Source organism: Siniperca chuatsi, linkage group LG12 (genome assembly GCF_020085105.1).
Source record: "Siniperca chuatsi isolate FFG_IHB_CAS linkage group LG12, ASM2008510v1, whole genome shotgun sequence".
Lineage (NCBI taxonomy): Eukaryota > Metazoa > Chordata > Actinopteri > Centrarchiformes > Sinipercidae > Siniperca > Siniperca chuatsi.
The window spans coordinates 19677136-19730487 of record NC_058053.1 but is presented as its reverse complement, the minus strand read 5'-3'; the positions used below and the strand labels follow the sequence as shown (position 1 = coordinate 19730487).

The 53352-nt window shown below is 39.7% G+C and overlaps 2 protein-coding genes across 3 annotated transcripts; both read left to right on the top strand.

Annotated features, from left to right (window-relative positions):
- The first annotated feature begins 301 nt into the window (after nucleotides 1-301).
- senp7 (SUMO specific peptidase 7) lies at nucleotides 302-19005 on the top strand. 2 transcript variants are annotated; one of them, XM_044216779.1, is made up of 23 exons: nucleotides 302-672; nucleotides 1426-1514; nucleotides 2535-2600; nucleotides 2709-2824; nucleotides 5658-5912; nucleotides 7225-7349; nucleotides 7785-7903; nucleotides 8807-9140; nucleotides 9904-10055; nucleotides 10865-10996; nucleotides 11109-11142; nucleotides 12472-12699; nucleotides 13156-13613; nucleotides 13910-14037; nucleotides 14571-14687; nucleotides 14799-14915; nucleotides 15849-15944; nucleotides 16032-16243; nucleotides 16348-16394; nucleotides 16511-16554; nucleotides 16835-16903; nucleotides 16989-17139; nucleotides 17327-19005. In XM_044216779.1, the coding sequence occupies exons 2-23, from the start codon at nucleotides 1458-1460 to the stop codon at nucleotides 17462-17464; spliced, it is 3195 nt and encodes a 1064-aa protein (XP_044072714.1). In that variant the 5' UTR covers nucleotides 302-672; nucleotides 1426-1457; the 3' UTR covers nucleotides 17465-19005. The 2 variants fall into 2 exon arrangements, with proteins under 2 accessions (XP_044072714.1, XP_044072715.1); XM_044216780.1 differs by lacking the exon at nucleotides 2535-2600.
- A 2384-nt stretch (nucleotides 19006-21389) lies between these two features.
- impg2a (interphotoreceptor matrix proteoglycan 2a) lies at nucleotides 21390-45594 on the top strand. The gene is made up of 22 exons (XM_044217836.1): nucleotides 21390-21818; nucleotides 21918-22148; nucleotides 24251-24417; nucleotides 24534-24559; nucleotides 24655-24687; nucleotides 26084-26130; nucleotides 26462-26532; nucleotides 26631-26786; nucleotides 27734-27792; nucleotides 27912-27932; nucleotides 30648-30856; nucleotides 32478-32521; nucleotides 34312-34507; nucleotides 34877-35856; nucleotides 36392-36679; nucleotides 36786-37005; nucleotides 38418-38628; nucleotides 39905-40093; nucleotides 41561-41762; nucleotides 42431-42510; nucleotides 43020-43083; nucleotides 43522-45594. Exons 1-21 carry the CDS (start codon nucleotides 21740-21742, stop codon nucleotides 43060-43062), a joined length of 3552 nt encoding a protein of 1183 aa, XP_044073771.1. The 5' UTR covers nucleotides 21390-21739; the 3' UTR covers nucleotides 43063-43083; nucleotides 43522-45594.
- The last annotated feature ends 7758 nt before the right edge of the window (nucleotides 45595-53352 follow it).

Below are 53352 nucleotides of genomic sequence, written 5' to 3'. Positions count from 1 at the left end.
AGGACAGCTGATTAAAAAGGCGGCCTTTCGCCACATTGCACTGCTGGGATTTGTTGGGTCTCTGTAAATAATATTATAAAGAGTAAAGTCTAGACCTGCTCTATAGGAAAAGTGCAATGAGATAACTTCTGTTATGAATTGGCGCTATATAAATAAAATTTAATTGAAATGAATTGAATTAAAGGAAACAGTGCTTATAAGCACCATGACTCAAGGCCAAGCTTATCTTGACTGCACACATGGCTTATCTGCACCAGGCGACTTGCCTACCCTTCCCTCTCGATCAGCTGGTATACATTAAGTCTGACCTGTAATAGTAGATCAGCTATAAGTTAGAATACCTTGAGGGGGTCACACTATTGCAGAGAAGACGCTACTCTAGGGAGGTTGTGAATAATTGCAATAATTGCTTCCCATCTTCCCACTCCACCCCCATTTCTGCCCGGGAACAAACTGTAACGTGCTCCTGGCTTTTTTTTTTCCTAATGCACTTCCGGTGCACACCGGATGTTGCTAAAAATATTAAAGCGCCCGTTAAGAAGAAGAGGAGAGAACCCAGTGAAATGTGTGCCTTTTGTGAACGAAAGGTGCTGATGGAAATGTTCATGGGAAAATAGTTGTCTACATTCTCCTTTTATTCTCCCTTAATATAAAGTGAAGCCTCGGCCTAGGGTAAGCTTGAACTCTCTTACCTTTACCCTTTAGCTAGCATAATGGACAAGGTAGCATTTCCATGGCTAGCTCTGGCGGCTAATGCTAGCGCTAGCTGATAAGGTTTTTCACTTTATGTTGTACCAAGGCACTTTGAGAAAATCTACTTTAAAATCAAACACGGGGTTTTTGCAGGGATGTGCGGGAAAATTACTTTAATACGGATGGCTTGTTTTGAATAGGTAGCGTTAAACGTACTATATGTGCAACATAAACGTTAGCTTCCTAAAAAGTGTAATTCACTAATGTATTTATCCATCGAAAATCTTCTTGTTTTTAGGAATTAGATAGACAGCCTTCAGGTTACCACCCTGTTTTTTTACCCTCGGGTTTCCATTTCTTCAAGACTGCAGATTCTTTGTGTTATTAGGGATTTGTCACTGTTGGTATATCACTACCAGTTTGTTTGTTGTGATTGTTTAGCATTTTATTAACATTTTGCTAATGGTCTTCCTAAGGAGCCCAATAGTAATCTTTCAACATGTGAATCTATGTTGGTTGAAATTGCTTGATTGAGCCACTTTTATAGGACATTTTTACTTAAATAAAGTTATACCTTGGTTATTGCTTGGAGAATGGATCTTGTTTTATATTGTTTGTATATGGTTTTTATGTTTTATTTACATGTTATACTTCTGGATGTTCACGACCACCTTGTCATACATGGTTTGACTTGTTTTATATAGTTATACTTTTTGTATGTGTTTCTTGCAGTGTTCTTGCTGTGCCATACCAAATCGTGGACCATGATGGATCGAAGAAGAGCCTTAACTATTCCATTTACTGTTGACAAGGATAACTTCGTATGTGTGACCCATGTTTTTGAAATATCCAGATTTAATGACATACATGTTAACTTTTAAAGTTTTTAGTGTGTATCTTGAATTGCTTCTCATCCTGGCAAGATACTGCAGTGATGCTTGCTTTATGGCTGCCATCATGAATTGTGCTAATCACGGGCTGATCACAAGCTCATTGTGATCTGGTATTGTTTAATGGCTCTACTCTGTGGTGGCATATGCACAGGCCTGGTCTTGTGATCGCTATATTGCTAAATTCTGACGATCAGTAAGCACACTTCCCTGTTGTTAAAATAACTGGATCACAGTCAGGGCAGGACACTTGACAGCTTAAGCATGAGTAGTTACTTACAATCAGCATATTTTTGCACAATTCAAGCTACTACCATGTTGCTACTATGCTACAGTTGCCATAATAAACTGCTACTAGGCCTGCAACTAACAATGATTTTCATTTTTGATTTTTCTGGCGACTATTTTCCTGGTTACTCAGTAAATTGTGTGGTCTATAAAATGACAAAGTATTAAAAATGTCTGTTAAAATTTTGTAAAACACAAATTGATGTCTTCAAATTGCTTGTTCTGTCTGACCAACAGTACAAAGCAGCAAATCCTTACAAATGAGAACCTGGAAATAGGGAATGTTGGTATTTTTGCCTGAAATATTACTTAGAAAGATGAATCAATCATCAAAATAGTTGCCGATTATAACCTGTTGATCGACTGATCAATTACCTGACTATTGTTTCAGCTCTAGCTGCTACCCGTGTCCACATTAGAAATGTGGTGTCAGCTTTGGTACGCTGCTTTAATACCAGCTTGGCTAAACAGCTGCAACCGCATGTTTGCAACACGTAAAAAAAAAAAAAAATCTCAACATAATGGATTGCAGATCGAAAACAATAGCTTCGCTCATTTGCACTTGCTGTATTTGCATATCTGAGGAAGAATTCACAATCTTTTGGCTGTTTCATGTCATTCATTTTATACAAGTATGGTAACTAACCACCCTGTGAATTTTAGATGGGAAACCCACTCACAATCCCCATACCATGTCTTTCATCACAGTGTGGGAAGTTAGACAGACAGGTACAGCGATATCTTTTCTCTCTGTCTGACCACATGAACAAATGTTATGGTGGTAACATGGCTATGATAGATTATTCTTGAGACTCCTGTTTCCTTACCTTTTAACAGGTTTCCTGGACTACATTTGCAGGTTGCAAATTCAGGCATCGTGATTCGAAGTATAAAAATGGATCCATGCTGTTTGATCACGACCGTGCAGCCATGGTCACATTGGAAATGGACAGGTAAGCAGGCGCTGACAAAAGAGTTTTGACAGATGGACTTTTTTGGGCTATTGATTGCAGACTGAAATACTTGTTCATTTTTCTGCCCATCAGTCGAAACTGACAAATATGTTGTTTACACTAAACTGGTCTGTGAGTTCAATCAGGTATTTGTCCAAGCTTGCTTCCTGCTCTGCTACAGTGCAGATGCTCTTCTCACTTGCTCTCTGTTTAGCTGTTATTTTTGCTACTTTTTCCTACTTGTCTCAAACTACAACACATTTAAGGAGGTTTCCTAACAACTAAATCATTGGGAGGATAATTTATGACAACTCTGGGTTGCAATTATCTACTTGGAACTGCCTTCTGTTAAACAATGCTAACGCCACCCAAACAGTTACTTGGACTGTGTGTGGACTACTGGCAGAATTGTACCCTGGACTGCACTATGCCTCTCTGCTCATCATAATCGATGAAGTGCACAGACTGTCATAAATTGTTACAGAAGATTGCTGTACTCGAGACAAGAATATTTGCACTGGAGAAGTCTTCTGAACTCCACAACACTTTGCCAATGTCTAATGCCGGAGAGTTAGTTAATCAGAATTCAACTTGACAAGATTTAAATGGACAGCTATCTCTAAATGACACCAAGACTCACTGAAACAAAACTATTGAAATCATGTGCTGTGAATGGGATTTCTACCTGGCTGGGATAATCTGGGTGCTAAACCTAAAGATAAGTTGAAGACTACTCCCACAGAAGGGCAACATTTATGGATTCATTTCAGCCAACTTCAACCCTGAATATCTGGCAGACAGCCAAATATGGGCATAAACACAGACCACAGTCAACCTTGACATTACAACTAGAAAACAGGTTTGAACCATTAATAAATCTCCATGAGATAGAAGTGGAGATGACTTCAGGGCAGATGGCCTCCACCCAAGCAGATCTGGAGTTACAGTACTAATGGACCATTTTTGGTTCAGTCTGCAACACCCATCAGCCAGGCCTAAGATGACACACACCTGCCTCGGTGCCACAAAGACAACATCACAACCTCAATGTCAGCGTGTTGACAACCAGCTCATGGATCATTCGACTAATTCCTCCTCCCTTCACTCTCCCCTCTCCGCTGCCTCAACCCTTTTGGGATTCCCTGATTAAAGTGGAAGCTCTGCTTAACGCTGCCATTAAATCCCCCCCCCCCCCCGCGGTCACTGCCACATCGTCTGCCTCCAACAAACTAAGACCTTAGATTAAGGAACTGGATGTAGTCTTAATGGATGCCACTAAGTTGCACTGCTGCATCTCAAATCACCGCCATTCAAATCAAATCTGCCTAGCATCAGCACAGACAGGAGAGAAGATGCCCAAGACCCCACTTCTTTTACTCCCAATATGCCTCTTTTTTTCTGCTATTGGGCATGGGCCTATTACCTCGTACAGTGGCCCCCATCAACGCCCAGAAGCACGCTCTTCTTTTTCATGTTCATGTAGTAGAATTAAACACATTGAATCAAACTCACAAAGAAATTTTAATTGTCAAAGAATGCTTTTAACACACTACATTTAGCTTTATTAAACATCAAATCTCTGTGCACACCAGTGAATTATTCATTCTGTCTTTCTCTTCCACACCCACTGTATGTAAAGCACTTTGAATTGCCTTGTTGTTAAAAGGTGCTATACAAATAAACCTGTGTAGTTCATTGCTGTTTCTTAAACTTTCACAAGATGGGGCACTCTCCCTGAATATTATAGAAGTATAGATTTACTGCACTGTTCATTTCTTCAGTGCCATAAGCAATTTTAAACATTTCTGAAGCAGTTGAACATCAAACATAAAATAAAATTTAACATAAAAGAGACCTTGTTGTGAGTGTTTCCTTTTTAATATGATGACTGTGTGCATGGTATGTACTATATGTTAAATGTACAGGTGCTCTTTTATTTTGTTTTGATTGGTATCATTTTAATCATTAAGCGGTAACTTTATTTGAAAAAGCATCATCTGTCCTATTTTATGAAATTGAGGTAAATGTACTGTAGCAAAGGGTTTTCATGAATTTTAAGATACAGCATATGTCAACCTGTCAACATTATGTGTTATTTAGCTCATTAATACTTGCACTATAAATTACACAGCAGTTTGCCCTCTGTAATACTGATGGTGGATAAGCTGGTTCTGCTTTTTACACACAACATTGCTGTATGTTTCAGATAAACACCATGCATGAAAGGAACAGGAAGTTCTAGGTGTTAAGTTACAAACATGCAAGTAGCATTTATACAGAAACCTGTGTCCCAGTCTGTTACACCACTCCTCATTCCTCCATGTTTCACATAAACTGGGTCAGTGATTAAGCAGTTATGGCCTTTTTGTATAATATGACATTTCTATTGTGATACCACCATTATCACACTACTGAGTATGTTTGTGTGTCAAAGTTCACCATCCTCCAAAGATTTGTCTTGATCTGACATGTGGTAGCTCAAGACATTCTTTATTCCAAACCACCATTGACGCAATTTTCAAAATTGTCAGGTATGTCTCTTGTTTATGTGTACACTATTAATTTTGCACAGTGCTCCAAGTTACACTGCTTAAGGGAAACAGTGCTTATAAGCACCATGACTCAAGGTCACGCTTATCTTGACTGCACACATGGCTTATCTATACTAGGCGACTTGCCTACCCCTCCATCTTGATCAGCTGGTATACATTAAGTCTGACCTGTAATAGTAGATCAGCTATAAGTTAGAATACCTTGAGGGGGTCACACTATTGCAGAGAAGAAGCTGCTCTAGGGAGGTTGTGAGTAATTGCATCTCTATTTCATCCTGTAGGAGGAAGCCCTGTCTGATCCTGAAAGATGTCCTAAAGACAGAACTGGGCAAGGCTTATATGGAAAGGATAAAACAGAGTCATACGTTGGGAAAACAAGGACAAGTGTCAAGTACACGGAGGAAGAGTGGTCAGTGCAGAGAGCAACCCCTGATCTGCAGAGACACGAAGTGGAGTCAGAGGGAAGCCAAGAATGATAAAAACAAGAGTGTAACCTCTAAATGCAACCAGAAGACCACCTCCTCACCCTCTCAAAGGTAGGAAGTCACTGTTAAAGGAATAGTTCGACACTTTAGGAAATATGCTTTTTTTCCTTTCTTACTGAGAGTTGGAGCAGAAGATTCATACCATTGTCATATCTTTCCAATAAATATAAAGCTACATCAAGCTGCCGGTTAGTTTAGCTTAGCATAACAAATAAAAAGAACAAGTTGCTGTTTTATGATAATGTGTCAGACTATTTCTTGGCTGGGAGAAATTACTTCCTGGAGTTTTGTCGTCGCCATAAGGTTGCTAGGCAACCAGTAGAAGTGACTGCACCCGGCCAAGAAATATTCCAAGACATAAGCCCACTTCTGTATTTTCCTCTCACACCAACAATACCCCATCAATGGATGTGCATTATTGAAACATTTTCTCCTACTTGGGTGTTAATAACACACACTCTTAGTGTCTTTCTGTGGCTGTGTGGCTACATATATGACACAAAAATCATATTTTCATAATGCTACTACTGTTATTTTTGTTTTAAATTGTCATAACTCATAGAGTAATTGTTGCATGTCAGTGCTCAGGAACAATCGTCTCTTTTATAATAGAATATGTGGCATCAAGTCTTTCTGGGTCGCGGGGTGTCAAGTGGCTGCCAGTTACACCTGTGGCTTCTGCACTGAACAGCTTTATTCCTGGGGACTTGCAGCGTCTCTGCAGTAATAATAATTATCCCATAGATAGACAGTTGCAGAAGAGAAAGGGAGACTCTCACCATTAAGTGCCTGACTGAATAATGAGTCAGAAAATGGGACCCACTTATTAAAAAAAAACATGTCGTGTGTTTTGTTCGAAAAAGTGCGTTTTCAGCATGGGCTTTCTCTCTGTCTTACATATGATGGTATTTGCTCAAGAAATTGACTAAACTTCAGAAGTCAGGATGGTGTGGTGGCTTTTCACATAGACCTGTGAATAATGAACAAAAATAGCCACAAAAATAGTAGGAGGTATTCTTTATTAGGGTAATTTCTTGTACTTGTTTTTGATTTAGTTTAAGGAGAAATGACCTTTAATGGAGTTTGGCTCGCCAGCTGCATCCTTGGCTCTCTGTATTTTCCAGGCAGAAAACATGGTGATTTTATTTGGAATAATACCACACAGAAGGATAGTAGTTCAAATATGTGTGTTTCTACATTTGTTTTTTATGTGTTTAGTCTTGTACATTTCGTGATTTCGTACAATTTTAGTATGTAAAGATCCTGGGACTAAGTTTTACACTACTGCATGTGGCTTTACTAAAAATGAGAATAATGTACACAGCATAATCAGAACATGGTGTTAATTCTTTCATGTCTTCAGGTCAAGACTCAGGAGAAGGTCACAAAATGTTGATGACGAAGTGGACAAAGAAGAAAACAAAGATATTGAGGAGGTGATAATAGGCACGGACAACGGAATGGACTACAAATTCTCTGAAGTCGTAGGTGTGTGAACATGAAGAAATTCAGACACACACAGTTGCTTCATTGTACTTGACTGGGTTATTCTGATGCTGGTTTTGGTTGAAGCTTTGACTTTATCACTTATATTATGCCTTGAAAAGAATCGCATTTACATTTTCTTGCTTTCCCCAGACATTCTATCCGCTGTCCTTTTTTATTTAAGGGTTCTTTCAATGGGAAAGTTTTATTGATACTCCTGGCTTTCCTTCCAGTGTAAATAAACCGATGCTACACATTATAGCTGTAAAATAAAACACAGCAGAATTTACTCAGCTCTTTACAAGCATATCTCAGTTCATAATTTGGCCATTTCCTTTTCTATTTTCTCATAGTAGTAGTAGTCGCGTTGTCCGGCTGTACTGTATGTGTTTATATTAGCATGATAGGTTGATCAGTGTTTCACTCTCTCTCATACAGATTGTGGGTTGTCAGTGAGCTGGGAGCCTGCCGAGGATACAGGAGGTTCTGATGAGTTCTCCCCGTCTAGCATCAAGGAGGGGTGGACTGATCCAGAAAAAGAAGTACAACACAGTTTGGTGAGTACGGTACAGGGTCACAGAGAAAGCTTCAAAGGAAGGAGTGAACTCACAAAGGAGTAAACATTTTACAAACATAACTCATTCCTACAAAAGGCATAAAACAAAAGCCCAGACATGCACCTCGTTATGTAAACGTGCCTCATGTTTTGAACAAGCCGCTGAATCACTTTTCCATAAAAGTAATGATGGTAATCTTACTAGGTAGTACTTGGTAACATTTCCATAACACTCCAAACACGGCACAAGTCTGAAATTACATCATGTTGATGTTAAACCCAGGCATTTTCAGTCTTTATCCATTCCAAATAAATGGATGAAATTACAGCACAAAGCTTTACATATAGCTTGTGAGCAAATAGTCCAAATTTAACATCAGAATCCTCTGTGTCTCTTTGTCGGTGATAAAATTGATGAGAAGTGGGGGCCGATATTCATTAATTACAACTTCAATGACCAAATAAGTTTTTAAATCACTGATGCAGCATGTGAGAGAAATGAGAACACTCTTCTTTCTTGATATCAGTACTTTCCAACTCACCGCTGGTCTCCAGCAGTGATACCGCTCCTTCTTGCAGCAAGTAGCAAATATCGTGTGAGCATTGTGGCTCTTTCCATAATGGTCTGTCATGTTTGAATAAAGTATCACAGAACTGTTAATTAATAAAGACTTATGTTTTAAAGCACAAAAGCTGTCACTTTTACAAATAGATGAAGCCAGCAGTTTTATGTATTCCATGTCAAAAGGGCTAATGTAAGGTCTCTAAAGATAATTCTCTGAAGTCTTCCTGTCTGTCTTGCACTTGAACATGGATCATGGCTCTATTCTGTGCTGTAGCAGCATGAGTGGTCTGGTGAACTCACACCAAAATTGAGGTGCTGTATTCTGTGCTGTCTCAACAGAAGAGGAAAAGAAAGGTTGCGGTTGGGTCCCAGTGCAATGGAACAGACAGTCCCAAACGCCACCGTGAGAGTGTGCTTCGCCTCACTGGAGAAGACGGAAGAGATGGAGGAACAGCCCCTACACGCATTTGTCTGGAAGAAAGTGGAGAAGACGAAGATTTGGAGAGCCTGGACCGTACCATTGTACAGTTCACGGTGGGAGCAGATGATCAAACAGACATTCTGGTCCCAATCATCAGTCCTAATGAGGAGGCCGGAGACTTTATTGGTATTCCCAGACGAAGTCCATCGTCTAGCCAGGACAACACAACCAATACCAGCCCCTCTGAACCCAGTGAGTACACCAACATAGGATGAGTGATGCCAGATAATCTTCTAAACCTGGAAGCTTTATTCTACTGCTGGAACTTTTGTTTAAATTTATCTATGAGGAAACTCAGGAAACAGTTGCTCAGGCAGCTTACCTGTAATACCATTTTGCAGGTTGCGTGTTTGAGCCTTACATCATTATACAAACAAAACCCCAGAAAGCATGTGATGTTAAAGCTAAGCACTTAGCTTCTGGCGACTGTTTCTGAAACTGGCTCTAGAGAACACTTTGGAAGAACAGACATAATACAATTGTCTACTGCATTCACATAGTCTTCCAGCTAATGCATCAGGGCTCACAAGCACACTATTCACACACCCAAACCCAAATTTTATGAGCTAGAAGGCAGTTGCGTACTCAGTTGGATTTACAGCTAGGTGTACTTCTGAGTGTATTTCCGTTTTCCACATGGCTCAAGCATCTTGTTTTTGACATTGACCAGCATCTTTTGTAAGTTGTTGTGTTAGTTTGCTTTGGACCTTTTTGCTTTTGTGCCCTAGATCTTAGCAGCTACTGTGTTTTCCTCTTTTCAGCCTATCCATGTGTCTTTTCCAGGATTACTACTGTCCTTGCTCTCCTTCAAAGCCCATTACACCTCCTTTATGCAGTGTTAGTTACGGGCATGTATGTGCTTGGGAGTGTGCTTGTCTTTGAAAGCAGTAGCATAGCATAATTCCAAAGTAAATTGCACACTGGGCCTGATGTATTCTTCATGCTTGTATTTCAGTTGTGCTGTCCAGTGATGATGAGGAGAGAGGTGACGTTCCTCAGCACTGCAGCCCAGCAGTCCATACACTGGTCACTGTGGAAGATGCAGTAATACAGGGACAATCCCCACAGGAAGCTGTGGCCAAACAGCAAGAAACTTCTGACATGCAGGTTGGCAGAATGTGTCCCTGTATTATATTTGATCCATGCCTCTTCAATACAACAGACACATATTTCATAAAAGACCATGAATGTTCCTGTGTGACAACTTAGTCTTGTATCTGACTCAATGTGAGCAGAGATGCATCAGTGGATATAGTAAAAGGAAAATTCAGATTATTCTCTACAAGTTAATAGTTTTTACCCCTATGGTTGGGTTAAAAAAATCACTTGACTGTAAAGATTTGTCACAAACTCTAAAGGATAAACCAACACAGATTAAATAGTTAATCTTTTAAAACTTAGCTGTATATGAAAAAGCATGTTGATGTAGGGACAGGGGCAGAGAGGCCTGCAACCACATAAGCTTGAACTAACAGTCACTTCATACAAGCTCAACATACGAGTTCAGTAGACAAAATAAACAACCTTACCTACCTAACAAAGTTACCTACTGTAACAAACTTTTTATTGTGTACTCCCCATTTCCTCTCATGCTAACAAGAGAAAATTTAGCAGCGTGCATTGCTGTCAACTACGATGCCATTCTTGGTACTACCACTAGATAGCGCCAAAGTAAGGACTTTTCAAAACCTACACACAGTGGCTTTAAAATATTGAATTTGTAAAAATAATGGTATTAGTGTTGTAATATTGGTTTCAACCATATTGCTTGACCTTACAGCTCAGTTTCATTGTAGCATGGGGGTAAGGGTAATTGTACTGTTATTGTGTATTACTGTAATGTGTACCTGCTTTGTGCTTACCTACCACCCCGTTTGCACCATTTTCTCCAAATTGTGTGTATGTTTGTGTTACAGGTGTTACGTGTAGTTGTAGATCTTCCTGGTTCAATTCCTCTCATCCCCAGTGTAGACTACTCCTGCATGGGTGTGGCCTTCTTCACCCTGCACTGTGGAGGTTATCAAGGGAAAGCGAATGGAGACATCATGGTAACCTTTATTAACCACAAATACATGCATTTTGCTGATGGTATCACATTCAGTATTCATATCACATTTCATGGACATGAAGTGTAACATGTTTTTTACTCTCCTTTCACAGATAGCAGACCAAAAAATCATCATCCCACTGAAAGGTAAAGCTGTGAATAGTATTTTAACTTTGTATAATCACAGTGTTTGTAGAGTGACTGTGGCCTGCCTGTAACCTTTGGTCTGGGTTGTATAAACTCAGACCCAAGTGGAACCCATCTCTCTTTTGCCATGCAGTCTGCACACCATCCACTCCCATCTTAGTGGTGTATTTCAGATGCTAAAGTGTGTGTGTGTACCTGAATTAGACCCTCAAGGCCCTAGTGCACTTTCGCCTCTGAGCCTGTGAAATCTCCCCTTCAGGGAACTAAAGTGGTTATTCCTTGAGATTTAATCTTGGCCGTGTGTGTGTGTGTAAGAAATATGTTTGTTAAATAGGTTGCATATTAGTTTTGTAAAACATTTTGGACAAACCAAGCAACATTCTTGTACTTGAATTAAAGAATGCCTAGTACTTCAGCCTTAAGCTTAGCTTTCAGAAAGTTTCCCAAGAATTTACAGGATGTAGTCAGTCATGCTCTGCAATCCAACTTTTTTTTGCACAGCCAAATTGATATTGATATTTTTAGCCATCCTAGCACAGATGGCTGTGTCTGTTGGTTGGTCTGTCCACCACTTTGGTCCAGACTGAAATATCTCAAAAACTGTTGGATGGATTGCCATGAAAACATTTGTGGTCCCCAGAGGATGAATCCTAATGACTTCATGTCAAAATGTTGGTTTATGACCAGATACATGCAAAACTAATGACATTCCCATCAGCCTCAGCTATACTTTGTGTTTCGTGCTAATTGGCAAATGTTAGCATGCTAACAGGCTAAACTGAAATGGTTATCATGGTAAATATTACCTGCTAAAGAGCAGCATGTTAAGCTTGGCACTGTGAGCATTTTAGCATGCTGATGTTAGCTTTTAGTTCAGCTTCACAGTGCCACTAGCATAAAAATAGAAATTGACCACTTGGTTAGGGAAGCTGTAGCTGAAGGTGTATTTAAGCATCGGCAGTATGACCACTGGAACATAAGACAGTGTAGTCCCTCATTCGTCCAGGAGTGTTCTATCGTAGAAAAGGTTTCAGTCGTAGTCATCTGGACACTGTTGACTACGACTGAAACCTTTTCTACGATACCACTGGAACATCTACAGAGAGAAGCATAAATCTGCAGGAGATGGGAGTGACTTCCTTTGGTTATGGAAGTTGATGGAATGCTTTTACTGCTATGTTAGGGAAAAACGCTAGGCTGTGTGTGTGTGTGTGTGTGTGTGTGTAAGGCATTGTTTTGAGTGTGGTAAAGGTAAAGAAGCAACAGTGTTCATCATTTGATAACAACACTGCAAGCTGCTAAGCTAACATGACCACCTCTGATCCCCAGACAATAGTGAACAGGTGGAGGTGATGTTGACTTTTGAGCGTAAAGAGCTGAGGAGGTACAGTGTTTGGGAACAGCAGGAACTGGAGGCCCAGGAGCTTTACTTTAAGGGGGACGAGGAGCCTTCCCCTGCTGCTGTCCTTCTGTTTTGTGTGTCAGAAACTGCTGCAGCTGCTGTACAGCGAGACCTTCTCAAGCTGTGTGTCAAACAAGATGGAACCATGAATACTGGTGAGACCGCTGGAAGTTCAGAGTACACTTGGAGTCAGTACCTCAACCTCACATTTCTAAATGTTTTTTGGAGACCCGTAGCATTTAGGTTGCATTTACTCTAAACTGTATTTAGTACTACTAAACTTACTCTAAACTGACTGTATTTTTGTGAAAAGCAGTATGTTTACAAAGGACAGACCTAAGATGGAAAACTTATATTCAGCTTATATTCTGATCACAAGTCAAATCAGACAGAAGTGTTAAATTTAAGTCTTTAAGGGACGCATACTAGATTTCCACTAAACTGTTGGCAGCTTTGTCAAATGTTTCAATTTTTGTGGTTTAAATTTACAAATGTTTGTAAATGTTTCATATTTCTGATATACTTTCCAGTATTGTTTGATATGTCACATTATTCTCTATGTAAATCTGCATGGTACATGATATTGGTGTTATGATTTTTTATTTTAATAGGCAAGGCGAGCCCCTTCATCCTGCTGACTCTGAGAGATCCTCTGGAGGGAATGGAGGGGGCTTTATTGCGCTCCTTCCTGGACATTGACTGTCTCAACAGTCTTGCAGATGAAAAATCCATTCTTCCCCATGCTGCAGACATAATTTGTGGTTTGGAAGACATCCACACTCCTGTTCTTTCTCTGGATGATAGCATAGAGCTGATTAGAAGAACTGGACTGGACTCTCACCTGCTGTCTCTGCTGGGTCTGGAGAGTGCTGACCCTAGACCTAACACAGACCAGGATGGTCCACATCTTGATACAGACAAAAACACCACACCACACATCCGACTGGAGATAGATTTACAGAAAGAGACTGTACTGGAGCTGGATACGGCGATAGAACAAGACACAGGGACACAACTCAAACCAGAGGAGGATCAGAAAGAACAGAAAGAGCTTGAACATCCCTCTGAGGTAAGTTGTCCCCAACATTTCTGGCTTGTTGCCCCTTAAAATGAAGGAGTATCTACCTCAGGGGATGCATATGTTTACTGGTTGTGACCAATTAAATCAGATTGATTTTCTTGGCTACATTGGAATCATTTACAGTCCCAAAAAAGTAAATTTGTGCTATTTCACAAGAACAAAAGCAAAAATGAGAGGAAATCTGAAAAAAATAATAACTGTTGGTAGCAGCAACATTTTTTCTTCTTTCTTTCTCCTTTTAATAAAGCAAATTTTGCTCCTATGGTATGAATTTTCTCCCACAGAAAAGAAAGGAAGAACCCACTCCTGCATACACACTGTGCCATCGTAGAACCAAAGGATCCTACTCCGTGTCCCTGTGTAAACCAGACTCAAGCTGGACTAAATATAAACATCAGGGCCTGGCTCACAGGCAAGTAACCTACATTATCCCATATGCAGCTTCTCATGCAGCCTGGCCCAGCACAGGTTGGCATGTGACATCCAAATGAAGATTCTTGCAGCCAGTGCAGTTCAAACTTAGGAATAAAAATCTAATAAAAATGCACCGAACTGATGCATGGAACTCATTGAGATCATTTTTATGTAAGACCAGGAAGAAAACTGGCACTAAACCTGAGTCACCAAACTGTAACTGAATGAATGCATGTGATAGATGAAACACTGAATTTTATACTGTATTGAGCTTAATGAAGCAACTGTAGGGGGTATGTGGGTGCCAATACTAGATCTGTTTAATAAGGTCAGTATTTGCCCTAATACCAACATATCAGATCAATGCATCCCTAATAAATATATTGTAACTATTACAGTCTACCTACCACTGCAGATGATCAGATTAAGATCTATGGTTGCTCTGTGCACAGACAGCTACAGCTACATCTGTAATGCTACTGATATGACCTATTGTCACGGCTCATTCTTCTTTCTTCCACCTCTGCTTAGGTTGATCCAGTTTCCTCCTCCGCCATTAAAGGGAGGAATAACTGTTACAATGGAGGACCTGCAGTGCCTTGACAGTGGGCAGTTCCTCAATGATGTTATCATTGATTTTTACCTCAAGTAAGTAACACATTTTCTAACAAAAGGCTTCAAATTTACTTCAGTTCCTCATAAGTTTGTGGAGAAGAGATCCACTTTTGAATTGATTATGTTGATGTGTTTTTGAACCAGATACCTCCTCCAGAATGCCTCTGCTGCTGTGGCCGAGCGCTGCCACATCTTCAGCAGCTTCTTCTACAAGCAGCTGACACGGAGGGACAACGCCAGTGAAGGCAGCACCAGTGACTCGTAAGTAGTGCTGGCAAAAAATGAGTGAAACAAATCTTTTCTATTGAGACTTTTCCGAGTTTGGTATGTACTGCTTCCAGGAAATAGCCACAGCCTTGCACTTTTGAGTCTGACTGTGACAAAAGCTCTCTTCCTCTTGTGTTTTATGTATTTCACAAACTAACAGTTTGTTTAAGGTTGTAATGCTTACAGTGTTACAAACTGCTGCTGATACCAGCACTTGTATACTTGCTGCGGCCGACACATCTTGCAAATGCTCAACTGCAACCCGTAGCCAAAAAATGCAGAAGAGGCCACTTGGGGGCTCCGGAACTTGCCAGATTTGTTCATGTGCCAGAGTCAGACGGTAGACTTAGTGCTTGTTACGTCTGGCGAGACTTACTGCTGCAGTTTATTCCCCCTTTTGTGCCAGGGAAACAAAGACAACTTCATTATAAAAAATAACTGAACTGTTATAAAAGTCATTCAGCCCTTCATTACACTATCTTTGAATGAGCATAAATTCAGCCGATGTTCAGCCGATATCGGTGCATCCCTTGCATATTAATATAGATATTTTTTTCCATTTCCTCTACTGTCATGATCCAACATACATGTGTTCACGATTTTTGTGCTGTAAAAAGAATATACAAGTAGAATCAACACTTATTAGAATAAAGGAAGTAAAATGCAGCTATCAGCTTAATGTAGCCTTCAACTTCATATTTTGGAAGTTTAATGAATGAATGCAGTCTTGGTGCGTAATACTTGAGAAGTCAAAAAACTAAAACGTTTGATATATTTAGAGGTCCAGAACCAGTATTTACCTGATCGACATAAGTGTTGAACTTCCAAGCATTACTCTCAAGTGTCTACAGGTATGTTTGTGTGTGTGAGAATATGTGAAACACTGTTAAAACTTGTGTCCCTGGTTTTATTTTTGTGTGCACCCAGTTGTCAGAGGCAGAGGCGGCACCAACGGGTGAAGACATGGACACGCCATGTGGACATCTTCAAAAAGGACTTCCTGTTTGTGCCTGTCAATCAGGAGTGAGTTAAATACATGGAAGATGTGTATTGTACAGAGGTTTTTTGGTATATCACATTACACATCACATTGCTCTGTTGTGTGTTTAGGGCTCATTGGTATTTAGTTGTTATTTGCTTTGCTGGACTGGATGAGCCAAAATCTGAGGCCTGGAATGATCCAAACTCAGAGACGGGAAAGAGCCATGGTGGGACAGCTGAGATACAGGATCAAGAGGTGGCTCAAGGATCTAAAAGCCCAAACGATAACACGGAGACACCACCTACATTAAACCACAGTGACAATGTGGACACAGAGACAGGTATGTTTTACTAAGGATCAAAGAACAGTATGCGGTGGCTTTTGATTGCAATTATCCGATATTTCAAACTCTTTAATTATTTACGTTGGTTTCATGTGTTTTAGAAAACACGCAAGAAGAATCCACCAAAGACTCACCACCTGGTCCAGTGGTAAGAAAGAATTCTGTGCTGTGTTAGGAATAACAATATTTTTCTCAGACAAATCTTTGACAGTTTTGTTTTTATTTGCTCTTCCAAATCTCCCAATTTTTTTTCTTTGTTTGTAGAACTGCACAGAACGGACCTGCCAGAAGAAAACTGTTTGCAAGAGGTGAGTGTGCGGATCACAGAGTTACGCTATTCAACTGCAACAGCGACTGCCTGAAATATAAGAATGAGAACTGGTGTAGTTTACACATGAAGCCTCTGAGATAATGTGTCCATAGTTATTGTGTGCATGATTTAAACATACAGACACGTTGATCATTCTACTTACTTCTTTGTTTTATCAGAATCAGAAATACTTTGATCCCTGAGGGGATACTCTTTTGTTACAGCAGCTCACTATCACACTTTAAACACTGAATGACAGATGTGCCTCTTCTCTCTAGGCCGTGTATTCTTATCATGGATTCCCTCAAACTTTCTCTTCATGAGCGAGTCTTCAAACTCTTACGGGAGTAAGTATTTCACTTTTAATCTCCCTTTCTGTAGCTGCATGTGTGTTTATAAATATATGTAAGATAATGTGTATTTGACCCTCAGCTACTTGCAGTCAGAATGGGAGGTCCGTCGTGGTTCATCAAGGGACTTTAGTCCTGATCAGATGCAAAGCTCACACTGCCAAGTTCCTCTTCAGGATAACAGCAGCGACTGTGGCCTCTACCTGCTGCAATACGTCGAGAGTTTTTTGAAGGTAAAAACTTGCCAGCATCTCTTTTTTTCTAGCTCACATTGTCTGATTTTTTTTTTTTAAATGGCCACTGTAATATTGGATCAGTAACAGCTTTAAATTTTCATGTTTAGATTAAAAGTTTTTATTTATTTTTTTTAAGGCATGTACGTACACAGTAATGAGAAATTGCTTCTGCTTGTGCTCTTAGGACCCTGTGGTACACTTTGACCTCCCTCTACAGCTAGAACGTTGGTTTCCACGGCAGCAGGTGCGGAGGAAACGAGACGAAATCAGAGATCTGGTACTAAACCTTTATCGACATCAAAACCTGGATAGTAACAGATAGACACGTGAAGCAGTGCTGCTGTTCAGTGCGTCACATTCCTGTAGCCATTTTAAATCACCGCTCATACTGAGCAACAGACATTTCAGAGTGAACTGAAAATATTTCCTTTAACTTAGATGCTGTTATTGTTTTATGCATTAACTTGAACAAAACATGTAAACCTTTGACTATCTGTGGGTCCTGTTAGTGAACATGAAGGCATCAGTTAATTTGTCCATTCAACCAGAAAATTTTAAAGTAGATTATATCTAGAGATGCAAATGTTTGTACACCCCATGACTTTTTACTGATTGTTTTTATACTGCTAGATATTTTATAAAGGCAGTTATTTGCATTTTATTTTCTATGTAAAAATCAAACAATAAATTCTGTAAAAGTGTAACAATGGGAAAACCGAGTTTGTAGAGCTAATTGTTAACTTGCTTTGCTGACATTTGTTAGACATTTCATGTCATGTGTGACTTAATATTTCAGTCTCAACCATGGGCTTTCTGATCAAAACTGTTCTGATTCTGCATTCTTTGCATCATTACATGTTTGGATGAACTAAATTCCTAAAATGCAGGCACAGGGCTGCATAGTATGAAGTACATCGCAGTTTCCTTTATTAATTTCATTATAAATGACATGCCGTTGAAGCCTCAGGAACTGGAATCCCAACGTGAAACAGCAACTCCATCTTTTGCCCCTTGTTGGAAGAAAACAATGAACTCTTTCAGTTATTCAGTGCCTCTCAGTTATCATGTTATCATGTTGGCTGCCAGATAGAAGATATGATTGTGGTCTACAGATGAAAATAATAACAAAGCTGAATTGTTGTATGCTACCATTTATCTGTGGCTCACTCTGTACTGCAATCCATCATGGACCCTAAAATCATATATGGACACAGTTGTGTTGCCTGATATCAACTTTGTCTCCGCAAATTAGCAGAATTGGACCAATTTGGGATGTTAAACTATCAATGTAGTCAGTTTGTATATAGCATATTCTAAATCACTGTTTTGATACTGACGTGGCATTAAAGTTCTTTTGCCTTTTTGGCATTACCATTTATTTGTCCAGATTTGACACACTGATGCTTTGAAAGGGAGTGGCTGCTATCATGTAAACTGATTTCAGTACATAGATTAAGAAGAAACATTTTGGTATAAAATGTGGGGGAAGTAGTTGCCGATCATGCAGTTAAAATCATAGAACATATAAGATAAGAAATGTGAATCCTTAATTATTTTAATAAGAATACAACTTGCAAGAAGTTCAGGGGTGCACATACATTAGCATGTGTAACGGTATGCTCTCAGATTAAGACCTAAGATACCTTGTAGTCCATCACTACTGGTGCCTAAGTTCTTCTCAACAGAAATCAGTCTTGTAGTTTTTTCCCTTTTTGTTTGTCTCTTTAACACTTTATAATGTCCTTGATGCCATGTTTTTTTTTAGACATTGTGTTTAATGAATGTACAGGAGCTGATTCCAAAATATCTTTGGTTTCAATGGTGCATTAAAACCTGTAGACTGAATTAAACTTGTTATTTTGTTGTTTGTTTTTACTGTTTTTTTTTTTTCCCCATCTGGAACCGCAAACCTATATAGTTGCATTAAACCAAGCCCAGTATGTTTTTCTATGAGGTATTATATGACAAATATTAGTTGTTGACTTGACTCTTGACCTCTTGTCCTACTTGGTTTTCATAACGAGTTGAAGATTAGAGGTTGGTAACTAAAACAGAGACTGAATGTCTGTGTTGTAAATCAGCTGATGTATTCCCTTTTGTGTGTTAGAAGTTTTGAGTCTCTGGCTCTGTTCTGCAAACCCCTTTTTTCTATTACTGTTAATGATGCTCTTTTTGACCAGAGGAGCCAACTTTGTTCATCTCAGGCTAAAAGGCTTCATTTAGAAATGCCTGTACAGTACATTATAATGCTTTCCAGTATAATCTGTTCAGATGGTTATATGGTCGGCTTAGGTGTATTTACTGTCTCGGTCTGTCAGATCCCCTCACAGTCTGACTCTGAGTAATCCCCCTCGCATTATGTGTGGAAGTGTGCTGCAGCCATTTGGCGTACACATCTACACTCAATTGCCAGTTTATTAGGTACACCTAGCTCAAACTAATGCAGTCCAATACAATAGTCCTGCAATAAATTCAACCTTCATGAAGGTTATAATGTTGACTGTTTTAGAGAGAGATTGATTCAAGTTAATTTTGGAGGCTGCAGTTTGTGGAGCTGTTGAAATGTATACTGACAGGTGTTTCCATTATTTTGTCCACCCCATTTATATCAATGAGGGTAGGCTAAATAACAGAAACACATTATAACCTTCATGAATGTTAGATTTATTGCAGGAATGTTGTATTAGACTGCATTAGTTTAAGCTAGGTGTACCTAATAAACTGGCAAATGAGTGTATTTTACCAAATGTTTATGGATAGCTAACCCTGTCTACTGTCTGCACACAGAATTGCATATACTCATAGTATTTGAAATTGTAGTATTACAAGCAGAGGAATGCTTCACATAGCATGAGTGAAATCTCTCATCCAGGAATGAACACATACAGTAAGTGAATAGTGAGAGTAAAACCACTGCCCTCTAGGCCTACTTAGATCCCCTGCTACCTGTCCATGATCTCAGGATACATAATCAAGCGCTCTTTGGAGCATACAGAGTTAAACATTGTACAGCCAACGGCAGTGGCCAGGTATTTGGACAGATGCCTGCACCATGAAGAGGGCCATTAGGCCAGTCAAATTTAACTCTTCTGCCTTTGAAGCATTTAAGAGACAGACACATTTTAGAACAAGTATTTTATTTATGGCTTCTTACCCGAAAGACTTATAAAACAATGTAACTGTACCTACAATTGCTGGTAATATTTTATATCTCTGGTTTTAAAAAATGTCAGCTGTGTAAGTATTAGTCTTTTTAGCCATGTTAGCGACTTGGCTCTAGGGATGACAGTGTCTGTTGCTCCACCACTTTGGTCCAGACTAAAATTTCTGTTTATGACAAATGCAGGATGTAAACCCTATTTTGAGTAACAATATGTCCTTACAAATGCATCACCTTTACACCGCATTGAGCATAATGAGGTGAGACGTTAAATGAATTTACTGCTTACTGCCTAAGTTTGTTAGCCCTTGTTACTTGCTCCTTTCCTCTCTTTTTCTTTTCACATATGTAATGCAGCTACTTAAAGATAAGAAGAGGAATGTTTCCCTTTTAAAAACAGGATAAACCCCACAGGAAGATTTTAGGTTAAAGGTCAACTCCAGACTAAGCCCATGACTCTCACTGCTGCAATACATACATACTGAGAGGATTTCAGTCGCCGCTCCTTAGCTCATCACATCAGCTGCTAGACCAGCCTGACACCTAATCACTGTATTTTTGTGTTGGAGTGGGTGGGTGGATGAGTGTTTTTTTTAAATAGAATAACATCAATTATTTGTAAGGAGCTCCTTTCTAGATTATAGAAAGTTTTCTGAGGTGATGGAATTCTTATTCTCTAGCAACTGTCAAATCAGCACTTTCTTCTATATGATCCTGTTGCCTTTGGACTGATGTTTTTATTTCCCCATTTAGAGCAGCAGATGCATGCCAGCCATTATGATCTCCAATGGCTGGATGTGTTTAATGCCATTTGCCTTATTGGGTGCTTTAACATTTAAACAGTCCTTTAACTGTAGGACCAGGATCAAGTCTTTTTTTTTTACTGGCAAACGTTTGCTTTGCTGAGTTCTTGCAGAAAACATTAAATCCCAACTAAATTCCCTACAAGAATCAATAAACTACCATAATATCTCTATGTATTGATGCATCTCTCTGCTTGGTGCTGATTCTGTGGCCATTGTTACCTCCCCTTTGTCCACGTTTCCTCCACACTAAGCGCCCTCCCTTCCCAGTGTTGCTCCAGTAACTTCTTGGTGAGCTCTTCTAAAAGGCTTAGAGTAAACAGGATTAGAGAGCCTTAAAAAATCCCCCTCTCTCCAAGGGCCATCTGCCTATCTACCTGAGCCAGGAGCTGTCCTCTCAGCACCATGGGACACACCTCTCTTCAGCTGCAGCGGAAAGCAGGAAACCAGTATGTCATAGTGTCGTCAAATGATTTCTGCGTGGGCTTCTGTTATTTTCCTGCGTCTGGAGACTTCTGAACTATGCAAACTTGTAAGAAGCTGTTTACCTTGCTGTTACATGACTTGAAAGGAAGTACATATCTACTTGATCCTTTTCCAAGTCCACGGATTTAAACACAATCACGGATTTAACATGAACATCGTATCTTGGAGATGTGTTTTCTACTCTGTTGTATTTAGTTTTGTGGTCATATTTTTGGACATAAGGACAGGTATGTGTTACAGTTAACTTATAAGCTTCTTGATCACTATTTCCCCAAAGTAAGTCAAACGTTGAATCCTAAATGTGTTGTGTTTTTGTGGTGCCCCAGATGCAACACTGGAAGGTTCCTCTATGGGTTACCTAACTCTGCCTTATAGTCAGGAGACTGTAGTGTTTCCAGGCGTTGTTCGTGTATCTGATGTCAAGGTATCTCATGAAGGCCATCCAGTTATCTCTCGACGGAAACGGAACATCCTTTTCCCGAGTGGAGTCAAACTCTGTGCACAAGAGACCGCTCAGCAAGTTGTTGCAAACCATCTGAGCTACTTTCATCTCAGAGGTAAGACTGAACATAAATGAGAGTAGATCACTATACACTGTAGATGTAGTCGGGTTAGATATGGGGTGAGGACACATAAACAGCAGGAAGAGATGTCGGCAACAGATTTTCTGAGATTGCCCCCACTGTCCCTTGCTTTCTGCGTCCCCAACGTGCAAGGAACTAATTGACAAATAGGCAAGTGTGTTAATCTTTGTCGCATTTACAGCAAGGGATCCTCTTGGGTCAAGCAGAAGAATGTCAGTTGACATCTGTGTGGACACCAGTTGCAATTAGGCCTTATGAGATTTGCATTCAAACAGACTGTAGTCCAGGTTTTAAAAAAGTATCAACATTGATGCAGCAGAACCAGAGATATCGTCTTTTTTATTCCCTGCATTTTTATTCCTTGTCAAAACCTGGTGCCTACATTACCTACAATGCAATTTCAGTCGGCGATTCTGGTGTTTTATGCTAGTAGCGGCTAATGTAGCCTCGAGGTGCTAGCCTCAAGCAGAGATGAGGAGCAGGCTACACAGGTTTGGTGAACTTGCTTCTTTCTAACTTCACACCCCCAGATGTTTTTCATTTTAAAGCTTTAAACTAGACTTCAGCCCCAACTGATGCAGACTTAAGTGACATCACTTGAGACAGTTCATCAGATTTCACACAGCTCCCTTTGGAGCCACAAAAGACTTTATACAACTATTTTCACATCTGCAGTAGTACTCCCCAACACCTGTAAACAGACTTTGATGTGTAAAATCGGTGGAGGTCCCCTTTAAACCTCTGGCACCACCCAAGTATATAGGGTGAATGTATTTAATTTGTGCTTCTCAAAGCATTAAACATTACATTTTTAAACATCAACACACCTTTTAGAGATTTCATAGGGACTATTTTTTGGTAGAAAGTAGTTGCAAAGTAAACAGACAACAATGTCTGTGGGTAATGAGAGTAAAAGTTTCTAATGAAAGACACACTGCATTTTTCAATACTTCAATACATCTCCTTCATTTTCATTGTACTGGTGTAGCAGCAGAAACCTCAAAGGTGGATATATCAAACTCTGGACACATGGAACCAAAACCATCTGCATGGCTAGATACCAGTGGTGGAATAATAATAATAAGTACATTTACTTATTACTTATACTGTGCTGAAGTACAATTTTGAGGTACTTTTATCTGAGTATTACCATTATATACTACTTAATACTTTCAATTCACTACATTTCAGAGAGAAATATTGTCGTATTTTTTTTCTACTACATATATTCCACAGCTTTAGTTACTAGTTACTTTGTGTATTATTCACATACAAAGATCGACTTTATCAACTTAAACATAAAATATGGTACATTGTTATAGAATAAACTACCAAACTGTATATAAAATAGTTCTTCTTAGTTCCAACTTGACCAAATACAACAGTGAAATTAACCAATAATAGAATATGTAATAATATAACACTAATTTTTCTGATTATGCGTGAAGTGACACCTCAAGAAACAGATGCAAAGAAGGCTGCAGTGCACCACAGGTGGGCAGGAGTTGTGAAACAAAACATTCAACAGAGAAAAAACATTTTGATCTCCTAATGCTTGAGAAACACTTCATAATGTATGTGAGTGGGCAGAGATCAAGGATTGATTCCTGTCAGTGAAGTCCTGGGCAGATAGACTTGGACAAAAACAGGCTTGTTGGTGCAAAGAGACTGACTGCCTGTGATGAGCACTGGTGTCTCAGGCCTCACATACAGCATTGAATAGGGAAGAAGATTGGAGCATATGCCTGTGTCTGAGACTTTGGATCATTGACCTGTAGGCTGACTCATGAAAGGGGGTTGTGTCATGAAGTTAACATGGCAATGGACATAAATTTGGGCCTCAGAACTTCCAGCTAATAATATCTATCATTGTTTGAATTCATTTATAGATGATTTTATTCCCCTGCTAATGAGCAAATAGAGTGGTCTTTGTTGCCTAAAAGAGATCTTCACAAGAATTGTATTTCTGCAGTCCGTCTAGAACTGTGGAACAAATGTCACCTCAACCAAAATAATTTCTAAGTTCTGCAAGCTTGTGTTTTAAAGTGGATGATGTCTTTCTCTGGTCTGACCAGTGTGCCAGGAGACCATATGGGAGGCTTTCAAGATCTTCTGGGACCGCCTCCCAGAGCAAGAAGAGTACCGAAGCTGGATGAGCCAATGCCAGGAGGGCACAGTCACGGCACAAGATATTGGCAGCTACTTTAGCCGATCAGAGGAGCATCAGGCTCTGGTTAAAAAGGTTAATGGATGACTAATGCTTTAATAAAAGCGTATCTGTGAGCAGCACAGAACATAAAATACTGGTGGTATACGGTGGCTGATACTGCAGCTTACACATTGTTTTTCTATTTCTAGAGAATGTCACTGCCAGGTTTGAAAAGGTAAAATAAACCTCCTTTCCCCAGTGCTAACCCACAATTTCAATCATAAATCTATGATCTCATCATTAAGTCTGTGTTTTGTAATGTATTTGTAGTGAGCCCACCAGGTCCTGGCAACATATGTGCAGGTACGGTTGTCAAGGCTTTTCAACCTTACCTGTTCACATTCCCACTCATCAGTTACCACACATGACTCTAGATGTGTCATGCTCATTTGTTTGTGTTTGTCTTTGTCTCCTGTTTTATTTATGTGTCTTGGATACTAATATCCAAGCTCTACTGTATATTTGATTTCCCTCTCTCTGAGTTTAGAAGATAACACTGGCATTATTTCATCTTTTTATTATTTTCAACAAATCCCATGGAAAAAACCCAAATCAACAATGATTTCATCCTGCTAACAAGTTTTGTCTGTGTAGCCACAGTCTGATCCTTACGCCTTCATGTTACTGTCATCCATAAACTATTAAAAACACACAAAAGAGCTATACCCCTAAATTGAGATTACATATTCCTTCATCGCATTGGTCAGCGTAGTCTATTCTTCATTGGAGTGTAAATACTGAACTTCGTTCCTGGGCATGCTCAGTGATGTCAGCCCAACATGAAGCTGCTCTCCAGAAATTGAAACTGGAGTTGTGGAGCTATTTCAGAATAATCTATACTGGCCACGATCACTGTAATGCCATAACATGTCACCCACTACAACAGTATGGTTCTTTTAAAGCAATAGTTTAAACGCTTCACTTTCTTGCCCCAGAGTTAGATGAGAAGATCCATAGCACTCTCATGTCTGTAAATATGAAGCCGAAGCCAGCAGCCGGTTAGGTTAGCTTAGCTTAGCTTAGCATAAAGACTAGAAGCAGGGGGAAACAGCTAGCCTGGCTTTGTCCAAAGGTAACAAAATCTGCCTACCAGCACATCTAACGTTGACTAATTAAACTACCTAAAATGAGATACAATGTGCTAATTAGTGAGCTTTAGCGGTGCTGGTAGGTAGATTTTTTTTTATTTTCGGACAGAGCCAGGCTAGATGTTTCACCCTGTTCCATGTCTTTATGCTAAGCTAAGCTAACCAGTTGCTGGCTGTAGCTTGATATTTAGCATACAATAATGAGAGTCGTATCGATCTTCTCATCTAACTCTCGGAAAGAAAATTAATTAGCACATTTCCCAAAAAATCTAACTATTTAAGTGATATAATAGTTTTAGGACAATAAATAATTTCTATGACATTGGGGCAGCTACATCAGGCTTTGGCTGAGACAATATAGTACTTGTTAACAGAGTAAATGAATGATCGGTTTTGTCATGTTTAGAGTTCATTCAGTCATGTGCAGAATTCATTGATTGATAAAAATGAAAAAATAAAATAACCCTAGCCTTATCCTTTAAATCCTGCTTTTATCTCTACCCACAGTGTGCATCACCTTTAAAAGCATGTGTGCTGATCATACTTTTTATTTTTGATTATGCAGTAATATGATATCAGGGTTGTTGAAACAATCTTCTACTGTTTCACAGCACTCCAATGCCAGGGACATCGGAAGTTGCTGAGGCTCCTGAGCTAGGTCAGTGTCACTCCAGACAACACTGTAACACATCATGTGACTTTGATCACATGGTATCTCTGCTGTCATATAAGCATCCTGCCATATCTGTACCTCTGCACAAGCATTGTTGTTTCAGTGTCAGACCATTATCATTTGTGTGTTTTCATCAACATATTCATACTACAATAATTCTGGTTTCTAGCTTTCTATGCAGTAATTTAATTAATCTTCAGCCAGAGATTTCAAAAGTACTATCAGGAATCACGGTACTTGCCAAAGGTTTAAGCTCATATCCACTTGAAATAAACCAACAGTCCCTTTTTTTCCCCACATGAACTCAACCCCCCAGACGACATAGCTAAAGGAGAGAAGGAAGAGGAGGAAGCAGTCGCCATCGTCCCAGAGGTGGAGGAGAGTCTAGTAAGTGCACGCACAGATTGTTTACAGATTGGGATTCATAATGTCTTACTAATGTGCGCACTTTACTACTATATTACTGTCTCTTTCTTATGGCACAGCTGGACAATGACATTGCTGTGCAGCCTCCCACCCCCGCTGTGCTGGAGCAGGTGGTGGAACTGAGCATCCTCCTGACCGGAGAGATGTACAGCGACAACCTGGACGATCCAGCCAGCCTCCAGTACCAAACACTCAGCAGACAGCTTGCTGAAAAGGTTAATCTCTTGCTCCAAATCCTTTTGTCTGTCTCTCTTTATGACTCCCCTTAGTGCTACTGTATCTTGGCTCCAGAGTGGACTTACTATATCTACTGGTTTATGGTCTGTGATGGATGCATTGTTATTTTTAATAACACGCACCTTAACAACAGCAGCAGTAGTTAAACCCAAAACTGTTAGGCAGGAGTTCAAAAAGAAAGATTTTATGGTATGCATTTGGTTTTGGTGAAATAACTCTGTCCTGAAAATGTAGCTTTATGACTTGCCTTGGGAATAGATAAACTTTTACACATGCACACATATGCACAGGTACTCACCTTTGGAAGGGACTTGGACCTGGTTTAACAGGTACTCGGAAAATTCAGTAAATTTGTTTAGGTACTTTTCCCTGGCAGCCAGCTCGACACATAAATATGGTAGGACACACAGAGACACAATCTGCATACCTTCACATATATACCCACACACACTGCGTACACACAAACTAACGTGCCTTGAAGAGATTATAAGTCTGTGTGGAGGAAGTGGAGCGGAGGACTGAAGACTTAGAGGTAGTAACTGAATGTAGAGAGGCAGGAATTGGAGGACAAGCCAGAAGACAAAAGGCCCTGGAGGCCTTTTTGTATCCTCTTTCTCTGATGGATTAAATAAACTGGGTCAGTGAGTCTGCAGAACAGTATATGTATTGTTTTTTTTGTAGTGTCTAGAAGCAAGGCCTTGTAGACTAATAAAAAAAGTTGACCACAGTGCAGCAGTCTGCCTCCCAGGGATAATGATGTGGGCCACAGCACAAAAGACTCAAGACCTTTCAACTGCTTTGAACAAAAAAAAGTCCTTTTGGGACAATAAATCTGATTTATTTTGCCAAGCAAGTTCATTGTAACCCCATCAAAATAAGCAAAAAACTCTAGTTTTGTGATGACTGATCATCTTTGTCCTTGCAGATAGAGGATGCTCTGGAGGGGCTTCCTGGATTTAAGAGTGTGTCTGTGCTAGACTTCAGGTCAGTTTCTCTGCTGTGGTTTAATCCTGGGTCTGGACAAAAGACCTGTCCTCATAATATGGCCAAAACTACCTCAGCTTGTAGCATTAACATAATTTCACTCTCTTTGTTTTATGTAGGCCCCAGAAGGACACCCAAGGGTGAGTCATCAGAACAGGCTGTGGTAGTTTGACCTTGAATAGTTCTTCCCATCCCGTCTGGTATTTAAACCCACAGATCCCTATCAACCCTTAGCTCGATCTGTGTGAGTGTGAGTGGCGTCACCTTAATCTCACACAGTGTTGACCTGTGAGCGTGGGCACGTGTTAAGATGTCTCACTAGTTGCCTGTGTTAATGGTCTTAGTGTGGTCACTCACCTGTTAAGTGGGATCAGGATGGGTCCAGCGGAGTGAGCAGGTGCTCTTCTATAGAGACGATTATCAAGGCTTTACGACCTCGCCGATCAGCCTCCGGGGGAGGGATGGATACGAGGAGGGTTGGAGGGAAAGATGTTGTCATGATGTCAGGGGAGTGACGGTGAAAAAGAGCAAGAGAGGAATTTGCAAATGGAAGGAAAGACATTTTTGGGTGATAATAGTGTGACTGTTTTTCTTGCTATCCTACTACCAGTGGTGGAAGAAGTATTCAAATACTTTACTTAGCAGCAATACCACAGTGTAAAAATACACCATTACAAGAAAAAGTCTTGCATTCAAATTTTTGCTTCAAGGAATAGTTTGACATTTTGGGAAATACACTTTCGCTTTCTGGCTGCAGCTAGTTAGCTTAGCTTAGCATAAAGACTGGAAAAAGGGGGAAACAGCTAGCTTGGCTCAGTCCAAAAGCAACAAAAACCACCTACCAGCTCCAGAAAGCATTTTAATGTTGTAGCTGCTTGAGATGGAGCCAATTTGACCAACTGTATTGAACTGTTTAATCTTAACAATGTATCGCATTTTAAAAGCTGATCATATGTTTTGTTTGAAAATTCTTAATCTGCATAGTAACTGGTGACTACAGCCATCATGAAAAAAGTAAAATGTACAACATTTGCTCCTGAAATATAGTGGAATAAAAGTAGCAGAAAATGGAAATACTAAAGTACAGTACTTGAGTAAATGTACTTAGTTACAAACATGTGCTGCTCTTTTCGTTGTTAACCGTACTTTGTATACTATATGGCCATAACTGTGCAAACATATATACATTAAGTACACTGAGAAATATTTTTATACCTTCCCAGAGTGATGCTGTGATTAATGTTGCATGCTGCTGCTAACTGCAGATCACAGGGCACAGAGTAGAGCTCTCTCTGCCTGCCTCTGTGTATGTGTAAAACTAAACTTCTAAATGTGGCCGACTTTGGGCCGGCACATGCTCAGCTGTCCGCCAGAAACCCAACAAACTAGGTCAGAGTGGAGGGTTCCCAGTTGTCAAATGAATGCTGATAGATGGCTTTTTCCAGGGCCTGGAATCTCTTGTGAGGTTTCCATGTTTATTATGATGATATTGATCATTCTGCTGACTCTGGCATTTTTTGGCGTATACAGTCGAGCTCCTGCATACCAAGCTGGAGTAAATCACTTGAGTCATCAGTCATCTGTGAGCGCTCTACAACTCTTTTAACAGGTTTGACGTTAAATCACGCTAATGCCTGAGCAATTTTCATCATCTTAGAGAACTGCTCTCTCATCCAGGAGACATTATTTCATACTTTCTTATAGTAAATGTGTGTATTAGATGAATGTAAAATGGTATTTAGGTGCAGTTTAGGTACTAGTGTATTGATTTGGGTAAGGTGCCCTTGAGCACTTTCTTTTGTTGTTCACGTGGAGCTGCAGCAAGCAGAAGACGCTGGTAGAAAAAGAGTAATCACGGCTGGTGTGATAAGGGCTTTTGAAGAGGGAAATTTTGGGACAGATTAGAGCTGGGGAATATGGCTGAAATCAGAATCACAATATAAATAAGAATTGAGATTGAAAGTTCACTCTTGACTTTGTAAACAAACGTTTCAGCAAACAAAAAAAAAAACAAAACAATCTCACCACAAGGTCCATTTAGCAGCTTGTTGAAAAGATTTGAAGAGGTGTACATATATTCCACAGTGTACTTCATGTATGTGTTTGCACAATTATGGCCCTACAGTAAATACAAATATTTTTCTGATATTGATCTTGATATATATGAACAAAATCTTTACATATATGCAAAATATATGCAAATTTTGATATTAAATCATTAAATTGATGTTCGGTGCAATGAACTGTTTCACTGATCCAGTGCTTTACAGCAAACAAAATGTTCACACATATAAACCTTAAATTGTTAATTTGGGCAACAGAATTTTATAAAATAAAAACACAACATAATTACAATAAGAGACCACTTTATTAGGTCCACCAGTAAAATCTAATGAAATCCAATACAACAGCTCAGCCATATATTCTACCTTTATAAAGATGATAATGTTCAGTTTTGATTGATTTTGTTGGAGGTGTTCATTTTTTTTATTTAATGTGGTTGTACTTCGCATTGGTGTTGTACTGGACTGCATTATATTGAAGTGTTTCTAAAATTCTTCCTCCCTCATTTTTGTAAATGGGGTGGGAAAAACATTAGAAACACCTCTCAATATAATGCAATCCAGTTCACCAACACTAACTACGACAGTGTTAGCAAAAAGTGAACATTATAATCTTCCTAAATGTAGAATTTGTGGCAGATTTGTTGTATTGCATTACATTAAACTGTATAGATGTGTAGTGTTTATCACATTACGATTCCACTGAAAGTATGATAATATTGAATTATTGCCCAGCCCTGAGACTGTTCAGTATGTAGATTGGATGTAACTACTACATGTTTGTGTCTTCAGGCTGGATGGTGTGGTGGTGGACTATGCTGTCACAGTGGTGGTGGATGGAGCAGGAGTGAGCACTGATCAGCTGGACTATCTGACCCTGCAGTCGAACCGGGTGGAAAACTCGTACCGTGAGGTCATGGAGCACTCTACGGTAGTCTACACCATCAGCGAAGTCAAAAACTTTGTCACTGAAGCCCTTCATAACGACCTGCTGGAGAGTGGTAAGACGATAGCCAGTGCAAAGATATTCCCTGCACTGTAACACAACACACACATGCCACCATTATAGCTATTTATTTAATTGGCATGGAGGTGAAGTCACTGGGAACACATTGACAGAGGCAGTGCAGGGCAAACTTCCAAATGTCATATCAAATAGACACAGTAGACTCAGCATTGATATTACAACATACGCTACACCACTTGAGAAAACATTCCAGGGTTTTAATAGTCTCATCTGTTTCTTATTTGTCTGCTCTTTCTGTCAAAGAGGACCAATACATATTCCTAAGAAGTTTCAGCTCAAAAGTGGGTCATTATTAATGAACAAACGACAGTCATCAGTTATAAGAACTGTGTATTTATTCTGTGCTACAGTTAAATCCTTGTCATTAAATGGTCTGCAAAAGAGAACTGAACAAAAAGGATCTTTGAAATATGAGCCCTCAGGTTTTTTTCTGCTTCACATAAATCCTTTATTTTGACTTATACCCAGTGGACCTAACAGTTAACTCTCTCCTAAACAGATTTAGCATTGCACTCCTATAACATTGTTGGACTCATGATGGACAGTTTAAAAAAAGGATAAAGATTGATGCAGCAAAACCTGATATATCATATTTTTTTATTCCATCCATTCTTATTTTTTGTCAAAGCCTGGCGCCTACATTACCCACAATGCAACTCATCCAGGTGTATGCTAGTAGAAGCTAATGTAGCCTTGAGCCGCTAGCCTCAAGCAGAGATGAGGAGCGGGTTACGGAGGTCTGGTAAACTCACTTCTTTCTAACTCCACAACCCCAGATTTTTTTTTATTTTTAGACTTCAGTCATTCTCTCTCACTTGAGGCAGTTCATTTGATTTCGCCCAGCTCCCTCGGGAGCCACAAAAGGCTTTATACAATTGTTTCACATATGTAGTAGTAGGCCTACTCCCCAACACCTGTAAACAGACTTTGAGGTGTAAAATTGGTGGAGTTCCCTTTTGTAGACACAAAAATATCACACATACACTCAAATGCTCACTCAAAAGGGAGAGCTAACCACTGCATCTGTTAGATTTAGCCAGTCATTAAGTAGGTTAGCTAACAGCTACCTCCTACTTCTGACCAGAGCCCTTCTCCAGAAATGTGAAGAAAATGAAGGATGTGATACTGTCTATAGCATCTCCTCCTGCTGTGAGATTTCTCCCTGCACATGTTTTTTGAGAGAATGTGTGTCATTAGTTTACTGTGTTAGCGAGCTCCCCTGGAGATGGATGCCATCTGACGCTCACATTAATTATAGACTTGGACATGTGAAATGATGGCCAAACACTCTCATATGGCCGACATGTGTGGTTGGGGAACTTAAAGGCACAGCTTGGCTTTGTTTTTCTGCTTTGGGGGTGATGCAGTAATAGACTTGGCCCACAGCGGCTGATATTCACTCCCAATTTTAGCTCAGATTTGTAGATATTTACCCCTGAAGGTAATGCTCTCAAAATGAAGGCTGCCAAGTGCTGAAATGGTTACAGTTAAAAGGATTCTGTAGACTCCTTTAGGCATGATTATTTTAGCTATTTGGCACATTTGCCTTTTGTTGTCAGTTTGTATTAATATTTGTTTCCCCACTGGTTCCACAGTGTCTGGGGTCCCTGAGTTTGTCAATGCTGCAGACGGAGACGCAGTGAGTAACAAGTTACCTCCACAACTATCATGACAACAATCTCTCTCCGGGCTGTCCAGCTGCTTTGAGTTCCACTAAGTTGATAAATCCCTTTTGTTTAAGGAAGCTGACAGTTGTAGTATGACTGATGTTACGATAACCTGTAACTGGCTTGTGATATTATCCAGACCACACCAGGGTAGCGGATGAGCTCACCAGCGAGGATGAAGTGAGGCTTTGAGGATTAGTTTGGCTCTTGCTGTAATAATCCACCTCTGTTCTTGGGCAAAGGCTACAGTGCACCACACTGCAGCCAGTAAAGAAGAGAGACAGCACATATGAGTTTATTCAGACAAGTAATATCATCTAAAGTCTGTCTTTATTTGTGCTGTCTTGTGGTCGTCTGTGCACTTTGATGGTAATCAGAGTTTGGGTTACACTAAATGTGTCACTTTATGGCTCAGCTCGCAAAGTGATTAATTTGACTCATTATATGAATTGGGAGAGTTTGGCAAACTTTGCATCAGTAATTAATTTACAGACAAGCGCACAGAGCTACTGTGCCACCAAAGCACTTTGCTGCCCTAGTTTGGATTTAGAACATTTTAGATTCAGCTGCTGTTTTTTTCAAGCTTTCTTTGAATTGATATTAGAAGTACGGAGCGTGCAGTATGCCACCAAAATAATTATAGACTTTTACAGTTCAGTCAATACATGAATACATTTAAAAAGCCATCATACATTTATTATTTAAATGTGCATTTATATAATTCATTAATAAACTCAAAGTAATTTTTTCTGCCCTCATTATGCGTGTAGGTGCACAGCTATGCAGCAAGCTAAACACACTTCCAGTAAAGATTGGAGACAGTGGATTGCCTTTAAAGTTTTTACTGGAAGCAACTGTGAAACTGCGAAGACAGTATTGGACAACAAATTCAACGTAGCTAGTAGCTAGTATAGAGGCTAGCTTGGTTAGCAGTAAGCTGATTGTAAAAAAACTGAATTCCACTAAAGCACAAATCAACAGTCACAAAACAGCTGAAATAAAGAGTACCTACAGGTAATGCTCCAATAATGGCATGTGGAGAGTAGATAAAAGATGTTTGCCAATATTTGTTTGGTCACAGAGATGACAAAATGGTGGATATAATGGTGGTCCGTTAGAACTGCTAGGGAATTGTACCAGTAGTAGTTGCTATAGCAACATAATGTTCAACTAACACCCAATTGCTGGTAGCAGAACAGTAAAAAAATGCAGATTAATAATTCAGTTTCCTTACTCTGTCTTTAAAGAGCAAAAGATTTAGCAACATCTAGTTTTTGTTTACCACTCACCTTGCTGCAGTGATGTAAAAGTGTACTCTAGTGTGTAGTCAGTACACCGTGACCTCACTGCTGGGTGTGGTTACAGGTACAACAAAGCACACTTCTGACAGGAGATGCCACAACTTCAAACTTTCAACCAGAGTGGGCAGGGAAACACTGCTTTTTAGCCTGTTATTAAGTTATTATTTAAATGATTAAACAATTACTGAAATTTTAAATACCAAAATTAAACTTTACATTTTGATATTCAGTTTCCTTATGTGTCTGCCTATCATATTCCATCTCACAGTTCATTTGTTTTTTTTCTTTAACATTTACAGTTTCAGCTTTGTGATAACTTTAATTTTAACACAGTATAAGCAGTGTACCTGCTAAAAATTATGTTCAACACACAACCACAGCCAATCAAAGCTCGTGTTGCACCACACTCCAGTGAAATAGTGACAAAAGGTGTAGATAATAAAGTCTGTTTGTGATTTTAGATGAATGCTGCAGAGGAGCCACGAAAGGTCACGATCCTAGAAGAGGACACCGAAGATGTCAACAAAGATGACATCCCGCCTGAGCCCTCTGAAACCAACACAGTGGTGACAGAAGAAAATTACGTCATTGTTCTTGAAGAGAGTACAGTTGTGTCTCCTGCTCCTGTCCTGACCACTAGTGCACCTGAAGTTGGCAGTGAGTGTTTATCCTAAACACAAGCATACATTCACACATGCTGTTCATCCCACTATGGTGCTTTTTCTTCTCCACATCGACCTTTTCTATTACTATTTCCCTTTTTTGTTACTCAGTTTACATGAGCATTTACAGAGATGGCACTATATATATATATATATGTAAAAACTACTGCTTTATGTTTGCACTGAAATTACTAATCAGGAAAGGGAAGGAAGGATCTCTCAATTCTCATTTTGTTGGTCTTAAATCAAATGTTTTGTCTGGTTTGCCAGATAGATCTATGGGCTCTGGAAAAAGGTAGCCAGTTTCTATAAAAGGAGAGCAGCAGATATTGAGTTGAGTTTCTACTCGTCTTTGTTTTTCCAGGCATTGAGGAGGAGGGTCTGTTGCTGGAGGACACTGTGCAGACTCCTGCTGTAGAAAACCCCCCACCAGAGGAGCTCCCAGCTGAGCTTCCCTCTCCTGAACTGCCAGAGGGCGTCACACTGCCTGAACCACCAGTGGAGGTCGAGGCCTCTGGTTCAGGCACAGATGACCTGGAGGACCTGCTCCAGCCACCTACACCCACAACAGAAGAAGAAGAAGAGGTGTATCTTGAGGAGACTGGTTCAGAAGATGGGCTGATAACAGAACATGTCACCATACATGCAGATGCCATCTCTGAAGCTGAAACAGAGGAAGTTGAGGTTGGGGCAGTGGGAGAAGAACCTACTACTGCAACTCTGGAAGAGGATGATGATGTTGTGAATGAGGCAGAGATCCCAGAGGAGCTTGAGATCTCCACAATCGCAACTGAGACCACAGAAGAAGAAGGCCTACATGCCCTAGTCCCACCTCCTGAGGCTGTTGATGTAGCAAGTGCATCACAGCCGGAGGCAGCAGAAACAGGTCTGCTTCCTGTTGGTGAAGACTCGGTGGAGGCCACAGAAGAAGAGTCCAACCTCACAGATGTTCAATCTGCAGATGAAGAAATTAACCCTGAACAGCCTGCGGAAGATGCAGACAATGTGGTGTTGACCTATGCTGAGGAACCTGTATTTGAAGAGGGTGGCATGGAGGAAGCAACAGAGAGCGAGGGACAAGAGGTGAAGGAAGAGACTCCACCTGAAACTCCAGCTATAGAGGAAGAGGCCCCGGAAGCTCCAGAGATATCGACAGAGGATCTTACAGAGGATGAAATTTTACTGGTCTACGAGGATGAACCGGGGCCACCAGTGACAGATTTCCTGAGCCCTGTCCAACCGACTGCCCTGTCTCCAGAGAGGGAGTTGCCTTTCACCCGTACCTCTGATGTTGACCCTGCCTCTGAAGGACAACCTGACATCATCATCCCTTCACTTGAGGAGGTAAAGCAAAAATATTTATGTTAAAGTTGCAAAATGTAGCAAATACTTCACTAAGTCGAACTGAAATTTGAATTCTCACTTTTTGCGCAAGGAAATATAATGATACCGCAATATGTGCATATTTTTCAAACGAGGATAAAATGTTTTTTGTACAAATTTGTGGAAACTGCATCTCAGCTTCAGGCCTCTGGGTGGGCGTTTCCCCTTGGCAATGGTTGACGAGAGGCGCTGTCAACGTCCGTGGTGCACTACCTACTAGAACATGTCATAGCAAATGTTAATACAAGATCTTTTTCAAGTCCACATAGCGTTGGTTATGTACTCCGATTTAAGCTGTCTGTCACTTTACAGCATTCAACATTTGGGAGAACCCATTGTGCTGTTCAGTTTTTGTCTTCCACACGAAAAATGGAAGCTAGTTAGCCTAGCTTGCTAACATTAGCACTGATTCCTATCAGACAAAGTAAACATTGTTGTATCCCAGTTAGAAGTAAAAAGTCTCATATTAAAATCAATGCACTTTTTTATCCCCCAGATCCATACCACTAACAAAGGCTTGGATGATGCCACCACTGGAGACCAGGGCTATGACGTGATTCATTATGGTTATGATCTGATTAACCACACAGAGGAGGGCAGCACTGGCTTTCCGTTTGGTGTGGCACACGGCACAGACCAAGTCAGTATCGCCATGCCTGTGAACCCTGGACGAGCACTGATGGTGTTCTTCAGCCTGAGGGTGACCAACATGATCTTCTCAGATGATCTCTTTAACAAGAGCTCACCAGAATACAAAGCTTTAGAGCAACGCTTCCTAGAGCTGGTAAACTTCTTACATTTACTGTACTTGTGGTTATCAGTATTCCCGCTGTTGTGTCAAAACCTCTGGTTTGTAACATCAAATTGTACATTTTTCTAAATTTTCCCAGCTTGTGCCATACCTGCAGTCCAACCTGACCAACTTTGAGAACCTGGAGATACTGAACTTCAGGAATGGAAGCATTGTGGTCAACAGCCGGATGAAATTTGGCAAGCCTGTGCCACAAAGCGTCACCACCACTGTCTATCTGATCCTGGAGGACTTCTGTAACACAGCTTACCAGACCATGAACCTGGCCATCGATAAGTACTCACTGGACGTCGAGTCGGGTGGGTTCTCACTGATGTACACTGTAGTATTTTTACGAGTGCTGTGATAGCGTCAAGTGTTTGAAGCTTATGTCAGATGTTTCTTAAAGGAATTGTTAGACATTTTGCTTTCCTGCTGAGGATCGATACCACTCTCATGTCTGTATGGTAAATATGAAGCTGGAACCAGTACACTGTTAGCTTAGCATAAAGACTGGAAACAGGGGGAAACAGCTAGCCTGGCTCTGTCCAAAGATAACAAAATCTTCCGACCAGCACCTGTAAAGCTCTAGAGGAAGCCACTGTGATGAGATAATCAGGGCTTCCCTGGACAGCAGCCAAGTTAACACATATCGTTAACTGCACTTTGAACGACACAGTGTGTGTATTATATTGTCTTTATTTTTTGTAATATGGTTCAAGTAAGGACCCAGCATGACATTATCTGCGCACTTTTTTTATTTTCTCATGTGGTATATATCTCCGGGCTTCTGTGTATGACAACAGTCAGCATGTAATTGGCCATTCATGATATCAGTGATTCATGCTTGTGTTTACAATCATGACTGAGCTGTCATAATCTGTCTGAGTCACAGCCAACATACAATGCTATATCCCAGCATACATTAGGCCTGCATTAGAAAGGGAGGAAGAATGGCCTTTATATGTGTCTGTGTGTCCGTTTTGGAAAAAAATTAAATCATTACTTTTATTACTATGTTTTTTATATGTATCTGAAATATTTAGAATCTTGTGTGTAACAGTAGATTATTATTTTGTTGAGTTTAATTTTGTGTTTATTTTTGTAATTTAAAAGAATTGTTTGACATTTTGGGAAATACGCTTATTTGCTTTCTTGCAGAGAAGATCGACACCACTCTTATGTCTGGACGGTAAATATGATAAATAAACAGCTGCAACCAGTTAGCTTACCTTAGCATAAGGACTGGAAATGAGGAAACAGCTAGCGTGGCTCTGTCCAAAGCTAAGAAATCTACCGGCACCTCTAAAGCTCAGTAATTAACATCTTAAATCTCGTTTGTTTTACCTATAGAAGACCCGAAGTGTAAAAATGCAATTTGCTGAGCTTTAGAGGTGCTAATAGGTGGATTTTGTTACCTTCTGACAGAGCTGTTTCCCCTGTTTCCAGTCTTTGTGCTAAGCTAAACTAACCAGCTGCTGGCTGAAGCTTCATATTTATCGTACAGACATGAGAGTAGTATCAATCTTCTCATCTAACTCTCGGCAAGAAAGCGAATAAGTGCATTTCCCAAAATTGATAGTTCAAAATCTTTTGAGATAATAGAGGTGAAGGAATTTACTCGCATCTTTTAAATGCTGATCACCACATGAGTACATAACAACCTGTAGTCAACCTGTTACGGTTTCTCTTAATACTTTAAAGTCAACACTCCTGGTTCTTTCATTTCCAGGTGACAAGGCTGACCCCTGTAAGTTCCAGGCATGTAATGAGTATGCAGAGTGTAAGGTGAACAAGTGGTCAGGGGAAGCGGAGTGTGTCTGTAATGCTGGCTACTTCAGCGTGGACAGCCTGCCCTGTCAGAGTATCTGTGACCTGCAGACTGACTTTTGCCTCAATGACGGCAAGTGTGACATCATCCCCGGCCAGGGGGCCATCTGCAGGTGGGTGGGGATTAGGGGATGTGATCTGTGTGTGTGCGGCAATGAGTGTCTGAGTTTGCAGGTTTGTGAGGCCAGTGCTTCATCATAGAAAATTGAACAGCTTTTCAAATACGTTATAACAGTTCATGCAGGAGGCCAGATTCTTAGCTTCTAGTTTTAAAGTTGGTTTGCTTGGCTGGATGTTGATCATTTGGAGACGAGAGATATCCAATGCACTCCAAACATTTGTTCAAAAACATTTTTTTGGCTCCTCACACTTGGGAGGTAAAAATGTGTTGTACATGGAATAAACATTTTGATTTACAACTTAGTTGGCCACAAACACCAATTAAGCGTCTTCAAATATTTATACGTTTTGGCCTAGATCAAGATTTTTTAAAAAGGAAGTCAGCATTCAAACCTTTGGCAGTTTAGCATGTTAATTTAATTGTGCCCTCTGGTAGTAAATGTACTGTACATAAATGAAAAAAATGAGTACCATTTGGGGATAATTGCTAAGATTTGATTAATATTGTGGTCCATTTTTTCAGCTCCAGGATGCATATTATCACATATTTGTTCAGTGAAATATTGTTCATTATATGGTGTTACAGTCCTATTATCTAAAACATTTCTAAAGCTTACTTGCAAACAATTTAGCTGTGTGTGTGTGTGTGTGTTTGTAAGTGTTTGTGTCTAAGCATGTTTGTGCATGTGTCTCCATGTACATACAGACATTTGAATCGGTTAATGTGTGTAAGATGAAACATGTCCTCTGGCTCTGTTCAAGCTGTTGTATGTGGTGCACTTTAAATTGAATGATTATGAACAGACAGAAAGGAGACTGTGTGCCAAGATGAGGGCTAACCTTTGTTTCACACCCACCACCACATCATAAAACATGCAGGCAGCTCCAGATGCTGTTGGATTGTTGTTTACTTCACGGCGTCCAACCAAAAGTATTGCATTGCTCCATGGAGACTATTCCAAAACAAGGCTTTAATGATTTAATGACACATACAGAACATTATAATTGTATACATGTTATGAACTATGTCAAGACAAAATACAAACATGATTGAGACATTCACTTTAATATTCTTTAATCATTTAACACAGAATAAAAAACAGAATAAGAGTGACAGGTATGTTCTGTAACATTTTGTTACTGCTGGTATCTGCTGTTCCCCGAATGCTTAGAGATTTAGTAAAAGAATGTCTGTTTTTGGTCATTGTACCAGTTCAGAGTGGAAATTATTTTTGGGACATTGCTGACAAATTTCCACCGTCATCTCAGGTGTCGTGTCGGGGAGAACTGGTGGTACAGAGGAGAGCACTGTGAGGAGTATGTATCTGAGCCGCTGGTGGTCGGCATAGCGATCGCCTCTGTAGCTGGATTCCTTTTAGTGGCCTCCGGAGTCATCTTCTTCCTCGCCAGGACATTAAGGGATCAGTATGACAAGGATGAGTCAGAGGACCCCATACGGTGAGGAAAACCACTCATGTTCCATATGGCCAAACTTTTCAACAGCCATCCTTAATAATGAGAGACACACACACATGAATTAGATCTGGCATCTAATCCACACCATGTTACTTGAGGAGCATATGAGTATATTTTTATGTGAGGGATGGAGGGCATATATTTGTGACTCATATCTGCCATACTGTAATAAGAGTTTACCAAGATACAGTTATTGTTGTGAGGCATGTTAATCTGCCACACATTATTCATTCTCACTGTGTCTGGCCATAGTTTTGTATGTTAAGTTTTGTATGTTTAGTTATCAGTGAGTGACACAGTGGTGAATAAAAAGGAGCGTAATTGTGTCCTTAACAAACAAATAATTGTGTTGCTAAAAATGTCCCTTCTTTTAACTCTGGAGAACTTACTTCATCCATCTTTACCTACTTATGTTGTGTGGCCAAGCTTTGTATAAACCTACATAACTACTGTATTTTAACTTCTGTACAAAAATAATGCACAAGAGATTCAGTATATTTCTATTTAATGTCAACAGGCATCCATATGAAGTGGCATCCAAAAAAACATGTTGCCTTGGGTTTGAATAAAGGTGCAATTAGGCAGTGGAACAAGGAGAAACAGAATATATATATATGTGACCCTGACACTGACATATACTGACAAAGTTTAAGGGGAAAATCAAGACTTTATGAGTTAATAATGTATATCCTATATACATATAACCTACACCACACTGTTTAGTAAAATGAACAGTATATGAATTAACCAGTAAGAATCTTTTCAGCCTGCAAAAGCTGTTAACGCCTGAAAACAAATCAACCTCACTTTTCTGTTTGATAGTGAACAGAAACGCATAAATTTAGTGTGTTTGAAGTTTTTTCTCCTCCACGTAATCCGCTTTAGATTAAAGGAGCCTGGTTACTTTCTTGAGGGGACAGAATAAGTTGAGACATCCCATGACTGTGTCCTCAGTTAGACAGCCAAAATTATCCACCGCACCATCTCTTTACTCTTCTAGACTTACAGCAGTGGGGCGACCCCTCTCCCTTTGCCTCAGTGTCTCTTTCCTCCTGTCCTGCTTTTATCCTTCCTTTACTTTTTTTCTCTTTTGCACACACAAAGACACACAAAGTATCTGTTTACTATCATTGTGTGTGTGTGTGTGTCTGGCATAGTTCTCAGAGCAGCCTGTAAAGAAACATTGTGTTAACTTCAGCCAATTCACTAATCAGACATGGTGCTGATCTATTTCCAAAAAGCCTTAAACACCTAACACAAAAGGCTGTCTGTTAGTCTGGAGTCTGACTCAGGCAGAAATAAAAGGACTTATGAAGGTTAATCAACACTAAAGTCTTATTCACTGCAGCTCAATTTTCTTATCTGGTTTCCTAGATGATGTGTGTTGCTTTGTTTATCATCCTGCCTCTACATTGTGACTGATTTCTCTGCTTGTGTGTTGCTCCGCAGGCGAGCAGAGAGTCTCCCATCTCTGGAGAGGGCAACCAAGTACAACCCCATGTATGAGAGTGAGGCCACCACAGGCTACAGCCACTACTACCGCCGCTATCCTGAAGCTCCTGTATACAGCAGTGCCAGTGGTGAGGCCTCCACTGACTTCAGCAGTGAGGAGATACGACACATCTATGAAAACAGTGAACTGACCAAAGAGGTGTGTGTGTGTGTGTGTGGGCTGCTATCCACTGGTTGATTTAGAAGAGGTCTCTTAGCCACATTAAGAGGGCATTTACTCTTTTTTTTTTTACCCTATTACCTTTACTATCCAGTGAAATGCCATCCAGCAGTCATGCTAAGTTGCTGTGCCATGGTGCTGATAAAATCATTATTTTATAATCATGACGTTGTCTGATAAAATCATCATAAATAAAGGTTAACCCTCACTGGGCTGGATTACATCGTAGTTGTGCAAAAGCTGTGTTTTCCCCCCGTACACATTAAAACACAAAGCTGGCATTTATTTACACAATATTTATACTGTTTTGGAAAAGCTCAGTTTTTGGGAGAAGAAAAAAAGATGCATTTTTTAAATTTAACCGGCCGTTTTCACTCGTTTCTGTCATCTGGATGTTAGGTAATGACCCAAGCGGTGCCCCATCACTTTAATTTCCCATATCCAAATTTTACCTGACAAGGATCTGAATTGGGAAATCTCAGGTTATAAACCTGTTCTATAACCAACTGACTTTTGCGCCCTTAAATGGTAGAGTCAGTAGTTTTGTTGAGTGTAAAATGCCATGTTTTGATTGAGCTGGTTCAGTTTACTGTTTATCTGCCTGTGATGTAATGCTCCCTCCCAACTGATATCATGTGTTTCTGCAGGAAATCCAAGACAGGATACGCATTATTGAGCTCTACGCTAAAGACCGGCAGTTTGCAGATTTTGTACGGCAGCATCAAGTGTGAGTGCCTTTCTTGCTTTCCCTTTTAAACTGCAATGAGATAAACACATGGGCCAAACAAACCAGGATATGAGGAAAAAGGGAAGAGAGTTTGAGATACAGGAGTCTGGCAAGATTGTACTGAAAAAAGGATTAGTTTGTTAGTTGAGAGCTGGAGGAGATAAAGAGTTCAAGCCATGCCAAACCAGTGTGGAAACAGATTTTATCATTTTTAAATCTTCACCAGCCAGGCACAGAGCTGATACAGTAACACAGAAACCATTAGGAGACCCAGACATTCCTTCATCTGCCAACAGTCTGGCAGTAGCAACGTGTCTGTGTGTAACAGTGGTGATAGTTTTTAAGTCGTATCTGGCTGTAGATCACCGCTCTGTGTGCCATGGAGATCCTTTGTGCTAGATATACCTGACTTAAGTTGTGGGTACTTGTTTGTGCAGTAAATAATGTAACTAATTTACCTAGGAAGATGAAATCTTATGTGTTTGTGTATGTGTTTGTATGTGCTGCAGTGCCCTGGATACTCGCAGAGAGAGCTCCACTATACAGGCATAAATCTCTCCTGTGAACAAAAAGGTATTTTTTCTTCATTTGAAGACTGTGTAGCAGGTTCTTAGTTTCAATTACAATTCCTCTGAGTATAAAAAATACCAGCTACAGTAAGCCCCATAAAACCACAAATTGTCGTTTTTGCACCTCGGTTTTTGTAAATCTTCTCATCTAACTCTCGTATTTCTCAAAATGTGAAACTATTCTTTAAAAGCTTGGATCACTAGTGGGCTCATAACATATTGCAGCCTCATAAATCAAGATAGAATATCGCGTTTCCAAGAGCTTCAATTCAATTTGCTGAATCAAGACCATTTTAGACCTTTACAAGAAAGAGATTATATTTGGAAAAAACCTCAAAAACATATGATAGTAGAAGACTGTGTAGTGTGTATATTAGCTATGTCTAATACATGTTTTTAAAAAATGTGGACCCTACATACTGACACTTTTTCTGCTACACAGAAACCTCTACGTTAGAAAAGTGAAGCTCCCTGTCAAGACTCTCCACTTGCTCACAATGATGCTCAGAATCTGGACTGTTTAAGACAGACTGCCATTCAGCATGCTGCTCTTTACTTTACCGCCCAACGACCCCTCTCTGTGTCTGCGTATGTCCCTGCCTGTGTGAGCAGAAGTGTTGACTGTTCTTCCTCCTTCCTTGGTGCCTTCTCTTGACTGGGTGAGCTGGCTGTGACATCAAGGGACGTGTTTGCTGCTCATCTACTGGACGTCTCCCTTTGGGGAAAACTGGACCGCATCCTATTACTTGAAATGTTGTCAGACACATCACAATACTGTCTACAGTAGTACTTTTGCTTAGTGTTATAATCGGTTTTGTTTAGTCATGTCATATCTGTCCAGCTGTGAATATGTATATAGCATTACTGTGAGGATGTTTGCTAGTTAAGATATTATTCTAAACAGTTTTCTCTACTCTACAAAGCTCAGATTTACTCTTTAGATCTTCTCGGAGAGGCACTGAGAGAGCTGCTCTTTTTTAGTCAATGGTGCTATCTTAATTTAAAATACTCTTTGAAATGTAGTGGTCTATGATGACTTGTTTATACAATTTAAAAGCAACAGCAATGGATCAACTCTGTATATACTACTGTACATTAAAGGAATAGTTTAATAACATTTTGGGAAATATGCATATTCCTTAGCTTAGGCACAAAGACTAGAAACAAGGGGAAACTATCCTGACTCTGTCCAAAGGTAACAAAATCTGCCCATGTAAGTAAGTACTTATTAAACAGATATAACTTGTTTATTAGTGATCTTGAGAGTTGCTGGTAGGTGGATTTTGCCAAGCTAGCTGTTTCCCCGTTTCCAGTTTTTGTGCTAAGCTAAGCTAAATGGCTGCTTGCTGTAGCCTTCCATTTAATGTACATACATGAAAGTGGTAACAATCTTCCTAAATCTCCGCCAGAAAGCAAATAAGCATATTTCCCAAAATGTCGAACTATTCCTTTAAGGTGGCCAAATTTAGTGCTAGTGTATGTATTATTAATGTTCATCAATGAGTTGAACATCAGGTGATTTTTCTGTGTTTTTAACGGCTCTATCCATCAGAAGCTTTGGTGTATGTTTATAAATGTATGGCGTTGTAGACATGAGAAAGTGAAAAAAAAAGTGGTGATGGGAGAAAGGCAGAGAACATGAACCCTCTATAGCTCTGAGATCCAGAAATAAGTGAAAACATGTTTCAGTGGAAAAATGCTGGCCCAGGGATTTGATTAAATGTTCTGATTTCAGATGTCATGTGTAATGCAACTGAAAGAACAAGAATACCAGGAAAAGCAAGCTGATAAACAACATGCGCTCTTTAGAAAGACAACCTCAAGCTGCGTCCCCTGCTTAAAAAAACTTCAAGGTTACCAGCAATTCTTTAAAAATTATCCCGCTCCTCATTCTGAAACCTTCTGACAGACTAATTCCAGTGTTTTCTTTGGTATTCTCATATGTTTCTCCCAGGACTTGTGCTTGATCCTTGTTGTCCCTCGAGTGGACCCTCACAGCTGCAGCTGATTACGATTTGTAGGTTTTCATTTGTTGTCGGCCAGTGTGACCGTCAGTTCTCTTAGGAGGTCAGAATCAGACACGTAGATCATGTCCTAGCTTATTGTTTACATTACATGCTTCTTGTCCTTTGCTCTTATTTTAGAGGTCTACACAAGCGAAAAACACTGGTGAAGCAGACTCTTGTGACAGTGTCATGCCTTTTGCAATCTGCATATTCAAATTTTTTTTTATATGCATGCTTTTTTGTGTCTGCATACAGTTTTTGTCAACGTCCTCCATCTGCCACCTGGACAAACGGCCAATCATCCCATACAGTGTTCTGTCATGTAAATAACACTGAAGATATTATTAACAGTTATAGGATGTAAATCATGTGTGTCTCTAATATGTTTCACTATATGAACATATTCTTTTTATACTGATAACTGTTTCACTATCATACCGTGCAGCTGTGTAAATTACTACAAAAAAATTGTAACATGTACAAAAATAAAATGTTTTATATAAAATGGAGACTCTGGTCCAGAGGTGGAATGTAATTTAATATATTTACTTGGACACTGCATTTAATTACAATTTTGAGGTGCAAAATTGCAAATGCAACTTTGTTCTTCTACTCAGCTGTAGTTATTTTTCAGATTAAAATATTATTTACAAAAAACACATGATCAGCCAGTAAAATATAATTGTGTAAAAACTCCCCAACAGTAGCTCAGCATTGACCAGCTACAACAAATTGTTGCTCCCATGTTAATGCATCTGTAATGATAATCTAATAATGCAATAGATATAATAATATAAGGCTCTATTTTCTTAACAGAGTAAATTTACACTGCGGTATTGATACTTCAGTAAAGGATGTGAATACTACCACTGCTCTTGTCATTGACAAGAAAACAAATAGAGTGGGAAGAGACCTGCTCTTTCTCTTAGAGTCACTGATATATTGGCTTTTTCCACCGTGCTGTTAGACCAGGTTTTTAGCCGCTCCTGGATAATCCGAAGAGCAGATTAACCTCAGCAGGTATGGATTATAGGCCCGTCTGTGGCCATGATAGTTTCTAAAAGTGTGCATACCAGTAATCAGCCTGTGTCACACACTTTTAAACATGTGCAAGGATTTGGCTGTGCACAAGTAAAGGACATTGTGTAAACATAGCACTGGCCTGGTGAAACAATACAGCTATGAAGTGTGTGTTACTGAAGTGCATACAGAAAAAATTGGATCCAGCTGCTGTTTTTTTTGTTGTTACATTTTAGTATGAGCATTGTTCCAGACGTATGGATTATATTTGGTGTGGTTTGGTGAGGTCAGCGGGTGTGTCGGTGGCCACTGATGGCGTCATTTAATTTAAGATTAAAAAATCACCATGGTGATGGAGCAGGAAGGTGTGCCTGCTTTACATCTCATCATGTTGAAAGTCAATGATGGATGAAGAATGACAGCAGCAGCAACAAGTGGTTCTGTACTGGCAGTGGGTGTCACTGCAGTGCAGGACAGTGGGTGAAAAATGGAAAACACCAAGTGGGAGGGAGGGAGGAAATCATTACTGCATGCTGACAGACTAACATGTTTTCATGCTGGAGGATAATTTGGGTGGAGGAATGAGGCACAGATGACAAGTGGTGGAGGATGTTCCTGACCTGGTGGGTCTTTGTTTGTCTGTGTAAGAAAAGTATCTGCCTCCAGCTTCAGACTTTCACTCAAGTTGCTGCCAAGTTGCTGGGCATGTAATTTATGACAACACAATTGTGTGCATCCAGTCTCTGGAAAAAAGAAAACTAATTTAACCCTTGTGTTTAGTTGACATTTGCGTTACTCCCTTATTGTTTGGGGTCCCACAGACCTCACTGCTGTATGAGTAATAATAGTAGTAATAATAATAGTAATAACAATTACAAAATTGACCCTTTTTCTTTTAAATATTTTTTTAATTTCTTCTGACCTTGTTGTGGTTCTGGGCGGGGGCCATGGGGTGGCAGTGCTCCTGTTGCAACAAGCCTCGACCCCCTTGTTGCCCCCCTAAAATGTAGTGACGTTTTCTCTCAGAAACCAAGGCTAGGCAGGACTCTCTCACTATACAACATAGTGGTCACTGTGATTTTAATACAAAAAGATTAGGGCTGCAACTAACAACTATTTGTATTATTGATTTAAGTGCTGATTATTTTTTCGATTAATCGCTGATCATTTAGTCTACAAAATGTTAAAAAATTGTGAAAAAATGGCATTCACAATTTCTCAGAGCCCACTGTAATATCAGTTTGCTTGTTTTATCCGACCAATAGGCCAAAAGCTAAACAAAGAGAAACATTAATTTCTATAATGGACTTCTGTCATGACATGTCATCAGTTCAAAAATTATTAGGAAAAGTCAAGATGTAGTTTTGACGTATAAAATTGATAATGTTAATACCAATAAGTCACAGACCTGGGTGGCATCATCATGTTAAAGGGGAACAAAAGCAAAGATGGTGAAGGATCATCATATTGATTAATGTAGTCACAATTATATTTTAAATCTGCATCTGTAATTGATGATGAATACAGATAATGTTTTGCGCTTTGATGTCACATCTTGCGTTTAGCTGTTTTTTCAACGAAAGCAATTCCTCAAAAAAAATTAGTAGACTAAGTTAATTAATCAATCTGTAAACAGTATTCACTAAAGCAGTTTCTTTAGTAATGTATGGGTTTCTGTGTGTGATAACTGTATTGGAAATAGCAGGTCATCCAGCTGCACAAAGTTACAAATGGAGTAATGTTTGAAAAGAAACTCAAGAGACATTTTTGTTGTGGAATCTATTCATAGCTTACAGGAAGTGAAGAGTCTGTAGTGTTTTGGATGTGTCTGAGCCTGTGCAACCACAAGGGGGCCATGTATCTGTTTGTCTGCACCCAGATGACAGCTGCATCAGTCTCAACTTTGATTTGAAATTGACTGCGCAATATATACCAGAGATCAGGGCAATAAAGGCCTTATTAAAAAAAAAAGTCAATCGATGTTTTAGAGCCATTTTTACCCTTGTTGTGTTTTCATGACTCAAATGTATGTGTGCATTTGTGTGTGTGTACTTGTAATCGCTACATAGTGAGGACTGAAACATGTTTTTTACCTACAGAGTGAGGGCATTTTTGGAAAGTGAGGATATTTTGGCCGGTCCTCAAGACTTCAAAGGGCTGTTTGAAGGTTAAGACTTGGTTTTAAGGATCAGGTTAGAATTAGGTTATCGTTAAGGTGAGGGTAAGGGTTAGGGTTAGGCATTTAGTTGTGATGGTTAAGGTTAGGGTAAGGGGCTAGGGAATGCATTATGTCACTGATTGTCCTCACAAAGATAGAAGGATGTGTGTGTGTGTGTGTGTGTGTGTGTGAAAGAGAGAGAGAAAGAACGCTTATGTCTCAAGTCTAGAAATCAGTGTAGTTTGGAGAGAAGTGTGATAGGACACTGAATGAACACCTGATTGCATAGGAGTAAAACTTTTTGGACACTTCGTCATGAAGGCAATATGTTACAGAATTCTGTCAGTGAACAGATCTTTTCCTGTCCTCTTGCCTCTTCCTCTACAACATCATTTAATTATACTGATAACCTGCAGTTGTTACTTGATATCTCAATAAGTCTGCAGCTCATTCCCTCGTGTCTGTGCAGACTCTTGTTAAGTGTCTTATAAAAGTCTGTTGATTTATGAGCAGATAAATGACAGAGTTAGCGGGAAGTGCTAACCCTGGCCCTCACCAGCTGGCTGTAAAACACTCTGCAGAAACTGTGGAGTTTATCTCCTGTACCTGTGCAGCATAAAAAAAGTTTCCCATCACTGCAGTTGCTTGCTGCTGGCAAGCTGGTACCTCTGAATGTGACCCTGTTTACAAGTAAGACTTTTATTCTTTGCTCTCAGCAGCTGTTTGGGAAGGTTTTGGTACAGATCATGTCAAATTGTTATGTCCGGAGGCATATCAGCTTTAATAAATAAGATGTTTTACTGCAACAAGTTATGTCACATGACATTTTATGGAAGTTATCTGTGACTTTCCGAGGACTGATACGATCATTTCATACTCACTTTCATCTCTTTCTATCATTTGTAATAGCACTTTCTCCTCTTTCTCTTTCAATCTCTCTTTCACTTGCACCAGTCCCTCCTCTCATCATTTCCCTTTATATCTTATGACTATGTATTTTCTTTCTAAGCCTGTTGTGGACTCATTAATGTCTCCAGTATGTTTTCTGTGGGTGTGTGTCTGAAGGAGAAGGATGGAAGAGGAGAGCGAATCGGCTCGAGGGAGGAAGAATCAGAAAAGGCACGTGGCTGGATTACTGCTCTCTTTTCGGCCCACGTGCCTCACCAGCAGTGTAGTGTGTGTAATGGGTGACCAAGAGTTCACTGGTTAATAGGAGTGTGCAAGTCATCATTTGCTTTTCCCAAGTCCTACTAGCCTGATAGTCATTGCCACAGGCTCAAATCTGTCCATTATATAACACTCTGACCAGGGCCCTTATCTATCAAACTGTTGTAAGTTGATTAGCATTAATTAGCTCACTGTTTTGTTTTTTTCTGGCCAGAAACTTTTTTGTTTTGGTTCACTCTGGCTGCTCTCGTTAGCATCGTTTCCAGACGTAGCTCCTGTCTGCTTTTTAGAGTAATTGTTGTAAGTTTTATTAATGCTGGTCCAAAATCCAAGGGTATAGATGAGCTTAAGCCAATTCCCAGCAAAGAAGAGTATTTGGACTTCCTATTGTGCATTGTATAATTCATAGTAGCATAGTAGCATCCAAGGCAGACAGATTAACATCTACACAGCGATACAGTCCTCTGGAGATACATTTAGCATAACGGGGTGTTGATTTCAGTTTGCCATTGCATCACCCCATTTTTCAGCCTGCTTCTTCTTCTCATCCCCAAATCCCACTTGAAGCATAATTTCAGTGTTTTGGCAATTAAAAATTGATGTATTGCAGTTTGTGAGAGTTAAATTCCTTTCTTGCTTGGCGGTCGCCAAGGGTCGCCAACCTCTCTGAGGGTGATTTATATCACACAGATGTTCTGGGATGAACAGTTATTCTGTTGGGAAGTAATGTGTGCGTGTCTGTGTGATGAGTGTAATGCCATTAGCTGTGATATAGAGCTGTCCAAGGTAGTCTGCAGGGGAAACAATTAAGGTCCTATGGCACTGTAATGAAAAAAGCTTTTTGACTCTTTTCCCCCAATTTTGGAGAATTTCTTTCCATTGTATTGACTATCACAGTCAGAAAAGGCAGAATAGTAAAGTTATATTATAGCACAGTGGTTCCCAACCTTTTCTGTCAGACGTACCCTCAAAGTACCTATAGAGGAACTCAAGTACCCTTCATTGACACCAACATGTTCCAAAAGTGTTCATTTAAATTTATTTTAAACTGGATGGTGTTTAACACTAAAGTTTGCATTCGTACTACTACCACTTCAAGTAGCAGAAGCTGAACATTTCAACTATTTATCCATTACACTTAGCTTTCTATTTCAACCATTTATCCATTAGCTCTAGCTAACTATTTCAATCATTTATCCTTTACTTTTAGCTAACTATTTCAACCATGTCCATTAGCTCTAGCTAACTATTTCAACCATATCCATTACTTTTAGCTAACTATTTCAACCATGTTCATTAGCTCTCGCTAAATATTGCAACTGTTTATCCATTACTTTTAACTAACTATTTCAACCATTTTCCCATTGCTTTTAGCTACTTCAACCATGTCCATTACTTTTAGCTAACTATTTCAACCATTTATCCATTAGCTTTAGCTAACTATTTCAACTGTTTATCTATTACTTTTAGCTAACCAGTTCAACTGTTTATCCATTACTTTTAGCTAACTATTTCTACCATTTATCCATTACTTTTAGCTAACCTTTTCAATTTCTCTGCTTGCTTGCTAACTAGTTTTTGCGCACTCTTAATTGCAACATGTGGTGTTCAGGCATAGCTGTCTCAATATTTGGATATTTTTAAAAAATTATATTTTTTCAAATGAATAGATCTACTCCACAATCTCCACACAGCCTACCCCCTGCAACTGCAGAAGTACCCCTGATTGGGAATCACTGCTATATCAGACTGTATACTCATAAAGCCGCAACCTTGCAAGAAGTTGTTTCTCCTTTATCAAATTGATTTATATTATAAATTTCCATGCAGGAAGACATTTGAAATAAAAATCTGAGCTTAAAGTCTAAAACAGCTCTTATTGCCATCCTTCTTTAATCAGGGGTAGATTCAGACCAGGTTCTTTGGCAGCAATACTAACCAGTTGGCTATTTATCAGCAAGTATCAGTTGGATGTTTGGCACTGGTTATCCCTCTGTTTTGGTGATTGTTGTTGTGTTGTACAAACACTCGACACTCGAACACACAGTAAGAGGCTGGGACAGTCTGTAAAATCCCCTTTGATGGGATGAGGCATTTGTCTCCACTGACACACACACAAAAAAGCAAAATTAATATTAGTTTTCTTCTCTTTTCCAATTATGTCCCTTTGCTTTTAAGTAGGAGCGTTTACTCCATGACATTATTTATAACTGCACTGGAACTGCTAAATCAAGAGTGTGAAAAACATGATCTCAGCTGTCTTGTTCCAGACCTTCTGTCAGCACAGACCTCAGTAGGGGCGGGTGGGAACAAACAGTTCCTCACAGGGAATGAATGTTGCAGGGAAACCTCTTCTGGCCCGTCAACACATCAGTTTATGGTGAGGGACAGGTATGCCTTTTCTGGATTGGGAAGAAGCTGCTCACATCCACTGAGCTCACAAACTGATGTCATTCACATTAGCTTTGGTGGCCACAGTGTTAAATGTTAGAAATAGGAAAAAATAACAAGTTCTTACTCCCCTATGATAAATAAATGCTCTCTGTTTATATGATTATACTTTTTACAGTATTGGTTTTGTGAGATCATAAGTGATCATCTGGAGGTCTTTGTTGTTTTGGTTGCATAACTGCCTGCTCCATGCTGGCTGTTAATGAGGGAAGACTGCTGTGTCACTGAGGACAAGACAGGATCCTGGACAAATACAGATCAAAGTCATAAACGTCCGTCCGTATTTTCTTTGGTTGGCTTTCTGTATGGAATAACAATACTCAATCATTCCTAAGTTTAGGGACAACTGTGACAGCACAGTGTCTAAAATAAGAGTCAAAATGAGAAATGATCAAAGTCAAACTCGGGCTTCTGTTAACCCTATTGACCCGAATGTTGGGCTATTGACCTTGACAGATTGTGCAAAACCAGCCTGTTCCACTAGCTTCTGTAACTCAATGCAATCTTTCATTGAGCATTTCTTTCTTCAGTCTATGTGAAAAAATGAAGTGTGTTCCTGGGGTTTTACGGCATCCACTACAGCAGTTGCTAATAGAAATTGAAACCTTTATGATTTTAACAAAGTTAAACAATTACTTGAGCACAGAAAAACTACAGCTCCCATGAAAATGTACAAACTCTGGTACTTACGTCATCGTAGCTTAGTTTCATCCAAAGTCATCTCTGCAGTTTATATAATTCTACACTGTTTGCTCCTCTCTGTCCTGCTGTTATTACAGACATGTCTGAGCGAACCGTGCCTCCTCGACTCGCCCATGGACTCGCCTCTTTTGTCGAGATGTGACATTTAATCCAAGGTAGTCTAGGGTTTATGCAAAATGGTGTTCGTTAAAGGCCACTAAAAAATTGAAATATTGAATAAACAATGATATTCTATTTTTTTTTTAGAATTGTCATCTTCATCTAGATAAATAGACTGAATCACATGACATACTGTTGAGAAAGGCTCTGTTTCAAGCCTGGATTTTTCGTTATTAGCATAGTTATAAATGTAGTTGAATGGTTAAATTTTGATTGAGGTTTTCTTACTTCTGGAACAGAACCCGGACATTCCTGGTTTCACTCAGCTCTCTATTTCAAGAAGCCCCCACTTCAGTCACTGTGATTGACTATGGTTCTCCAATTACATTTTTATCCACACGTGTCTTGTCTGTGGTGTGTGTGTGACTCTTGACCTGCTGGCAGGAGCTTCAAGGTAGTATTTGGAAGAGAAAGACTGTGTGGAAAAGGAAAATAGTGTGAGTGACAGTGTGCAGGTGTAGAAACCAGAGAGGACCAAAAGCCCTCTGAGGCCCTCTACTCATGTGGAGAGAGGAGCTGAAGTGTCTAATTTAAGTCTGTAAACAGCAGACAGTAGCAGAACCATCAGACTATTCCTCATCATCAAGAAGTTGAACCAAACGCAAACCCT

What these genes read in the sequence shown, in the direction of transcription:
- impg2a (XM_044217836.1), top strand. Translation starts at nt 21,740, where the DNA reads ATGAACATCGTATCTTGGAGATGTGTTTTCTACTCTGTTGTATTTAGT. An exon ending in GCAGACAGCTTGCTGAAAAG is followed by an intron (nt 26,787 to 27,733) that starts GTTAATCTCTTG and finishes TTGTCCTTGCAG; the next exon opens with ATAGAGGATGCTCTGGAGGG. An exon ending in ACAGTGAACTGACCAAAGAG is followed by an intron (nt 41,763 to 42,430) that starts GTGTGTGTGTGT and finishes GTGTTTCTGCAG; the next exon opens with GAAATCCAAGACAGGATACG.
- senp7 (XM_044216779.1), top strand. Translation starts at nt 1,458, where the DNA reads ATGATGGATCGAAGAAGAGCCTTAACTATTCCATTTACTGTTGACAAG. An exon ending in AGATGGAACCATGAATACTG is followed by an intron (nt 12,700 to 13,155) that starts GTGAGACCGCTG and finishes TTATTTTAATAG; the next exon opens with GCAAGGCGAGCCCCTTCATC. An exon ending in GAAGGCAGCACCAGTGACTC is followed by an intron (nt 14,916 to 15,848) that starts GTAAGTAGTGCT and finishes GTGTGCACCCAG; the next exon opens with TTGTCAGAGGCAGAGGCGGC.